Source organism: Calypte anna, chromosome 5, assembly GCF_003957555.1.
Source record: "Calypte anna isolate BGI_N300 chromosome 5, bCalAnn1_v1.p, whole genome shotgun sequence".
Lineage (NCBI taxonomy): Eukaryota > Metazoa > Chordata > Aves > Apodiformes > Trochilidae > Calypte > Calypte anna.
The window spans coordinates 2,082,317-2,150,896 of record NC_044250.1 but is presented as its reverse complement, the minus strand read 5'-3'; the positions used below and the strand labels follow the sequence as shown (position 1 = coordinate 2,150,896).

General features: G+C 40.1%; 1 protein-coding gene and 1 long non-coding RNA gene across 7 annotated transcripts; one reads left to right on the top strand and one right to left on the bottom strand.

Moving 5' to 3' along the window:
* Positions 1–16,109: 16,109 nt before the first annotated feature.
* LOC115598382 lies at positions 16,110–34,368 on the bottom strand. Its single transcript, XR_003987612.1, has 4 exons — positions 34,297–34,368; positions 31,574–31,675; positions 31,223–31,366; positions 16,110–16,288 (listed from the first exon to the last, which is right to left on the bottom strand). It is a non-coding gene; the product is annotated as an uncharacterized LOC115598382 (long non-coding RNA).
* CAPRIN1 (cell cycle associated protein 1) lies at positions 34,135–67,803 on the top strand. 6 transcript variants are annotated; one of them, XM_030451212.1, is made up of 19 exons: positions 34,150–34,303; positions 34,736–34,929; positions 42,326–42,388; positions 43,622–43,708; positions 46,000–46,238; positions 46,327–46,409; positions 47,543–47,680; positions 48,440–48,492; positions 48,579–48,665; positions 53,294–53,449; positions 54,235–54,343; positions 54,799–54,860; positions 56,932–57,042; positions 57,586–57,735; positions 57,940–58,090; positions 59,437–59,631; positions 60,808–60,908; positions 61,475–61,538; positions 61,952–67,803. In XM_030451212.1, exons 2-19 carry the CDS (start codon positions 34,738–34,740, stop codon positions 62,014–62,016), a joined length of 2,106 nt encoding a protein of 701 aa, XP_030307072.1. In that variant the 5' UTR covers positions 34,150–34,303; positions 34,736–34,737; the 3' UTR covers positions 62,017–67,803. The 6 variants fall into 6 exon arrangements, with proteins under 6 accessions (XP_030307075.1, XP_030307074.1, XP_030307072.1 ...); XM_030451215.1 differs by lacking the exon at positions 56,932–57,042 and having other exon boundaries at positions 34,135–34,303; XM_030451214.1 differs by lacking the exon at positions 48,579–48,665 and having other exon boundaries at positions 34,137–34,303.
* Positions 67,804–68,580: the final 777 nt, after the last annotated feature.

Sequence of the window (68,580 nt, the reverse complement as noted above, 5' to 3'; positions counted from 1 at the left end):
TAGCTTAAAAAAATAAAAGTTATACTTAAAGGTGGATCAAACATATGCATAAAGACTTAACCTGCAGGAAACTAGTGGAAGAGCATGTGATACAGAAGCTAAAGGGGACAAATTTTGTGCATTTTATTGTCATCTTTTTTCAGTCAGATCCAGAACAAACGTTCCTAGTATAAGGCAGATCTTTAAGCACAGTATGTGTGATACTGCTGGGATCACCCCATGATCACACCACCTGTCTCCTCATCTAAAACAATTGTAATTAAAACTGCAAGATTATTTCTTGTTTTCTCTTTGACCGATGCAGGTGAGATGACGGGCAAAGTCATGAGCTAAGAAAAGTGAAAAAAAGCAGTCAATTTGCCAGTAATAGCATAATAAATGTGTTGCTCCATTGTGCTTAACAGGACAGGGCTCCAACTTGGTTGCTCAGACCAAGAGTGATCAGAAAATGTGACATAAGTATTAATGTTGTCAGGGTATCTTGAAAAAAACACAAAGCAAAGACACCAGGTAAAACCACCCATCAGGATGGGCTTCAAACTAACCCAAACCCTGCCTTTGCAGGTGCTACTGTGGCAGAAGATGAACAGAAGCTGCCAAGAAGCTGCTGTCCTGGGCTCATGGGTGTAAATCAAACTGCTAGGGAGGGTTTGCCCCAGTGGCATTCTGGAAGTGCCTTTTCTTCATGTTCCTGTGCTGGATTTGCAATGAAAAACCCAGCAAGAAGGTCCTCATAATGCTAATCATGAGCTGGATCTTCTTGCACCTTTGAGGATCATAGAAATAGACTTTTCTGGGACAATTCCATTTTTCTTAATTAGTTTTACCTATAATAAACTCTTGCTCAGGACAGTGAAATATGATACTTCCAGCTGAGAACTCTTGTGTCCCACCAGGACAGATGACCAGTAATCAAGAGCAACTTCTTTTTTTCACCTTCAGCAATTCCCTTAATACCTCTTTGCCTTAATTTTCCCATCTGCAAATGTTTACTTCCCTCAGCAGAACTGGCTGTTGATTTACTTTTGCCTCCTGCTGAATAATGTTCCTAAAGACAAAGCTTTATTCAGCACTAGAATAGTTGGTGCCGACATTTCCTGCACAGGGACAAAAAGACCAGCACTATTTTTAGTGAGGGCTTTTCTTTCCATTGTCCCTTTCTCTCTGAAGCTGTATTTTCCAGCACTTTTTTAGTGCTTTTTTTTTTTTTTTTCTTGTGTTTGCTGATTGAAAATCCCGAGGGATGAGTTTTGGTTTCAATTAACTTTTATTAATAAAGATCATGCTATAGACTAATTCTTGCAGCATGGCTGAGGTCAAATCTGCTGTTATTAACTGTGTTTTGCATTCAGTGCTTGGAATAATGGGCCACAAATAAGTTGGCTTGGACTTTTTTAGGTATTTCTTAGTAAGAACATTTGATGTAAAACTGCATCGTTTTTATGAGTGCTGTCACCTAAAGAAATAGCTCAATGTGCCTGTTTCCAAAAAAAAAAAACATCCTCTCCTGGGCTCACTGAGTATTTTCAGCTTGGTTTTGGAAGCCAGAGGCTCATCATAACCACTCGGTCTCAGGTTGCTCCTACCTTTATTTCTTTAATATATCCTGGCTTTATTCCCCCTAGAGCTTATGGATACTATTGAAGTATTTCAGGTCACCCTCATTTAGGGAAGTCTGTGTTCAGTAAGATTAACTTTGCTGCCCTTAATAGCCAGTAATGCTGGTTGCCTAAAATGCAGTTTATGAAGATTGAAGTCTCTTCATAGAGAGAAGAATTAAATCTCAGCAACGGTGGCCTAGATTTTCTGTTAACGCTTTCTGTGGGATTGAAAAGCCAGGACCATGACTAATGGTGAATGATTAACCTGAAAAGTGGCAAAAAGAAATAAGGATTTCTGTAATTTGGGCTGTGTTCTACCACTGTCCCACCATTTGCTGTAAAAAACCCCACAGCTCAACTGCATTCCTCAGTTTACCTATTTGCAAAATGGAAGAATCCTCCTCCTTCCCATCACACACTGGACTGGAAGCTTTGGCATGCCAGACCTTTGGATGAGACTCTAAAGACATGGAAAGTTAGGGCTGGTTTGGATTTTTTGAGCACAGATTTGACACAGGAGAATAATTTGGATCTCTGTTAAAGAACACAGAATACTTGAGGAGGACTTTAAGCCAGGACATTTGATGATGCCCCTGGAGAATCAAGGCCATATCAATAGTTACCTAGATTGCCACATTGTAATATCAGCAGCATGAAAACTACCACTAATTAAAAGAAAAATAAAACTATTTATTGCCTTTTCAGGGATCTGGAAATGTTTTTTAGCCAGTAATTTCTGTTTTTCTCTGTGCTGTCTCCACAAGCATTGGGTTTGGGTTTGGTTTCTTCTTCATATAGGAGACTCCATATCATTCCCCTAGCTAGCATATTCTTTAACTTTCCTGAAGATTGAAGTGGTGATAGCAAAGACAAGGAGTTTTCCCTTAGTGATGACCACATGCACCAACTTTAATGTACTCTGGAGGGTTTTGGTTAAGTATGATTCAGAGGACACAGACTCCTGACCAAGGCTGTACTTCTCTTTTTGGGGGTTTACCTTTCCTCTGATTTTGGAAGAAAATGAACCAGAACAAGAAAAACCACACTCAGGGTGAGGTTTGCCCTGGGTCTGTGAGGTCTGTGAGATAAAAAGCCTGCTGCATAAAGAAGTCTGAACAGTTCAAAGTTTTGTTTTGCCTTATTTTCTTCAACAAGGAACAAAGATGAAAAAAAAAAAAAAACCCAAAACAACACCCAACCCAACTCTGTGTTTATAGTCAGCAGAAATCTCTGACTGGGGGTGACACCATGGATGATGAAAAGTAAGTTATAGGTAGTCAGATTAAGGGATACTTGACAGTAAAAATGTGAAAGATTCCCCCTCCCCATCTCTCTCTTCTTTTATTGATTTCCTTTGCTCCTATAAAGCCCTTGCTGCCTTGCACACAAGCCAGATCCAATTATCCTGTCATGGTTTTCATAAGGTTACTTCTCTACAGTCAAGTCCTTTCAAGTGATTTCACATTTTCCATGTAAAATACTGGAAATCTCCTCAGTAAAGCTCTGGGGATAGTTTTTCATTTGGTATCCAATATCTCATCCCAACCTGGATGCGTCAGAGAAGACACAAGAAGGAACCTAAATGGGGCTTGAGTCAGACCTGCAAATTCTTCTGGTTTAGAAAATAAGCAGTGGCTGGGAAAGCAATTCCCTCTGGGACGAGTTCAGAGGGAGTCAGAGACCATGCAGAAACTAGTTGAGGCTTCCCTGTTTATATATATATGTATATATACACACATACATGTAGATAGATTTATACTTATTTTGTATATATATATATTTGCACATGCAAGTCTCTGCAGTGTGTATATAATTACACCTCTGTGCATATGTGCATGGATTTGTAAGCACACAGGGATGCATACAGACTTGTAAGTCATGTAGTTTCATATTTTGCTGCTTTCCAAGCTGTTTCCCAAACAAAAGGAGCTTTTCAAGATAACCACTGGCTCTAGCCAACACACTATTTCATGTTATCATCTGAGAGAGCCAGCAGGCAGATGTCGTAACCTTGGCACTAGCTGGTAATGCCCCAGAAAGTCTCTCATCATTCCAGGAATACATCAGTCCTCTTAGTCCCCTGGTAATGTTGTTATTTCTGCTTTTAATTCCTTCTGGGGCTTTAACGTGCAATAAAGCAATCATCTTCCCAAATGAATTTAGCAGGAGGTACATCTAATGAGGAAGTCTGGAGTCACCTCCTTTACATTGACCATCCTGGTGCCACCAAGGAGGCAGAGTGGTCTAATGAGAGGGCAGCAGATAGGAGAGATGAGTTTTGCTTTCCACTCTGTCACTGAGTAGAGAACTGTCTTGGGCAAGACATTGTGTGTTTCACTTTTTCTGTCTTCATCCTCCAGCCTCTGAACTCCAGCCAGGTGAATCACCACATTTTTCTGATATTTCTGGATGTACCATTGACTGGCCATGTGAGAGACCTCCTGCTGTCCTGCCCCAATGCACATTCATAACAACCCCAAAAATGCATGACCTAGGGACTATGCTTCATGTGCAAGTACCAGAGAACCTCAGAAAAAAATTCCCAGAAGAAAAACAAACATCTCAGTTCCCCATTGTTCCACAAACTCAAATCAAAAGTGTAGAGACACGTTCACCTCTTCATTTCACAAGCTGTAGCTCAGCTTCAAATCCCAACACTGACTTTTGCATATTCCTTACAGAAATTCATCTAATGTGCTTCATACTGTGAGTCTGCCCAAGTTTCATCCATAGATTGGCCTGCTGGACCACTCCATGTTCACTCATCCACCCTACTTCACTTGCCCACCTTCAGCAGATTTCCTAACACTCCTCAGGAATTTCCTCACTTGGAATATCTAATGCATCCTTTAAATTGTTTCCTTCTTTTCTATGTAACAAGGTTCTGTTATAGCCAAACGAGCCACCTAATTATTAACCTTGACCTTGGGATTAAAAAAAAAGCTGAGTGCATTTAATAGTAACTCCCGTGAGCTGAGGCAGCTTTATAATTATGTTGCATAATGTAGTCATGAGAAGAGGGTTACCAGGGTGACAATGGTAAACATCAGCCTTAATTCTGTCTGAAAAATAACTGAACTGCTCATCCTTTGTGGCTGGGGGGGAGAGGAGAAAATTGGAAGGGCACATTTCCAGTTACCAGGGATGTTAGTGAACCATGCTGCACTCCACTCTTGGCCAGATTATTTGCTACCTCTACATGCTCTGGCTCTGAATTGTCTGTGTGTCCTCTCTATGCCAGAAAATTCAGGGGAGGCTCAGACTGGATGTTAGGAAAAAGTCCTTTACAGGAATGGTCAGCCATTGGAACAGGCTACCCAGGGAGATGGTGGAGTCACCCTCCCTGGTGTTGGTAAAAAAAACTGTGTGGGTGTAGGGCTTGAGGAGGTTTAGTTGGTTAGTGATATTGGGTTGACAGCTGGACTTGATGATCTTAGAGGTCCTTCCCAAGCTTAACACCTAACCTAGTTTCTTAGCCCCTTTTGGGAACTTTCAACTCTGACTTCTTAAATTCTGACTACTTAAATTCTCATGATGAAGCTGCAGCTTCTCTTCCTGGTCAGCAGGAAAAAGAGGAAAGCCTGACAAAGTTTGGGCATGGTTCTCTGCATTTTCTGCTCCAGCCAGAGGCTCGCTGTAGATATTTTAGGCAGAGAGTTATTTATTTTATTTTATTTCTAGGTATATTTAAGCAGGCATCTGATCCCACGACCATAGGGGCTGAACATTTTTAAATTAAACTCTGGTTTCAATCCCTCATTGAGCCAGTTGCAGAGTTAACTCAGTACAGTAACACATAGGTGCAGCAACTACATGTGTATCATATACGTATCAGTTGGCCTTGACTGACTTGGTCACTCTGAATACTTCCACCAAAGTCTCAAGGTGGAATTATTCAGCATCTCCAGTTACTATGTCAGTGAAAGCAGTTTTAGGAAGTTGCTTTTGTTTTCTAATAGGGTTTTTGCCAACTCTGCTTTATTTTATCTTGGGAGAAGCAGAGGCTGACACAGGAGGTCCTGGTGGATCTAGGTGTCTGGATCTCAACAGTGCAGCTAATAGCATTGGGGTTGCTGGTGGTGATGTGGTACAGAGTGAGAGAACTGGAGGATCAGTGGACAAACCCATGGCAAGTATACACTTTCCAGTGCTTGCAGTTCCTGCATCTCCCTCCTTCCAGGCAATTTGTGAGTTCAAGCCTCATTGCCAGGAGACAGAGACCTCTTTTTGGCAGAGCAGCTGGCCCATCTGCTTCTGATTGCTTCTGGTGCCAGTCAAACAACTTCTTCTCTGCTGTAGCTTTCCACCAGCTCTGGGTAACCTCAGCAGGATCAAGCTGTGCTGGTTGTGAAGCCCAAGCCCTGCTAGGCTCGGCCAGCATCCAGCACTGCAGTGTGGCTGGACTCTCCCTCTCTGTTCCTCAACAGATCTCTCTTGGTGTCGAGCCACACTCGTTGGCACAACCACCCCCTTCAGAGCTGCTTTCTGCTACCCAATTAGAAGGCTGTCAGCAACAAGGCCATCACTCCTCCTGCAGCTTCTGACAAGCCTGGACATGGCTGTGCTGCTGCAGGAGATGAAAGGAGCTTGTCCTTTGTATTACCCAGTGGCTGTGTGCTCGCCAGAAACTAATTCCTCTTCCCAGTGAATGTGGATGTGGAACAACTAATGGGCTCTGGGAGCCTGTCTTCAGTCCTTATTAAAAGCAACACACTCTCTAAAGAATGGAGCTGTCTAATACACATTTCCCCCTGTTTCCCCTTTCCCCGAGCTTCAAGAAAGTTGCAGTTCTGAAAATTGGAGACTTGGGGGGTTGGAGGTTCTTTCTAGTAGTCACAACAGGGCTGAGCATTGGGCATCCCAGATTCTTTGTAATGATTCATTTAGAAGTGACACTGATTGCATTCACTCTCCAACAATTGCTTTCTGGGCTGCACATCCTCTGAAATGGAGGAAGGGATGGGTGTGTCATGCTTTTGCTTCTAGATCAGCAGCTCTGGGCTGGTAGCAACAGAACCTCTGTGTGCTCTGAAGGCTGTGAAATGAGTTGAATGACAACCCTGTACATTAACTTTACCACCGAGCATAAAGATTACTGGGCAGTACAAAAGAAATGTTGCTTTAATCTCCCGTGGCTGTAGGGTGGTGCTAGGATTTGCCAGGCATTGGCAGAAGGAGTGATGGGTTGGGGGGGGGGGCACCAGAACTCAACAGCATCCCGGGGTGCACCTGAGACTGCTCTTGTCCCATTAAATTCCAAATTCTGGCTGCATTCCATGGTAAACCTGACTGATGGAATATGTAGAGCTGAAACCTAACTAAAATACTTGATTACCCTATAAATTCCATCTAACTCCCCAAGAAGAGGAACAAACATACACACACCTCTTAAAGCTTGTAAATTCACTTAGCATCAAATAAAATGTACCTACTTGCACTGGTGGTGTAAATCTGGAGTAATTCCATTGAAGTACAGGAAATGTAAGGTCAGTGGAGCCGACTAGAATTAAACCAGCATCGTCAAGAATCATTTTGGAGCTATAAAGAATGACAGATAAACGTCCTTTGAATTCCTGACCCCACTAGGAAAATGAAATACAAGATGTGGAAACTCTTTGAAACAGACAGAAATGTCTCTGCCTTAGATCTCTCTGCCTTAATCAAAACAAGGCACTGTAATCAGCTCCGATTCTAGGTCTATCTGCAAGGAACAAAGCGAACTTAGAAAATTAAATCATTTAACACATTATTTCCTTCCTCATTTCGGCGCCGATTGAGTTTCTTGCACAATTTCTCCCCCCGTGCCCTGCAGCTGGGCTGTTCTGCACTGTGAGGGCTGTGGGTGCTGTTGCAGGAAGGCACCCAGTGTTCCCATGGACTGGGGGATGGCAGCTTTGGGAGATTTCCTGTTAGACTTCTGGATTTCTTCACTGCCTTCCTGATGTCTTATTCCTTTACTACCTGCTGAGTAGGGACAGACCTAAATGGGGGAATATTTGTCTGCACTGTTAAACCTTACCAGCAAAATACTGGTTTTGTAGCCATAGATTACACCTTAACCATTTTCTGGAGGAGTTTCTTTTAGTCTTACTAAGGGTGAAATTTTGTGTAATTTTGCCAGGGTGCCTTATTCTGTGCAAGGAGCTCTTGCCAACACTGCAATGTTGGCTGGGCTTCATTTCTCCTTCTACCTCTGCTTGAGGCAGCCAAAGTTTGTACTTTAGTCTGTTATGGATAAAATTTATTTTATAGGTTTGGTTTTTTCCTGGTTTTAGACTTATTTAATAGATTTACAGTTTTGTTCTAGGAAGATTTTTATAAATAGAAATTGCTCAGGGAATAAGGATATTTTGGTTATTTTACATAATAGGAAATATAAAAATTACACAGCCAGAGGCCTGGGCAGAGAAAAGATATTTCCAAGGTGGGATAATTCCAGTATTTCAATGATGGTTATGAACAACATTATAGTTTGCAAGATCAGCATAATTTTCTGTATTTTCTCTGCAGTGCCCTGTGGGTGTTGTAGAATTAATGGCCATTTCAGTCATTATTTAGCCATGGAAAAGACATCATTTTAATTTAGAAGGTGGGATTGGCTTTGCTTTCCCTGCAGGTACATTCTGCATTATTGCTTTTGCGTGACTTGTTTGAAGTTTTTATCAGACTTTGTCCACTAATTGATTTTTTTTTTCTTTTTCTTCAACCCTCTGTCTAAAGCTTCTGCGTTTTCCAGAATTCACCGAAACATGAATTTCTGGCCAGACAAAAATCACCCTTGATGGGAAAAGCTGGATGCTTGGCCTCAATATCTTAGAGGTTTTTTCCCAGCCTCAAAGATTCTATGATTCCAGAAGCACCAACTGTAGGTTTTGATCTATTTCTATTTCAAATAGATTTCCTGTTAACTGTGCCCACAGGAAAGAAATGCAAATCTGTTGTGCGCCGGTTTCTTGACTCAAGTTTTTTGCATTCCACAGCTAATAATAAGTGATGATTTTCAATTGACAACTTGCTTCCTCCCTGGTGTCGTTTAGGGAAAGTGTCAAGGAGAAAGCTGTCAGGGAGAGAAATAATAATAATAAATGGCTGCTGGCCTGGCTGGGTTTCCTGCAAAGGCTGCCTGTGCACAGATGGCTTCCTGCGATAGCTCTTCCCGGGCACCGCAGCTTGCTGGGTACGGACTTGAATTTATCAGCAGTGAAGGTTTGATGGCTGTAAAACATCTGCAGGCTGGAGCTTAGGCTGTGGTTGGGTCATGCTGGGCATCTCAGACCAGTATCAGAAAAAGAGATGAAATATTGGCCCCTGAGTTCCTCTGATTTCTGGCAGGACAGAAGTGTTAATGGTTTAGAGCTCATCGTTGCTGTATTGATATAGGATGGATACAGAGCAATAAAGTGAGGTATGGAGTAATCAGGTACTTTTTTCCAGGGGCCACACAAGCAGAAGTGGACTATGAGTGATGCCACTTCATGTGATGTGGTAGCCAGTAGCTTATATTTCTTATTTCCACTATGGTTTCCAGGCAAACCCGTTTAGATGAAGGGAAGTAGGAACTACCCATTACCTGAAGGGAACCTACAGAAAAGATGAAGAGGGGCTTTTCCTAAGTGTCCAGTGACAGGACAAAGGGAAATGGTTTTAAACTGAAGGAGAACAGGTTTAGACTGGATATTAGGAAGAAGTTCTTTAGTATGAGGGTGGTAAGACTCTGAAACAGACTGCTCAGAGAAGTTATGGATGCCCCCTCCCTGGGTGTGTTCAAGGCCAGGTTGGATGAGGCCTTGAGCAAATTTACTGTGTCTTCATACAGTCCTAGCTTCTACTCACAAGCTTAGCAGTAGCTGTTGTTCTCCTGCCTCTTGGGTAAGTAAGAAATTGTCTTCATCCACATACACATTTTACAACTCCAGTCCTACTGTGATACTTCTGCCTCAGCTCAGAGAGAAATCCTGGCTCAGAAAGACTTTTCAAACCATGCTGCTGGTGGTCCCCTGCTTTACAGCTCTGCAGGATTCAATTCTTCTATGTGAAAGCTGATTTCACAGCTTTGGAGTTTAAAATGAGTTCAATTGTGCTCTAGTTACACCTTTGGAAACTCAAATATAGAATTTATCCTGATATTCCTTCTGCAAGTGAGTATGTTTCATTAATGCTAGGACAAGCGTGGTCTTGTGCAATGAAAATGATTGGAAGTTTAAAAATTAGTCTAAGACCATGAAATCAAGTGAAATTTTCATGGGGAAAAAAAGCCTCAGTCCAGCTGGGTACAGCTCCAGCAAGGTACATTTCATTCTTTATGAAAGCCTGATTTCCCTTCCTTCTAAAGCTTTTATTTTGCTTGAGTTTGAATGACTGTGAGATTGATTGACAGACACACAGCCAGGGGATGCTATTAGGGACAAACTCTTTGGAGTTCTTATGGCTAACATGTACCTGAAGCCTATCACTTCTTGCCTGTACCAGCTCACATCTAACCTAACTTACAAAAACTTTGGGGAGCCTGAATTACTGATAGAAATCACTAAGCTTAACAATACTCTCTTTCTCACCCCTTTTCTCTGAAATTAGAGTTTTCTAACAAGCTGCCCATTTTCCTTTAATTACAAAGCAACAACCCTTACCTTCAATATCCACACTGGACTCTTTTATCACCTCGATATTTATTGCCAACTGACCCATGGAACCTCTTCAGCATAAAACCCTCTTCTTTTTTAAATTTTCTTTTTTACCACAATCCATTTCCCCCGTGAGCACGTGTTTCCCTTGCTCCCTGTATCTCATCCCATCCCATTAGCTCTCAGTGCTGAATAGCCTGTTCCAGGACATCAAACTTTAATTTAAACAGAAGATGATCAATAAGCTTAGCAAATTGCCTATGGCAACATCAGCAGTTTGAATCAAAGGGTTTTATAGGTAATTTAAAGGGCATCCTCATTCACCCCCGTGATGTGGTATATACCTATTGCTTGCTTTGCCAATTATAGCTCAGTTGGCTGAACAAGAGGAGTAAGAGCTTTGTCTCCACACATGAGCTGAGAAATGGTACACAGCATCTATTGTGAGAGGGTCTGAAACCACAAAAGGCAGGGCATCTCAGGGGGGATAAAATTTAACTCAAAAGATTTGTTAAAAAAACCCCAAACACAGCTTAGAATCAGTGTCAGGGCTAAAGAAGCAGAAATGTAAAAGGAAAACACTCATGCTCTTCAGTGCAGCCCTGGTACTGTGGCTTGAGGCCACCATATTTTCCTGTCAGGGAGGAGAGACTACATTTTAATCTGTTTCTAGAACCTCACCAGTCTGATGTGCAGACATCCTTGGTAAATCCACAATGTTTATGTCAGAGAGTTTACATAAGAAAAAACTACATCTGACACCACAGGTTTGAAGAGGCTTTGTTTGGACCAAGTTCCATGGCTACTGACCTGGATGATGATCATTTAAAGTTGCAAATGCATTTATTCTGAACTTTCCTTGAGGACACACAGAGCTTGTTTGAATACAGCTGTGAGGAAAATGAACCAGTGAGATGGACTGATGGCTCAATAATGCCAAAGGCTGCCCAAAACATGGCTGATGGCTCTCAGCTTCCCACCATCTTTCACCTTTTTTATCAGGAGCAGATGAACACTAAAGACCTACTGCATTGACTTCACCTACCAGCTATCTCTGTTGGAAGAAGAAACTTTCTACTGCATATGAGAGGTAAAGAAACACCATGAGAATGGGTGTCAGTCTCTGCCAGCCCACAGGAGATGCAAAAACTACTTGAGAAGCTCTTCTGTGGGATTCATCAAACCTTGTGTTAGGGAGAGGTGGGGCAAGTAGCAGCAGCAGCAAACATCTCTGGCCTGTGTTTCAGACTCATTAACACTGTGCCCTGGTTTTTAGGAGGGATATATGGTTAAAGGGGATATATGGTTCTAAAGGCACTTAGCCCCCAGCTGGCTTTAGGTCGGAAATTACACAATGGATGTTGAAATGCTGGCTTGTTGAAAAGTTGTCATTCGAGTAATGGATGCTTTATTTCCTGTTTTTGCTGAAAGCTAAAATGAAACATAATTAGCAAGCGAGAAAGCAACCTTGGCAGTCAAACAAGAAAAAAAAAAAAGCACATTTGGGGCGCCGAAGCCAATTAAAATTGTTTATGTAGCCCATGAACAATATTTTTCTCCAAATCATTATAACTGGGAATTCATCATAGCACAGACAGACTTGCTGCTCCCAGACCTGATCCTGTGCTGCGTGCCATCAGCTCCCAAGGATGAAATGAGGGCATTCTGCAATGTCTAAGACACTCACAGGAATGAAAGAGAGAAGACTTTTGACTGGAAGGGCTCAACTCCCACTTCTTTTGGTTCTGGGTAGATCCTGAACACAGTAAAATTATTTTCTGTGAGGATGGTGAGACATTGGAATAAGTTGCCCAGAGAAACTGCAGCTGCACCATCCCTGGAAGTGTCTCAGGCCAAGCTGGATGGGGCTTGGGGCAACCTGGGCTGGTGGGAGGTGTCCCTGCCCATGGCAGGGGTTTGGCACCAGATGATCTTTACAGTCCTTCCAACCCAAACCATTCTATGGCTCTGGGTTTCCATGATATGAGAACTTCAATTTCCCTTCACAATAGAAACTTATATTAACTTCAGTTTACAAATCTTCTTCTTTTTCAGTCTTACATGGGAGGCAATGAGATCCTCCCCTTTTTACTCTGTAAACTCATGTTTTAAAGAATCTGCATTTTCTCCCTTTTGATACTTGAATCCCTGCTTGATTCTCACATGGATGCCCAGAGAATGAGTTTCTGATGATGTAAAGTCTGGCTTCTTTTCTTGCTGCATGAGGAAACAGTCCTTCAGGGAAAATCAATGGGTGGACAAATATTACTGCTATTTAGGATGATGCTCAGCTGCTCCTCTCATCAGAAATTATTGCGCTTTCCATTTGTCTCTGAATTATCATTTTTATTCCTGGGTTTACAGTAATTTCATGTGAAAGATTTTAATATCTTGTTATGAATGAGCCTCTTTTAATGTTTTGCTTGTTACAGAAGCAAAGTTCAAGCTGACTGTGAAAATTATCACCACCCTTAGTAAAAGTTTTACATGTCCTCACAGAGAGAAAAGTGAGTGGATCAATACAGAGGTGAAGCTTTTCTACCACGTAACCCATCCCCAAGCAATAAACATGAAGTACACACACAAATGCAAAACGAATGCTAACTTTGCCTAGACTTGCCTACAGTTGTATTTTTCTGCAAATGTGTTTTGCTTGCTGCCTATTTCTGTAGTGTTCAGTGTGTGTGTGTTTATGTTATCGAGCTTGTTTTGTTTCGAGACTTTCAGAAAGAAAAATGAATTGGGTGTGACTTACCCTGGGAATGTTCTCAAAACAAAGCCTTGGGTGGGTGTTCAGTCTGTTTTGACTTGCCCTTGGTCTAGAGCAGAAATGGGGTGAGTGGACTCATGGATCATAGCTGCTGGAAGAAGAAATCCTGGGGCTCAGGCTCCAGTTCTCACTGAGCTGAAGTATGAAAAAAGTGCCTTGTTACTCACAGTGCCAGTGAAACCCTGGGAGAAGCTTGTGTAGCAACAGTTCTTTCACTTAAATACAGGTCTCAGGATTTATACAGCACTAGCTGCTCATTTATTAGCATTCATAGATTAGTAATCATAGAATGGTTTGGGTTGGAAGGGACCTTTAAAGGTCATCTAGTCCACCCCCCCTGCAGTGAGCAGGGACAACTTCAACTAGATCATGTTGCTGTTCAACCTGTGCCAGTATTTCACTCCCCTCATCATTAAAAAATATAAATACACAAAGTTGGCTGAAATGTGGAGTAAACCACAGTCTTCCAGATTGGGCTAGGGTGAGGACTGAATGACCAGGCACAGTAAAGTACTTCCATCATGGTGGAATTAACTGTAGAGAACAACAAGCACAAATGGAGCTGTGGGAACACTTTTGCAGATACACCAGTGTGGGACAATGAGAGAGGAACAGGCATTGCTGGCAGTCACAAGGCACCAGGGATACTTGACCAAGTGTGTGATGAGTTGGGACAATCACCAAGAGGCCTTCAGAAAATGAGGAGCTTAACATCCTCATTAGAACTCTCCTCTGATTCATATGGCTCTGAAGATCTCTGTTTCTGGGTGTGGGTTTCAGCTCAGCCCATGCTGAACTCCTTTTCCCACCTCTGTCAGCAAAACTGGGACCAATCAACTCTTCTGGAATAACCAGACCTGAAGTGCTGGCTGACAGAGGCAGTGACATGGCCTACACTTAACCTGATTTGGATGTGAATCTACTTACCAAAGAAGTCTCCTTGGCATGTTCCTCTGCTTCTCTTACTTTTCTCTGAAACAAGTTCCTTGGTCCTGGAAATAATGCCTTTAATTTGTTGCTGCTCTGCATAGGGGAAAAAAAAGCAACACAAAGTATTAATACTTCTGTTAGCCACAGTCTTTCATATCTAGAAGGTTTTATCCAGAAATTAAGCAGAGTGGTGAATACAAAATCATAATAAAACATGATGTTCATTTTTCTTACCTGATTGAACAAGATTTTTTTCTATAAAACATATTTGGCCCGAGTGGGTCTAGCAGTTTTCTTTGATAAATACATTTCACTAAAATTCCCTATGAGGGGGCAGTGAAAGGAGCAGTCTGGTAAGACCATGATAGCCTACAAACCACTTTGAATGAAACAATTGAGTGTCTAAAAGCTAACGATTTGGTCAAATCATTGCTATTGTGAGGTTGTGGGTTTCATATTACTGTCATTGTGGCAATAATAGACTGAGAAATTCAGATAGTTTATCAGCATCCATTAAGGAATGGAAGGAAATTAGGACAAAAGCCTGTTGTTTATTCAAGGTTGTGTTTTATTTATCCTCTGGCTTTTAAAAGCCTCTTGTTTTATGTGCCTTCTGGGCACACAGGCTTCAATTTAAAAACATCACCACTAAAACAAACAACCAAACTGACAAAAGTCATCTCAGGGAGAGCAACTGAGATGTAAAAGCAACTCAGTACTTGCGATATCCCTTGAAGTAAAAGCCTTCAGCTGAGGTTTGAAGGACGATGACCCTTAGGTCAGACCATACGGAGAAATTGTGACTCCCTGGCAAAGAGGATGTTCTTCCTTTGCCTCTTCAGACTTTGTATCTGTGAGGTTTTAGCTTCTGAAAGGGAAGTGAAGAGGTTGTGTGGGGGATGGAGGGCTGGGGGGATGTAATCACATCCCTTTGCATACCATCAACATGTTGGTATGGGGCTTAATTATGCCATGAGCTGTTCCACGTATAATAGGTGGAAAAAAACAGACAGGAAAAGTAGAGATAGAAGGGTAAATATTTTTATTTCTGTGGACAGATGATAAGCATAAAACGTTGTGAGTTTTCTCCCTGGTGCTATCTGATTTTCCAGCCTCTTCTCTGACAGCTCAAGGCTCACATATTTTCCTTGTTGTTACCCATAGTTAAACTCACTGAACAGCAAAATACTGGAACAGTGCAAAATGGTCCACAACTTGGACAGTGTTAAGAGGCCATAAGGTCAACTAGTTTTATCAGAGAACCAACTTCCCACCCAACTCTGCTCCTATGCTGTACTCACATGCTTTGTGGCATACCTATCTCTTATAAAAATCTTCCAATGGACAGATCTCTGAAAGGGATTAAAGTATAGGAGCTGTCAGCCAAGGAGCTTCATCACCTTGCTACACAAAGGCAGTTCTTCCCTTGGATAAATGTTGCCTGATGAGGATGGTTTTCCCAGTGGAAACTGATGAAGCATTCAGGGAAAGGATGGTACCAGCTTAGAAAATAAGGCAGAAGATTCTTTGGGTGGAAGAACCTCTATCCAAACCTCTGTGCTACTGCACACACTGAGGGGGGTTTTTCTGTTCTGTTGAGGAAACACAGCAATGTTTGGAGAAGCCAAGCAGGGAGGCAAAGAGGAACCAGGGCTCTTTTAGAATACCTTGGCTGCAAACAAAAGTCCTGAAACATTTTTTTCTGCACTCTATCCCATCCGCATGGAGAGAGCAGCAGCCAATTGCATTATAGCTCTGCTGATTACTTATGATTCCCTTCCTGTGAGGACAGGCCCTGATGTGTTGTTTTTTGATAACACTGGCTCCTTTGGAGCAATAATGCTGGTACAGTTTCCTGCCTAATCGGAGAGCAATTACTGTACCTCAAAAGGGAAAACATTTAGAAGAACCCAGTTTTAGCACAGAAGTGATAACAGGAACATTTTCTTGTGAAGCCATGGTTAGAATTGAGCTCATTCAAGCATCTCCCATGACAAAATGTGACAAAAATCAAAGAGACAGGAGAGACTGAGGGTTGTTCTTATCTACCATGTTCTGGTAGGATCAGGATCCTTGCTGGTTGTGTTATTTGGGAGCTGGGATTTTGTTGGTGCCCCTCATTTGGAAGAAAACATGAAATCTTTTTCCTCCAGGTCCTTAATCTGAATTTGCTCCACTTCAGGAGTGAACAACATTTGCAATTCCTGATTTTCCATCTCTGTTGACTAAGATAGTGGCCTTGGTCAGCCTTTCACTGGTTGCAGGTGACCACATCCAAAAAACAAAGACTTGAGTGCTTTGCAGAGGTGCCATTGCCTTGGCTTAGATGGTAAACCCACTGTCATGTTCAAATGGATTTACTAAACCTGTATGGAGAAAAAAATCAAAGGTGAAAAGTTATTCTAGCAGAATGGTGTATCCAAGGCCAGTATTAGCTGGTATTTTTGGAGATGAACTGGCAAAGAAAATATCTGGGAAGAGGAAAAATAGTCTCTGCTTGGACTTCTGGCACAGTTCTGATGATTCAGTGCTTTCTGTAGGACTCTAAGGCTTTCCACCTAAGCCTGAGGCATGTGCTTTTGACCTCCTCACTGGAGAACTCTCTGGCTACAAAGGGTGTGTGTCTGTGGTGAGAGAAGCACTATCTTACTGAAGTTGAGCAGGGAAAGGAAATGACTCAATCATCAAAAGGCCCTTCTTCCTCAGGGAACTGTCCTTAATCAGTATTATCCCGTTACAATAATACTATTTCAGAAGGACTGTGAACCAGAGCACGGCGTAGCCATGTAAACTGCTTCCTGTATTTGCCAAACAAAACAGCATTCAGCAATTAATAGAATTTAGCTATTAGTGCTGCTATGATAAAACAACAAACAGGGCTGCTCATCATGCAACCCATCTTGGTGTAATCCTTCTTCCAGGAAGAGTAATTTCTTTTGGATTTATGTTACCTGCTGCTCCAGGAAAGAATAAACAAGATCACTTGCATTTTGCTTGGCTTTAAGTGTCATAGCTCTGAAAATTGTCCTCATTACCCTTGCAAGAGCTATTGCAAAGCTTCCTCCTGGGATCCCCTGATTAGTCATTGCTTTAGTATTAAGCTGGGACACTTTGTGTTGCTTGCCAGGGATCCTGTACAATCTCTACCTTTTGGTGCTTGATAATAGGCAGCTCCCAAAGTTGGCAGTGGAAGCTACAGAATAAAGCAGTAGGTCCTTCAGAGCTTGGGGACCAGGAGTATTACAGAGATTCAGCTCATCATAATTAACTCTGATTAGACACAGCCACAGATGGGCAGCATCTCAGCAACAAATGGTCCATTTGTTCTTCTTTGATTTGATAGAAGCTCATAACATGACAGGAACATTCCACTCTCCCCTCCCTGCTGACCTTTCATCAGTCATCGCCACGGCTGAGCTCACAGGGACTGCAGGTTGACTTTCCTATGAGTCTGACAGTAAAATCCCACCTGGGATGAAACAGAAATTCCTGGTTCTGCAATCAAGACTCTTGCTGCTGCTGTATTTGGAATTGTCTTAACATCTGAGGCCCAGTGTAGAAACTGAGACTCTGTGCTTGCAGCATGGCTTAAGCATCCCATCAGCAGACAGGCTCCGAGCTGGCAAGCTTTGGTATCAGCACCAGAAAGGATGCAGCAGGTGAATGAAGCAAACAAGGCTGAGTAAGTGCTAGATAAAAATACTGGATAGTTAGATCAGGGTAGCAAGCATATGAAACATGTACTGGACAAAAAGCACTCTTGCAGAAGTTAATTTTGATGTGGAAGTTTTTAAATAATGCAAAGGAATCTTAAATGACAAGACAAACCTGCCTAGTGGCACTTGAAAGTTTTTATTCTTTGAAGATGAAAAAAATAAATAAAATCATTCAGGATGCCCAGTTACCCAGGATGATTTCAGCAATGTGAGGTTTACTCCTGAGAATAAATTAGCTGATAACCAAACAGACTTAGCATGGGCATTTCAATACACTTTGTAAACATTTGCTTTGAAGCCTTTCCATGGAGGCTGCAGAGGCGTGCAGAACACTGAGTCAGGACAGAGCTTGGGCTGGGGGGTTCAGAACCAAACCACAAAGTCAACCTTTGGGTTTGGGTTTGGCTCTGGGGTTTGGGGCTTTTTTACCAGTGTAGGAATTAGATGATGCAAATGCACAAGAATTACAATAGAAGAGAGGAAGAGAACTCATCTTTTTGCTTTTCTTGGAAGTACAGACTACAAACTTTAGGTTCTGCCTCAGCCAGTTTCTGATTACTGGCTCAATAGGAATGATAAAAATGCAGAATCAGTACAGTGGATCTTCTCATTGCAAGAGGTGAAACTAATAGCTTAAATTTATGGCTGATGTAACTTCAGTGAAGTCAGCAGATTTACACTACAGAGTCTAACCATATGTTTGGGCCATTTTATACATGATAAAGCTGAATGATGTTGATGATACTGTGACAGCTGTGCTGTCTTGTTTCAGCTCCAAAATGCCTCCAAACTTTCCAGTGTAAATAATCAAGAGGGGAGAAATAACAGTGAAGTTGCATATTTGATGCTCAAGGCTGTATGCTGGATTTGCAAGAAGAGCTTCAAAGAATTTGTCAAATAAAACCTAACTTCCCTTTAAGTACTCTGTATCCAAGTAAGATGTGAGCTGAACAAAACCAAAATGTCTGAATTCAAACTGTAAAGTTCAAAAAGAGATAATGATGGTACCAATGTAACCCATGTGAGCCATGGCTAACAACAAGTGACAAAAAAAAAATCATTATCTTAATACACTGACTGCCAGCAAGGGTAGAGAGCTCCTGCTTATCTTCTGAGCTTTACCTGAACTTCTGGACATAACTTGACAACAGTAGAGGGTAAAATTCCTCTCTGCATTGGAGGAGGTCTTATCTTTACAGTGCTTGGGGGAAAAAAATGGATTTGGGAGGGGCATTTGGGACAGAAGGGTTCTTTCCACTGGCTTTGGATTAGAAAATAAATTGATGGGGTGAGGAAGGATTGTCTTTGGAAGACTCAGGAGATGTTAATTCAGTTCTTGGCTGTGCCAGAGGTTCCCAGGGTGATCTTGGGAAGACTGCCTTGCCTGCCTGTGGAAATTTTCCATTTGCATCATCAAATGATACTGCATTCCTTTGCTTGTCCTTGGAAATTGTTTGTGTAGGATCCATCTCACACTTGTGTTTGTACAGCATCTATCAAACTGGGATCCCAGCTGAGGTAAAATTACAAAAAAGGACATCAAAGTATGGAGTAAGTGATTTGGTGAGAAGAATGTTAATTATGAAGTAATTCTTAAATGTGTAGTTCAACAAGCAAAATGTTACAACATTTTGTACTGCAGTAATACTCTTAATTTTAAATCCTTGAGTTAGATTGGTCTCGCTTCCTGCGCTGAAGCTAAAAAGCAAAAAGACATATTGACAAGAAAATATCTTGAATTAATTCTTTCTTGACAAAAAGTTGGCATGCTTGGATAAAAGACACAAGTCCAGGTGGATAACTACTGCACCTAACATGATACCAAGCCACTCTTTCTTGGGGGTAAAATGATGTTTGGCAAGATAACAGCAGAGTAAAAAGTTAACATTTTTCTAGCTTTAATGGCAAAGAATACAAAGGGTCAGGTCCACCATGCCTTTGTTAAACCAAGTCCATAGGGACACACCCAGATCAATCAAAACAGCAAGAAAACACAGTTAGCAGCCAGTTATAAGAGATTCTTGACAGGTTCCCCAATATTAATTTAAAAATGTATTTTCTTCAATGCTAGATTTGTCCCTGGCTATTAAACATCTGCTTAGATGTAGAAATACTTGAAAGATTACTTGGTGATAAAACTCAGAATAAAATAAAAGGTTTTCTAGAGCAGACTGATAGGTCCAGTAAAATGGATCCCCTTCTGATTGTCAACAGAGACAGCAGGAGAGACACTCAGATGAAATTTGTCTATGCTCAAGTTACTCAGACACTGTTAATTTAGCAAGTTCCCTTTGAGACAGCAACAGTAAAACAGTTGCTGGCATGAAACGTTTGCAGATGAAAGCCTAGTCCTCCAAAAATTCTCATATCATGCAAATATTCTGGCAGAACTCAACAGGGATGCATAAAACCTTTTGGTTAATAATGTGCCTACGTGGTTCCAAGTCAGTAGCATCCACAGTATTGATACCAATAAGCAGAACATGACTTTTCTCTCACCAAAACTACTATTGCAAAGAACTACCAGGGAGGAACATCTAAGAAAGGAAAACTACATTATAACTGAAATAAAATCACCTACTCAGTGGAAGTGCAGTGCCAACTACATGGAGTGAGAAATATTCAGAAAGAAGGGTTACAGACCTGTGACTCACGCTGGCAGTAGAAGAAAAAATGCTATGGGAAGAGAAGGGACTTTTGGTGATGTTCTGGATTAGCAAAAAGGGACTAAGAGCTGTGTCACTGGGAATATGGGATGCCTGCCTGCCTAATGGGCACCCAGAGCTGCTCCCCTTGAAGACTGTGGGTACCTGTTGGGGTGAGCTCCCAGAAAATGTTTGCTTGCTGTTCCCACCAGATCCTAGCTGTGGGAAGGTGAGAAGCAACCAGCTCTAAGTGTGGTATTCCCTTGAAGTCCTTCCTTAGAAGGTAAAAGCTTTTGAAGAGGGATGGTGGGAGGATTAAAAGATATTTCTGGCACATCCCTGACTGATGAAGGGAACTGCTAGAAGGCAACCTGGTCTTCCTGAAAATGTAGCAACAGCAATCACTAGAAATATGCAAATACTGCTGGCCCAAACCTTCCATCCCCACCTGAGGATGTCCTTTCCCAAAATTCTGTGAGCTCAGGGCTGCAAGTCTAAGCTTCCAAAACATGCAGCAAAATCCCTGAGTGGACACCCTACGAGCTGCTGAAGAGCAGCTGAAGGAGCTGATAAAAGTTACTTAACAACAGAGCTGGAAACAAAAGGTAGAAACCCAGCTCAGGCAGATGTTGCTGAGCACTTTCTCTGCAGCACCATGATAATGAGGAGACAGCTATCCCTCCTCCCATATGTCCTGGCATCTCAAAAAGAGTGAGCAGAGAAGGAGGAAAGGGAAAGGCTGTGTGGTCAGCGGGTGGGGTGAGACCACCACCTCTCACCCATCCTTATCACCCTCCCCAGAGACACAAACACTCCTTTCACAAGGGTGTGTAAAATAGTCTTCAAAGCGATAGCAACGGAACCAACTGAGAAATGGCCTGTAAAAAGAATTAAAAACAAAAAGTTGTGTTGTTTTTTTTTCCTGCTCTCTTTTTTTCTCTAAACACATCCTGAAAGCACAAGCAGCAGCCCGTGGCCCTGCATAGCAAAACATCCACGTTAAGCAGATCACCTCTGAGGGTCCCTTTCTCTTCTTTTTGGGAAGGGACACCTCCATACACCCTTCTGTCAAATTTCTCAGTATGTGTCACATGTATTTCACACTGACAGGAAAAAAGGGAAGTGTACCAAATGTATAGAGTTCTGAGAAACCCAAATACTTGTTCTGCAAGTTGCTGGCCATCTTCCCCTCTGTTGCAGTGGGAGCTGCAGGGGCTCAGCAGCCTCACTGCAGGCAGATACAGATATAAAAAATTAGGGGTTCACAGGAGGGAAGGGGTTCTTGAAGCTCTGAAAGTGAAAATCCTATGGCCAGTGGAAGAGAGGGAGAAAGAAGAGGAAAATAAGAATGAAAAGAAGTGAAGGGAGGTTGTAGAAGAGAAAAAAAAAATGTTAAGGAATGAGATGTTATACATGTTTAAGGTCAAAAATGTAGCTGGAAGACAATGAAAACAAACCACGTGGTTTACTGTCAGAGAAGTAATTGAGTGCATCTGTTCTTACAATCAGCCATGTTTATAGAGTAATACACAGGAGGACTTTAAAACTCCAGTCATAAATATAGTGCTATTTTTTTCATAATAGAGACATGAATAATAATGCACAGAAGCAAATTCAAAGTCACAGTCCAATGAAAGCTTATTGTTACTACAGAGCAAAATTCTGATGAAAGTAGTAGTCAAAAGATCAAAGCTGTTTTTAGAGGGAGTAGTAAGAGGAAAACAGTGTGGCTTCAGATCAGGATGAAGTTGCATTAATCAGATATGCAGATTTTCACAGTTGATGGGGAAAAAAAAAGGAAGAATGGGGTTTGAAAGTGCTTGTTCTTCTCCTTGGTGTTATGAAGGCATTTGATTTGAAGGAGCCATTACAGAACATAGTAAGAATGATACAGCATTCAGATCAGCACATTGGGAGAATAAATACTGGGAACTCCTGCAGTGCTACAAGAATTGGCAGAAAATTAAGCAAGTGGTTTGAACAAAGTATGTTATGAAACAAAGGGCTATGGATGCACCAGTGCTTTCATCTTGTACTTGAAATGGACATTAGGATGGCAAATAAGTTAAAGCATGTGACAATGGAAAATCGAAATGACATTGCATAATTGTCAGATAAATGAGGTAAACCTGATTCTCTTTGCTAATTAACAAAATTGCTGCAGTCATCTTGGGTTTTAAGATCTATTGATATGAGAAAGTGTTCCTCTCTTGGACGGAACAGGCATTTTTAATAAATACCTAGGGACTGAATTGGCACTAAGAAAAAGGAGGAAAAAGTAAAAAGATGTGCTTAGCCAAAAGCTGAAAACATGAAAACACATATGAAAGAAGAATGACACAGAAATTAGGAACAGACAAGGATGTCAAATCAACGTTTGGGGCTGGCTATCTGGAAAAATGACCCTATAAGGAGGGACATTGGAGTAGGGACCTGGGTGACAGAATACCAAAGACATTCATGTATGCTCATGCCTAAGGGCTAAACTGATCCCCAGCCCCATGGCCAGACCTTTCTGATGGGAATGGCACTGAGATGGATTTGACAAAGGCAAAAGCTCAAGCCAAGGGTGTTACACAACTCCTGAGTCTGCAAAAATAATGAGCCAGGAAAGAAGACATATTAAAGTCTCTGCCTTGGCCAAATTCCAACTCAATTAATTACAATCTGCCTTTTAAAATTCCCCCTGAAGTTTCATCTAGATAATATATTCTTCATGCATGTCCTGTGAGGCTGAGAAGTGTCACAGCCCACTGCTGAGCCACTGTTTGCAGCCTGCACGATTTCTGCCTGCCATGCTTTGGTTAGGTCAAGTTTTTGAAGGCCTTGGGACCCTTGGAAATGAGAAGTGCTTGGTAGAAAGAAAGCGATGAAACCATAGAAAAACAGCGACAGTCACTTTGCTGTAAATCTTCCTGATGTGCAGTTTTTCGGTAAATGTGCTCAGAAAGCCTCACTTCTGCTTTCTAGTGGTGGTAGGTGAGAAATGCAGCAGGAAAAAAAAGTGACCTACTCAAAAGAAAATCAGCTTTGGATCCCTGAGCATTATTAAAAATCCTGAAGATCAGACTCAACCAAAAATCATGCTGTTTTTCCTTATGAATGTTGCATTTACCTCTCACCCTGATTTTTAATTAATGATACAAAGTCTGATTCCTCTCTTGTAGTATGAACCCAACCCTACATAGAAAGCAAAGGATACTAAAATCTCCAATATAATTTTCATTACAACAGGTCCTGCTGCATCCAATTCTGCTAATACTGAAAAAAACTCTGCCACTATCTGGACAGAAAAAGAAACCCTTCCTTTTCTGCCAGAAGACCTTGTAAGAAGCTGGTTTTCAAACTAGCAGAAGCAGCAACAAATAGGAAATGCAGATCCCCACAGAATTTTTCTTGACATAAGAATTTGTTGCTCCTTTTGCTTTCCAACCAAGCTCAGTATCTGTAACTAACACTGCTGCTCTAGAAATCTGAAAATTAGGCTAATGATATATTAGCCTCAAAACTGATGAGTGCAAATGTAAAGACTTGATGTAAGCTTAACTTAATGAGCAGTTCCCAAATGTATACATTTCTGCACACTTGAAATAACTAATTAACCCAATAGTAACCTCCTCCCCTCTCTCCTCTCATAGCTTTCCTCTTTTCCACAAGGAGAATGCTTGTTCCAGAACTGGTTTCTGCCACAGCACCATTTGTTCCATTTTTTGTAAGGCAATGCTCTCACTTCTGTCCTGACTTGGAAACTCTCCTGCAATGCTTACATGACCAGTTCAGATTATTTGTCACTGTTTAGGATTAATATTGGCATGGGACACCAAATGCTGACAGATTTGGTTTTGGTGTTCCCACAAAGTTGGTGATCTGAGTGGGCAGTGAGGACAGGAAAAATCTGCAAATTGATGTTTGGGGTGAGGAAGGTGAGGGGAAGAAGGGTAATTTTCTATCAGAGGGCATGAACTACCTTGAGACCATTCAGTGAATTCCTGTAGGGAGGCACAGATCCCTACTTAATGTGCAAGTAGGGGGGCAGAGTTCTTTACTGCCTTTGCTAACGAGACATTTTTGGCTTTTTAAATAAAACTGGCTTTGGAAACTGAACTTTAAAGAGGAAGGACAATGTGCACCCTGCAGCAGTTCTGTCACTGAAGGGCTTCATTGTCTTTTTTTTAATCTCTATGGAGGTCTCAGTAGTAATCTCAAGCCAGTTCCAGCCAAAACTCTAATACACTGACAAATTTTACAAACTCTGAAAGTTTTAAAACTTTCAGTACTTCATTAAAAAATGCCATTGACTACTCATTCTCAGAAAATGGACTCCATATATTTCCTCAAGAAAAATAAAACAAAAAAAAAATTACACCTTTCAGGACAAACACTTTCAAGATTCTTTTTTCCTAGCAAACATCTCTGATGTGCCCTTTGCCACTAGGGATACAGATGGCACTTGCTGAGGATAATGGTGACAGAACATTAAGAAGTTGAGGATTGTCTCTATTATTTCATCAGACTCTTCTTCACTCGCATGTGTAGGCCAGGAGTATTCAGAACTGGACTCCTCTCCAAGATGTCTCCCCATTCCTCCTTCACACCACAGTCATTACCCCATGAATCTGAGAGTTTTGGAGTTCGAGGAACGAATTAAAAATGGATTTTTCAAGTGGCTCTTGAACGCTCTCTAGTGGTTAAAATAGTAAATACTTTTAATGTCATACACACCCTTTTCAACCCATCTTTAATAAATCACAGTGACTCAGGTATCTCCCAGTTAAAAAAAATTTAGAATGATGGTTATTATAATAATTGTCATAATCATTATAATATTTTCTTAAAATGTATTATTGGGCACCAGAGAAGTGTTTTTCACTATGCAAACTACAAAGAGTGAACCTAATAATATCCTTCCTGTTTATCAAGTCTCATTTCTCTTTGTCTTTGGCCAACTAACAATTTTCATCCTAGACTCAGTTTGCAAAGGTCAGCAGTCACTGAAAATTCATGTTATCCCTAAACATGAATCAATTCCTCTTGCATGTTTTCACCACATATTTCAGGATTCCTTACTTTCTAGAGTAGCCATTTGAGCTCCTCACAGAAGCCTTGAATGTATGTCACAAAAAATGTTAAGTCTTCATTTCACAGCAGCAAGCAAAGGTGAGGAATAACTAGATGACCCAGTTATGGAAATCTGGCAACTCCAAGACCAAAGGACAGATTAAAGTAAAGAACATGCCTCAGACAGTAATGACAAAATGCCTGAGCTGTTTTTTGAATAATTAATAGATCACAAGCTTGTGTCCAAGGGAATATTTGCATGAAACATTATTTACATATTTCTTCAAATGTTAATTGCAACCTGTCTTACAAAAACAAACACACTGGCTCACAGACACACTATTTGAATGTGTTAATTTTTTTGGTCTACCCCCTGTTTATTTAGAGACTGTGTTTGTTTGTCTGCCCTTCTTGTCACAGTTACTACCATCATCATCATCATTATCATCATTTTAAACATCAGACTGCTTTTCAATTAGTCTGAAGCAACTTGGAAAGGTGCTCCAGTAACAACTCTACACAAGGATTTAAGGTCATACAAGGTGCTTTGTAAGTACTGCATCCCAAGACTTACTTCAGAACATTTGGCAGATTCAGATTTTGATGCAGAATTCCTTCATCACAAGCAATGCTACACATCTCTTACAGAATAAGCCATCACCAGCCAAATAAAGGAACTTTTGCAGGCTCTTGAACCCAACTAATTCCTGCCACAACACCAAGCACTCCTGGGATTGCTCTGAATTACATCAGCCTTTGCTGACTTCCTGGTAGCAATCTGTATTTCCAAAATAACTGGAATTCAGTGCTTCTCTTTCTCTAACCTCATCTTCCACTTCCAGCTTCCTCCAGATTGCTACTGGACCAGGGCTTTCTCCCTCTCCAGCACCTGTCCTACCTACTGCTGCCAACCACAGGTCTTAGTTCTTGCCTTCAGCTCTCCAAGTCCAACAAAACCTCCTGACCCCAAATGGAGTTTGTTACAGACACTGATGCACAACAAAACTTGAGGGCAGGCCTGTGAGGAGCTGTTGTAAGCCTGCTTCCAGCCTGCATGTTTGCAAGGGAAACTTTTTGTTAACCAGCAAATTGCACTCCCTGATAATTTTTCATGACATTTCCCAGCCGTCACCTTGATGACAATTTCTTGGTTATTAAGTAATTAAAACATGATGTAATTAATTTTACTTTCTAATTAGATAATTGTTCTGTCATTGCAATTCTCAGTGTAACATGTCATTATTGCAGTATGTTAGTTACTAATGTCAGTGAATCAAATATATATTTTTAAAACCTGAAATCGTGTGTTGGTCCTCAGATGAACTGGGTGTGCTTGTTCCTCCTCAGAGAAAGCTGTTCCCAAATTTCTTAGTTCCTCAGCTGCAGTAGGCTGTTATCCTGTTTGTTTATGTCTCAGAGAGCTTCCTGGTTAACAGCTCCATTGCTCTTCAAAGACATTTATAACCCAGTCTTTGCTGGGGTACTGGGGAAAAGAATTGCCCACTGGACTTAAAGAGTTTGGACTTGATGAGTCCTTGAATTTTATTTTATGTCTGCAAAAGATAACGTGGCAAAAGCAACTGGCTATGGTCATGCCAAGGCTACCAGGGACTGCTCCACAAAGGAGAGCCTGGAGCAAAGCACAAGGACAGCACAGGGGCAGTGACCCCACTGAGCAATCCCAAGGCACTCAGGTTCATGGTCACTTCCACTGAGAGGCCACCAGACAAGGTGAGGGAGAAGTGAGGGTTTGGTTGTAATCAGCAGGTGAGAGGGATGATCAGGTGTCTTCTACAACATAGCTGAGGCTTGGGGGCTTGCAAAAAAGCCTACTGAAACACAGGCAAAAATTAGGAAGAAATCAGAATATATGCAGATCTCTTTCCCTGTTTTTACAGGACTTTTCTAGCTTGAGGCTTTTTTGAGCAGAAGCAATTGCAATATTTCAGTGGAAGCATTTTCCAGCTTCCCTGGGCTGTATGTGGCACATGGCTGCCTTCAAGAGTTTTGAATAGTCAGGAAGAAAAGGGGCTGCTGTGCCAGTGGGACCTCCTAAAGACAAGTGTGCCTTTGAGAGGCAGATGTGACACCAGTGTATTTGGAAATACTTTTTTAATGCAACCATTATTTTTTTTCCAGAGAGACCTTTGGTATAAGGTCTGTGATCAAAACAGCTGACCATCAAATACTGACTGTAGTGTGAGAATTATTGACCCATTCTTGCTCACCTCTGGACTGCAGATATTTTATATCTACAGGGTGAAATACTTCCTGCATTCTTTTCATGCAAGGGAAGACACAATTCTGTCCACTGTGAGGAAATGTCCTATATATTGTTACTTTATCTCCAAAACAGACAGATAGGTTGACACTACAGGAGTAGATACACAGACAGGAAGAGAGAAAAGTCTTTAAATATGGTTAATATATTGTGAACCTCAAAATCTAGCAAGCTTGCAGGAGAACTGCAGTTCCTCAGTATCTTTAAAGACAGGACATTTGTGCTTACTGATTAAATGAAAAGAATCATAAAACACTGTGAATTTTTCAACTTTGTGGTTACATTAATAGAATTCAGATTGTTCAGAGGAACTGTAATGTACAACTTCCATCTGTCCTTTGTTAAGTGTAGAGGTTTCAAACACTGTTGTTTACAGCAGCATCCAGCTCTTTTAGTCATGCTTACTAAGCACATTTTTATTTAAAAAAAAAAAAAAAAAAATCTTGTATAAGACATTTGAAGTGTTTCCTTTTCCTTTCTGACCATGCTGTACTGGAGAACAGATATTAGGTTATGAAGTGTAAATGCTCTGATAAAGCCTGAGATAAACAAGTACAGAAAAGCCAGACTGCAAAGAAATATCTTCTAATCTCAGTGTACAGGGATTTACACCTCAGACTATTTTCTGCTTTCACCATGTGAGAAATTTTGCTGTTTAAAAGCTCATAATATGAGTTTTTTCAGCTGGGAAACAAAATTAGAGCAACAAGTTGATCTAGCCACATGCAAACTGAGCTGTACACTAGGCCTTTCTAAATTAAGTTAGAGATGCTCCACCTTTATTCACCAAACATCCAAAGTGATTGTGAAACACTGGAGATGAGAAGGAAAACACAAATTTCTCAAAACCAAACTGTGTAAAGCTACTTAATTTCCTTCCATGAAGAATATAACACAGATAGATTAGAAGGAGATGACATATTCTGACTTGAGTAAGTGTGATACAGAAAAGTGCCTGATAGATGTAAAGAAAACCCAAAAATGGAATAGAAAATGGCTGTTTAGGAAAATGTTTTGGTTGGAGCTGCAGAATTTTGTCATAGCACTACCCAAGATTTTCCTGAACAATAAGGAAATAATACAAAACTACCTGATATAATTTACAAATGCAGAAAGAGGACAGAAAAAATAAATTAGAGGGGGGAGAGGAGTTGATTAGTCTGGATTGCATGGTAAACTGGGCCCATTCAAATTAGTTAATTCAGGCAAGTATAAAGCCCTAAGAGGTTCTGAGCTGCTTTTCAGTGTTGAGACTTCTTTGGTATGTATGACCAAGCTACTCCCTTCCTATGTCAGGACTTTGTACATTAACATGAATGCTTGATCTACTTTGCATATAGTTTATGTAGCAAAATAGTGTCCCAGCCTGGTTATTTATTGCTGTAAGCTGGAAACTTTTGTAAACAATTGCTTCATTCAACATCATGACATCAGTAGACATGTGACATCAGTAGAAACAAACACATTTTAAAATGATTTCCCATCAATAGCTATGTAGAGAAATCTATCATTTAGGGGAATTTAATCAATTTTTGCTGGACTGGATTGGAATTATGCTACTTTTAACTAAACATGCCATTAGACACCATTTAATCTCCTTTGAGCCCAAATAATCTTTTGAATTCCTTATTGATCTTGCTGCTAGCATTTCAGTGTTCAACATTTGTGATAAAAACCTTGTAATTTAATTTTCTTCAGACAAAAGCATATGCTGAGCTTTCAATCCTTATTCAAAGAGAGGTTTATTTTGTCTGGGTCTAATTTTATTATGAAAATTAACCAGCCTGTGGGTTTAGATAGAATGGGAATTTCTCTCCAAGTAAATTCCTTTGGGAAAAGGAAACCTACAGAAAAACAAAGCAATAACTTTCTAAAACTGTCTGATAAGCAGAAGAAAACACAGCTTTTGAAATCTGCACAGTGGCCTCTGTTAAGACAGTTAAACTGAGTGAAGGTTCAGATTTTCCCAGGCTCCTGCTCCCAGAGACGACTCCTCTGGGTTCCTTCTCCTGCAGATAAAGAGTTCTGTTCTCCATAGTGAGTCTACAACTCAAAGGCAAATAAAGATATTGTTGACTCCTGTTAATTACTCTAGTTTGAATTTGCTATTTATTAAGTTAAAGTATTTTGGTTTGGTTCTTTTTCTAACCATAATCCTTGCCTAGTTAACCTGGGAACTGCAAATAGAGGTTACTACTTCATACTGCCTGTACAGCACCAGAGGAAAAGCATCTGTTCTTCAAGTCAAGCTGTGGTTCCCCTTACTCCTTTTGTTCCTGTCCTGTTTTCAGTGGCATTTGAAGTTTGTAACATTCACTGAGATCAGCCAGGGAACTGATTGATGAATAGATTTGTGATAATGTGCAAGATGGGAAAGCTGCCAAGATGAAGGGGTGGTTGCTGTTTTGGAGAAGTGGGTAACAGGAAAATGGAAGGACTCAGGGCTCTGGTGCCAGGTTTGGGTAGACAGGAGACTGTCTCCATTTGGCTGCTTTGATTGCCTCAGAGGAATGGTCAGAACAAGGCAGAGCTGCGGAGACACAGCTTGCTCTTGGAGCAACATGAGACCTCACTCTTGTTTGTAGCTCGTGGGATACTGAGGAGAAGTAATCATGTTTTTCTTTAGATTTCTTGTTTAATTGGGGAAAGAACAACGGAGAAGGGGTCTGGTAGTACTTACTTACCTGTAGGATTTTCCCCAGAGGGAGCAGCAAGGCTTGTGTTGGACAAAAGCCCCATAGCAAGTGGGCAAAAGAAATAAATCTGAAATAGGAAGGGCTGAGAAGGTGTGTTGGGGTAACAGAAATGATTCAAAGGAGGATCAGAAAAACGCTGCCTGAGACATTACTTCAGTGGGGAACCTCTATGTCCTGACAGAATACTTATACAACTGTTGAGCCCTGATTACACCATTAAGCTTTAAACTTGCTTCCCCTCTGTCTTCTTTTTCACTGTGTGTTTTAAGTACACACATCTGGACTGGTTTTGCTTTTCTGAGGGCTGGGAACTGAGATGCAAACAGAAAAGCTGTATTCAGACTTTCCAATTACACATGATGTAAAATAACGATGAATGAAACCCCAGAGTGACCTCCAGTTTGAGAGATGCTTCCTGAGAAAATGAAGATTAAATCTAAGTGCCTCCTAAATCTGGATCCCCAAACTGCCCTCAGGGAGAGGCCTCCCTCATCCTGAGTAATTTTATGTTCTACAGGTTCAAATTTGTGGAAGTGGTACACAATCTCCTGCTGAGACTTTCTCTCTGCTCTCACCCTTCTCTAGTGACAGAACAATTGTTACCCCAAAATCAGCAACTCCAGAGGTGACCTTCATTTGCACAGCTCACAAACATGAGATAGAGAGCCAGCTCCCTACAAATAAAAAGATTTGATCTGCACCATCATTATGCAGAAGTGTGATTTCCACCAGACAGATAACATCAAAGAAGTCAAGAGGTAAGGAGACCTGAATCCAGATTTACAGGGAGGTCACACCACACGTAAAGAAGTGGCCACTTATCTCTAGGAAATGCAAAGGTTGAGCCTCACAGGCTAATTACAAGTTGGTTGTGCTAGAATTTACCAGGATACAGCTTACTCACATATCAGTAGTTCAACACTTCCTTAAAGTAATAGGGTCAGGCCTCAACTCTTCTTTGGTGGTGGGGAGTTCATTTGTAGAGTTTTCTCTGCCAGGCACTGATGCTCCGTGTTGGTGGCACAGAAGTGCAACAAAATGGTGGTCACTGTTTTTTGAGGAATGGTGTAAAAGGGGTAATGAATACATGACAGCATGACCTGCCTAAAATTATAAGCACGTTAAGTATTAAAAGATAAGAGTTGAGACTGACTATGCAGTGCAGTTTGTTTGTTTGCAAGTTATTTTCAAATTAATTTTACAAGTAGGGAAGTTTTATTTCTAAATTTGATGGAGAGTAGGGGACCACGAGTACCTCAGCTGTGCCCAGGCTGCTCCAAGAGTCTGCTGAAGGGTCTGGGATCTGGAGTGGAGCCAATGCAGAGCAACTTCAGTGTAGTTCTGACACTGAGTTATGCTGGAATACAACAGTGACAAATGGTTTTGGTACAAAGTCACTGTCATAGAGTAAGAACTTTTAAAAATTATTTTATTAAGGCTTATCTCATGCTAATTTAACAAGTCTCTCTTTCAAAAGTAAAAGATGAGTCCTCCTTTTGCAGTCCCTGTGTAAGATAAATACTTAAAGCTTTGCTTGTGGTTACTTATGTTACTTATCCCTGTAAACTTAGCAGCAGCCTCAGTTCCATCCTTGGCTAACCAAACAGGCATCCAGTGTAATTATAAAGAGCTTTGAGGCAGTAATTGTCATGTAATTATTGCTCATGCAATCTCACATAATAACTGCTCTCAGGAACAGTATTTTTCACTTTTTTTCTTAAATATACCATGAACATTTGCTATTTTGTTATGCTTTCCCATGACAATTCAGTATCTCATGTTGGTGGATAAGATCAAGGATTTATTCTGGTCCAACATATATTCCTAATTTATTATCACCAATCCTCCCACCAGCTCTGATCTTTCTTTTATTGCAGATTTTTTTTAGCACTTCAATAAGTTTTGAGTACAAACTGCATCAGGATCTTAGGGCTTAGCTGAATAAAACCTTGCCTGAGCTTTTGAGCTTACACAGAACTGTAACAGCAACATAACAAAGAGGAGGAATTAAGAGGAATGGATGAAACACTTTCCTATAATATTAAAACATCGTATTTTGTGGTTAAAAAGCATCAATGTGCTTCACATGTTCACAAAGACATTGATTTCACTTGGGGAAAAAATTATTTTAATCCTCACGTGAGGGGCTTAGAGAAAAAATGCATAAAAATTAAGCATTGTAAATATAATGGCATTAACAAAACCTTCTTGGTGAACAGGGAAAAGAAACGGACTTGTAGCACTTGAAGACATTTCTTTTATACTTTATTTAACTGAAATAATTGGGTTGGGTGGTTTATTACTTGTCACATAACCTGTTATGCAAAGAGGTGATTTGGAAAGCAAATAATCTAATATAAAATGCCAGTGCATCAAGGTGCTAGAGAAAAATATGCAGGCACAGGCAAAAAGTAGAAGCAAATGGAATATTTAGAGATGGAATAAAGAAAAAACAATTTGACCATTTAAAATTAACTACTGGAGCATGAGGGTAAGGAAAGCAACTTCTTGCTGGATTATCAGCTTGAATTAACTCCTGGGAAGCAGGAATCAGGGTGGAAACAAGGACAAGGGCAATTGCATACATGGATTTGGTCAGGAAGGGTTATGAGCTCTCTCTCTTTTGATGGTAGAGAACCATTTGGTTGGCCCAATTTAAGTAACAGCACTTGTGCCAAGGTAATCATGTGGATCCATGATTAAACAGATAAAAGATAAACTCACCCTTTAAAATAAGGTACAAAAATAATCTTCAACTGGTATTACAACCAAAAATTTTACCTCAAATGAGCAGTTACTAGGAACTACATTTTTCAGGGCCTTAAATTCTAGAGATCTTCCACTCTTATTCCAGAAAGACAAGAGAATAAAACCTAAAACCATTCCAATGTTATTAGCTCCCCTGCCCGCTAAGGAAGTGGCATTTCATTTTCAAGCTGTACCTCTCTAAGCTGGCAGAATATTCATTCCAAAATCTTCTCTGCTTCAGAGATGACCTGATGTTATTTCAGGGCAATGCCTTTTAACTAAATCTGAAGTAATTACTCGTTCTCAGCATGAAAGCAAAGGTTCAGAAGGTGCTCAAAGGCGCAGCTGTCACAGAAACGTATAAAACTAAAAGCAAGTATTTTATATGGATTCAGGGGTTGTCTTTGGAGACAAAGCAACCTGTGACACAAATTCCATTAGGAAAGGCAGACGAGGCAACCATGACTGAAATGCGGTTAATAAGGGCCCATCACACCTGTGGCACGCCACCTCTCCGGAACCCTCCCACAGTTTTAGGTACATGCCTTAAAGGCATTCAGCGGCAGAAAACATGTTTTGGAGTCATACTTATGGCAGCAATGGCCTCGCTCCCGGGAAGGCGAGAGCGCTGGGACGAGCTCGCCTCCGGGGTGACCCTCCCGCCACCTCAGACCCATCGCCTCAGTGAGGCGGGCCCCGGCAGCGCCTCGCTCCCCAAGAGCCGAGCCCAGCCCAGCCCCGTCGGTTGTTTCACCATGCAGTGCCACAAGAGAGCACCGGGAAACACAGACCCCGACATCCCAGCGCGTTTAGGAGCTGTGGGACCAGACCGAACCGAACCCCTGCCCGCCACCGCCGGCGGGCGTGATCCTGAGGCGAGCTGCCCCGCCCCGCTATTGTGTCTGGCGCCGAGGCGCCCGCCGCGCCTGAAGGACCCTCCGGCACACAGCGCCGCTGTCGGGAAGCGCCTCCTCCGCCTGGGCAAAGCAGGCGGGCTCAGGCGTTCTCGAGAGGCAGACGCAAGAGGTGAAGACCCCGCGCCGCGCGCTCCCGTGGCCGCCTCGCCTTACGCGCTGGCGTGCGCGCCCCCGCTCTCTCCCCCAGTAGCGCGGTGCGGAGGTAGCAGGAGCAGCGCGGGCGGCGGGGCCGGAGTCGGCTGAGGCGGCCATTCCACGAGCGAGAGCGCAGCGCACCGAGTTCTTCCCCCCCTCCCTCCCCCGGGCCACTCACGCAGAGGGTGAGGAGGGTGACGAGGCCCCTCCGGACACCGGCGGGGTGGGGGCGGTGGTGATGGAAGGGGTCGAGCTTAGGGGGTGTGGGTGTGGGGGGGGATTGACCGTTGGCGCGGCGTGAGGCTGCCCCGGTCACATGACCGCCCCCCGCGCGCGCCCGTCCGCCCGAGTCCCGTACGCGAGTGGGTGAGGGAGCGCGCCTGGCCGCACCTGCCGGAGCGCGCACACAGACACGCACACGCAGACACGCACACACACAGACACGCACACGCCCGCGCCCCTGGGCGTGGGGAAACGGCCGTGTGTGCGCGCGCGCGCCCGCCCTCCCTCTCTCTTTTCCCTCCCCTCCCCTCCCTCTCGCGTGTCCCCTCCGGCGGTCCGTTCCCGTTCCCCAGTAACGCGCCCTCGCTCTTCTCCTCTCTCTTCACCCACAACAGAGATGCCCTCGGCTACCAACAGCACTATGGCGAGCAGCAGCAGCGGAAAAGCGGGCCCGGGCAGTGAAGCTGCTCCAGCAGCGGCGGCCGCACCGCAGGCAACGGGCGGCAGCATCACCTCGGTGCAAACCGAGGCCATGAAGCAGATCCTGGGAGTCATCGACAAAAAGCTGCGCAACCTGGAGAAGAAAAAGGTGCTCTCCTGCCTCCCCCACCCTGCTCTCCTCCTCCACCGCCGCCACGGCCTGACCGCTCCCTCCCCAACCCTGAAGGGTGGGCCTGGGGCCCCTCTGGAGCCCACCCTGCACCCCGGGAGGGCCCCGTTTTCCGGCCAGCCTCGCTCCCGGTGTCGGGCCGTCTCAAAGGGACGTTGAACAGTCCCGTCTTATTCTCTTTCCTCCTTGTGCTGGTGAGACCATGGTCGCTCCCCTCCCCTATGCCCTTCTGCTCACTGGGCAAGGGAGCCTGCGGCCTGTGCGGGTTGTTCCCGGCGTCGCCCCCAGGGGCCGCCCGCTGGAAGGTTCCAGAAGGGCGAGCGCCTTTTTCCCGGCCTTTCCCCTTCCCCTTTCGGGGGTCCTCCGGTCCCTTCTGTCCGTCGTCCTCTCCCGTGGCCCCAGGAGCCCGCCGGCCGCACTGCCCCCCCCCCCCCTTCTTCTCCTCCCGTGCGGCGGCGGCGGAGGGCAGAGGCCGGAGGGGTCGTGTCTGCCGCCTTCCTCCATCCCCCCGGGCTGCAGCCCCCTCCTCGCTCCCGGCGAGACCCCCTCGGCGGCGCGGTTCCCTTCCCCCTCCCTTCCGCCTTTTGTTTCCCTCGGCGGGGCCTTTTCCAGCGCCGGTTCTCGACTCGCCGCAGGGAACACCTCCCGATTTTCGTGCTCCCCACCCTCTATCCCGTTCTCCGGAGCGCTTCTCCTTTCCCACCCCGGAGGGAAGAGCTGAGGGGAGAGCTTGCGGCGCTCCGGATCCCCTCCGAGCCGTGCACATGGAAGCGGGAGCTAACATGGCGGCGGCGGAGGCAGCCTCAGCCTCTCCGGCGGAACTGCATTGTGCGAGCAGCCGGCACAAAGCCGGGGGCCACCGGCCACCCCACCCAAACATATTTGATCTCTCATTTTTCCTTTTTTTTTTTGGTTTTTTTTTCCCCCTTTTCATCGCCTTAAGCTCACCCCTTTGCGAGTCTTAGGTCAGCTGGAAGCGGCCTTCATGGAGTTATTTTTAGAAACGGCAGCTACTAAATCCGTGGTCCTTGGGCTGTTCAGGTTGTGACAGGGAAAAAAAAAAAAAGATGTCGTGGTTATTTACAGTTTATGTGGCACCCATTCAGTGCTCGGGGTTGCTAGATTAAATAAGCCTCAGAGGGTTATCCAGCTACAGAGCATGAGGTGTCCATCAGAAAAATACTAATGTATGCATTGCTTAAAGACTTGCTTTAAAGCACTATGTTACTAAGCTAAAATAAGAGAGGATGAAAAAATAATGTTATGTCCATGTCAAAGCCCTTAATCTGGTTTTGCTCTTAAAAGCAAAAAGGCACAATAACTCTTTTTTACCAGCACTTTAGATCATATTAGTCTGGATATAGTATCCCCTACTTCTAGAAGGTGGAAATCTTAGCAGTAAATTAAGTCTGTATAGATGAATTGCAGATGAAGCAAGCTGTGTTTTTCCTTTAAATACATGTAAAGTGTGGTTTCCCATTTAAAAACAGGTGCTGGATTTTCCTAGTTTTTAAAATGAAATGACAAAATGCACTCAGCCAGAACCCTTGAGATAAGTTTTAGAAACAGAGGATCTTTTCTTGGTCCATGTCTGAATACTGTCATGTGTAGATAGAGCAAGGTGTCTGTTTTAAAATTTCACTAATAAATATGAACATTCCCCACTCAAGAATACTGGTCTTCAGCTCCTCAAAGAAAGCAAATCTTTCTGTGTCTGTAGTTGTTTCAGGAAAATAAAACTATTTGAAATTATAGTTGTATCAAACATACACAAAAATATTTTTATGTGATGTTCAAACTGTACGTTTAAGATGTTCATCCAGCAGGTGAACATTCTCATCTCTTCTGTGTGCTCAGGTAATAAAGAGGAGAAGCACACATTGGGGTGGAGGTCAGCTTTCCTTGTTAGTGCTTTTATTTATCTTTTAAAATAAATAAATCTAATTTATACTTGGCTTAGCCATTCTTTTCCTTTTGAATGGGCTTTTTGGTCAATTTTCATAATATCTCAAGTTAGAAAGATGTGTGGGAGGCTATTGTTCTGTCAGAATAAAAAGAAAATCAGTGATGCTGGTGTCATGAAGGCCCTGAATACAGGAAATGAAGTACCTTTTTTCTGGAAATGGCTTCTGTTGAAGGATCTTCCATTAAAGCATCTCTCTTTGGGGTGCTCAGTGCTAGGCAGTGTGGCCTTTAAAAGAAAAAAGACAAAGGGCAGGTCTTTAAAAATGATGGCTAGGGCTTGAAAAAGGAGAGCTGTGTGTACTCTCACTGATGAATTAAGGTTCAGAGATAAATAAATCTTAAGTTTTGAAATTTACTGAAGTGGGACTCTTGTGAATTACTGTAAAAGTGATGAGCTAAGTTGTTCTTGATGTACTAAAGCAGAATTGCCAATCTGTGGTCTTGAGCCTTTCCCTTGGTGAGGGAATCAACAGTTCTTTACTTAATCAATACTCCCTAATAGAACACAGCATGTCCTGAAAACAAAGCTTATTTCACACAAGGGCATCAGTATTCCTATCACTCGATGAGTTTACTAAAAGGGCAAAAATGCAATAATTTTTCTTTTTCTGAATCTTCTAATGAGAATATATTTTTACTTTTTTTAACCATACAGTTGAAACCAGATCCTACACAGAGAGGGATGGGTGAAAAATCCTGTAAATCTCAATGAAAAGTTCTGCGTAGTTGAACATTTAGTCCATTCTTTATCAGCAGTTGATAATGAAGAGCAGTAGAGGTGATTTTGAGAGCTTAGTATTTGAGAATAAATACAAAAATCTTGACTTAGACATTGTGGTTTTGTAGAATGAAAAATAATGGCTCTGTGAAGAGGTGCCATCTTATGTGCAGCTTTTAGGTGAAGAAAGGTCACTCTTTATGAAGGAAATGGAAAATTTGAAGTAAATTATTTAGTGTCATGTTTCCCTTTAAACTCTGAGGATGAAATGATGTGACCAGCAAAATAAGATGCAGAATTTTTATAACTTAATTCTGTATTATCTTGAATGCTTCCGTGTAAAGTAGAAATACAAGATCAGTGGTGCTTTCATTTTCATTTCCTGAAAGTGACCTGATTACCTGAAAGAATGAGTATTCCTTGTGTAATAAGACCAAGATAAACTCAATTGCTCTTTATAAGTGTATGTGAAAACATGGCCTGAGAATGTCTGTTTTCCCTTCATTTCTGTCTGGATGATAGGAATGCTATCCTGTTTTCTTCCACTCTTCTAGATGGCTACATATTTGTGTATGCATGGGAGGTGGTAACTGAAGAAATATTACCTCTGTAAGACCTTCAGACACACAATTTGAGTATATGTTGGCAATCTTAATTTAAGTTTCATGAAGATTTTTGTTACACATTTGAAGTTGGAATCCTATTGGTTTTCTAAGTTCTTTAAGAGAAAATACTCCATAAGACCTGCATTTGCTTCTTCTGCTGCTTGTTTTTTAGAGGGAAGAACCTTTCCAAATTAAGCCAATTAAATGTAGATCAAACGCGTGTGATACAATGACAAATGAAAAAAGAATTATTTTTGCTTTCAATTTGTGTAATATGAGTTATGTAGCTTTTAAAAGCAAATTTTCTGTTAGAGGGACAACAACTCTCATTTGCTAATGCATGGTTTAAGGTATGGGCAGGTGATCACAAAGATGATTCTTGGGCAGCTGTAATTATACAGTAAGCATTTAGCTTAAAATTGCTTTATGTGACTTGATCTTGGTGTGTGCAATTTAAAGGATACATTGTAGTTGTAGCTGGTAATTTAAAATGCAGCTGCTTCATCAGCCTATGAATTTCTGACTGGGTTGAAAAAAGAATACTGGAAAAATCTCTCTGTTACTACTACACTGGAAAAGTATATGGATGTTTCCAGTTAATCTGACTTGGCTCAATAAAATGTTGAATTTCCTGCAGGAAACAGTTACAAACCTATAGTAAAATGTGGGATCAGTTCTCAATTCTCTTAGGTGCATCTGTGAAATTATTTGGTGTTTGGTACCTGTGGTTTTCAGCTTGCTCTGTTTTGTTTTTTAATTTACATAGCACAGGGATTATTTCTCATGGCAAGTCCTGTTAACTGGATAAATGATGACACAAGCTGTGAAACATCTTTCTACTTACTGCAGTTTTTCAGGTGGTGGTTTGATGTTTTGTTGGTGCTGTTCTTTCAGCTGAAGATGCACAGAATGTGTTGGGAGAAGCAGGTTTATGTTTTAGACCTCACTTGCTCTTCTAAGGGTACCTCACTTAGAACATAAAGGATGTGTAGGACAAAATCTGGGCCTCTTGCAGAGTAGTCAACCTGTCTGTAGATTCATAGTGTTTCTATAGGACATCCTGTGTGGCAACTTGGACCAAAAACTTAGCAGTTTCACTCAGCTGTGCCTAAGGTCATTAAAGAAGCAGTTTTTTTTTTCTCTCTAGTCAACTCATCAGACTTCAGAAGGTTTACATTTTGAAGATAGAACATACTCATCATTTCTGCATTTCTATGGGAAAGAGCTGGTCCTGCTCTCCTTGCTGTTCTTGTATCAGTGTCACTCTGTATCTTTGGTTGGATCAGACTCCTGACCCAGCTGTCAGTCTGGCCCTGTGGTTGTCCTTGGCATGTAGGAAGGGTCAGGAACATGCTGTGAACTGGAGAACACCCTTTTTTTTTTATGAGCTGATGACAAGAATGCAGTCTTGTTGGTATGTCTTTCTTAACCACTTAAAAACTAATACAGTGTGGAGGTGTTTTTTCCCAGACTGTCAGCTTAGCAGACTTACTGGGGAAGGCACAAGAATATTTAGAACTGCTATTTCCAAAATAAATTCACTTTAAACAGAAGACCTGTGTTTTCTGTTCTTGTTGCAGACACTGCAGTAGGTTGCTAAGCAGGAGTTGTACTGCAGTTACTTTACAGCACTAATGCTGCTTTTGGATTGCAGTTAGTTGACAGTACAGATTAAAAAGCTTTCTTTTATTTTGCTTCCTTAATAGTTTTTGTAATGCAGCATTTGTATTATACAGTGTCTTTGGGATGACAAAAAATGCTTACTTGATACTTGAAATCTTTGTGATAACATGTAACTAAATGTACATTTGCTTGTCCTCTGCATTGCAGCTGAAAGGGCTTGCTTTCTTTTGCTTTTACCTTTCTGATAAAAATGTTTCTAAGGAAGAAAAAGTGGAGAAGTAACTCTACAACAGTTAAAATAGATATTATCCTGTGTTTTAGTTGATAAATTACTGAATAAAAGTGAGCAAAGCATTTACATTACATCTAAGAATATTTGAACATCTAAGAAAAACAGCATTTGATATGTAACATGTTTAATTGTGCTGAAGTAAGGCTGCATGGAAAAAGTGCAGAGAAACAATTGCAGTTATTTCAGGTAAAAATATGGGTTATTTGAGTGTTCTGTGGCATAACTTTGCAATACAGGTTTTCTTCAACAAAGCAGATATAGGTAGTGTTCTGGAATATTATGTTCTATCCAGTTTGTTTCACTGTTGTTATTTTTTTATGGGTTTGTGTTGGAAACAGTTACTAATTGTGGAGGTTTTTTCATGAACTTTTTAGGTTCTGTTTAAACTGGCTTGTATTAGCAGCCTATTTTCTGTGCAGTGTGACCAAGGGAATTCTAATTGCAGCATGGGAGTGAGTGGCTTGAGTAAGCAAGAACTTCCTAAAATTGTTCTGCAAAGTCAGTTTGTTGTGGGATTTAAGCTCCCCTTAAGCAGTGGAGTCATTGTGATTTTCAGCCTTTGAGCTCTTCACCCTTGTTTGACTTCACAGCTCAGCTATAACCTCTCAGATAGTGAAAACTATTTCTGTGATTGTCCAACCATGTCATCATCTGTTCTAAAATTAGTATGCATAAGAGTAAAATGACCTTGTTTCCTGTTGTGGTAGATTTCCAATATGCCAAGTGTTCTTCAGGGTTGTCTTTAAATTTTTTTTTAAATGTATTGCCAAATGGAGCTGCTGCATATCCCAAGAATTGGTATGCTAGTGGCTGTCCACAGAATCAAAGTCCCAGTAACACATTTTTGGAGCTCAGGAAGTTCTTACCTTGAGTTTGCCCAGGAAGTTACTGGTTCTGATGTTCTGATAGGTGAAGAGTTAAATCTAAAGTGTAGGATTTCCAGAGAAATAAACAGTCAGAGCTGGATGACATCAAAAGGACCAAGACTCATGAAGCTGGTTATCAGTTTCAGTAAGTGATGCTGAGCATCAAATACTTTGGAAGAAAAGTTTTCTCCTTAAACTGCTTCACAGCCTTTGATCTTGCAAAAAGTCTTGAGTTTGAGCATAGAGGTTGAATTAGCTAGAAAAATAATAGTAAAATGTTTCAGCTGAAATGTCCTAAAACAAAAATAATGAGAAAACCAATGACCACCACTACCAGCAAAAAGACTGTCACTCTGTGGCAAGTATAAATTCTGAAACAATGTTTGCATTGAGGTTTTAATTATTGCACATTCAAAATGAAGTTTGTTTGCTTTCCTTTTCATGCTGTTATGCTAGATTGGGAAGATAAGGATTGCTCTAAATGGCCTTCTTTTAATAAGGCCAAGGAAAATGCCATACAGAGTGAAAACGTGTAGGACAGAGTGGTGAAAACTTGAAGCTTACTATTAAGATTGGTATTGTTACAGACTGTACTTGAATTCTGTGAGCCTTCCTTAACCTGTAGGTTGTCACCTCCAGCATCCATGAGATTTACCTGCTTTTGGCTAGTGGTTGTGTCATACATGGTTTAACCAGATTAGAGAACTGGTCCTGGTAGAAATTAACTTTAATGATTCCTTTTTCACTTTCTCCCCATGAAAAAGATTTTGAATATTTTAGAGCTATTAATATGAAATGTGTTGGTGGGCATTCTTGCACAAAGGATTAGAAACTGTTTTAAATTCTTGCAAGCTATCTTAACTGGTGCAAGAACAAAGGATGAGTTTAGAATCCTATTAGTATTGTCAGTGGGTTTTTTGCAGTCAGGTTTCTGGTGTTGTAGTGATACAGCTCAGGTAATAAGCTCAGATTGAGAACTGAGTTCAGCTCTGTTAGAACTGAAGGAAATGTGCACTGAATGTATTCTCCCTATTAGGAGGAATGTGTGTTTCCTCAGAAATTAAGACTAGTCAGGAAGATGTATTGTGGTAGCTAAATAGCATTATATTGGTCTTTGAGAAGTATTTAACACATAAGACAAGTTTTCTTCAGTACTGTTTCTACATAACAGTTGCATTCTTGTGCAATGTGTTCCATTCTATGTTTACTGTAATTTTACAATATGTATGTTTGTTTGTTAGCACAAGTAGAAAAAAGCAGTAACCTGATGTTGGCTCCTTGTAATAGCATTTTTCTTTCTTTTCAGAGCAAACTTGATGATTACCAGGAACGAATGAACAAGGGAGAACGTCTGAATCAAGATCAACTGGTAAAAAGAAAAGAAATACTAATCAGATCTCTGCTAAATTGTTTAGTGATCTTGGTGGGAAGGGAAAGGATGAATTTCACTTTCCCCTTGCTAAAACTAGGTCATTTCTGAGCTCTGACTTGGCCTCTTTTTTATTGCCTAGAACATCTCAATTTTTCTGCTGAACTGAAACTGAAAGAACAGGTAGAGGAACATAATGCTTTATGCTTGTTGAGGTTAGGTTGTAAATAAGCTGTGGGGAAAACTGGCATATGTTACAACCTGGGCCTGTTGAAAGGGCTAAATAATACCTTTTTAGGTTGTTTGGACATCATCCTTTTCTTTTCAGAAAAAGTGCCCATTTTCAACTTCAGGAACCTGGTCTGCTTGGTGGTAGCTTGTAAATATTGTGCAGTCTAGTTGAAAAGTGAGCTTGGACCAAATTCTGAAGGGCCCTGAGAATAAGCTGCATCCATTTGTATGTCACAGCAGCAGATACGGGTCTCTAGATAAGCTGGGCTTACTGGAGGTGTGCTGCTTCCCTCCTTGGTGTGGCAGGTTCTTTAAGTAGGTTATTGTAGAGCTTGACTCAACAGCAGTGCTCCAATTGCATTAAGTGTAAAGCAAATATCAAATTAGATTCAGTTGTATGTTGCAGACATACATATTGATACTTATGAGAATGCTCAGTAACCAACATTTTGTTGATTATATTTAGCATAAAAAGAGGGAAGGAAAAAAATGTACCCTGAAACTATTGCAGCTGTTCACAATTAAAAGAATGAGCTGTTTCCCCATGGTCCATGTGATCTTTTCATATGTCTAGGCTTTGCTTTGCTGCTTCTCTGCCAACTGAAGACTGAAATACCACTGATCAGTGTATTTTTATTTTTTAATGGCTTATTGTGACAGCGAGCCGTGAGAAGTTTTTTGTTGATGAGCAGGGAACATACTGCCATTTCATATTGCAGAGGGAGGCTCATTAATTTAGTTGTATGAAGACCACAGTCTGACTGCCACACACCGTAGAAGGTGCAATCTTTTTTTGGTTGGAGAAATGCTGAAAGTATTTATTGTAGTCACCTGTGTCTTTTGCTGCTATAAATAAGATACGAATGATGAATTTTGTCAGTCACCTCATGTGTCTGTGTAATGCTCATACAAGAACTCAAAATAGGAGTTTTCTTTTGCTGGAAGTATGTATTTTGTTCTGTTTGTGATGGGATTTTTCTGTTTTGTGTTTATTTTTTTAAGGATGCAGTGTCAAAATATCAGGAAGTGACAAATAATCTGGAATTTGCTAAAGAACTGCAGAGGAGTTTTATGGCTCTGAGCCAAGATGTAAGTAAAGAGCAAGTGGTGCAACGTGGGCTGTGAGCTGCAATACTGAACACTTAGGCTTTAAACTCTCACACTAGATGCAGTAGTTACCTCTGTTTACAGAGACAAATGATTTCTGGTGTGTTTGGCTGTTTTCTTTTACTCTGTGTACTAGTTTGTGTCGGGTTTTCCAAAGCCTACTCATAAAAGATTTTTCTCCAGGGCTACATAAATGTATGGGAACAAAAATAGTGTAATTTTCCAACAAGATTTAACTGTGGAAAACGTTGTCAGTGCAAAGCCCTGTCATGCAACAGCACAGACAGCCACTTGCTGCCACTGGTAAACTTCTCTTAAACCAGAGATTACTTCTCTCTTTGGCAAGTGGCTGAGGGTTTTCATGTCTTCATATTTCCATAGGATATCAAGTCCCAGGAACCAGAAGCATTGCAGTTTCTTTTTCATTATTTTCCTTGTCTTGTTATTGTGAGCTCAGTATCAACCTGCAGTATGAGATGAAATTGATAGTGTTTTCATAAAGTGTAGGTAATACACTAGTAAAACAGGTAATCTTTGAGGGTAATGTTTTTATCAAGGATGTAGAATAATAATGTAATCGCTAAGTTCTAATTCTGAAAATTCTGTTAGACAGTTTCAGCTGTATGAACAGCTTTGCTTTATTTCTTGTGCCAAGAGCTGTGAACAAAAAGATGCACTTCAGACTTGCACAGTGTTGTTGGAAGGAGGAATTTTGAGGCAAGCTGAGAGCATGACCCATTCTACAGTTCTGGCTGATTCTAAATGCAGTAATGCAGATAGAGTTAATGAGTTACAGAAAGTGCAGCAACATTGATGGAATTCATTGTGTAGTTGATATTAGTGCAGCAGACTGGTCTAACAAGTGTATTTAGTTTGTGAACAGACTGTGATAATATGAAGGGCATCAGCAGCCTCACATTATGAGCTGCTTTCTACATCTGGTGTGGTTGTAAATTTATAGGCCCAGCTCTGTGTATGTTTATGGGATGTTAGTAATTAAGAACTTCTGACAAGTTTGTCCTGAAATATTTCCCAGGTCAGCTGACAGCTAAAAGAAGAGAGTGAATCCAGGAGTGCTAAAGTGATGCTTTGCTTTGAAACTTGGTTGCAGTTTTTGCTGGTGGGAATTGGTTTGATTTTGAGATAAATCTTTGTTCAGTTTTGAAAAAGGGAATTTTCAAAGGGAGGAAGTTACTGTCAAGATTTGCATTCTTTTGCAACAGAAGTTTAAAGCTTTTGTATAACTGCAGAGCAAGCAAGCTGGATTTTGGATGCTAGTGTTGGATTAAGACTGGAAGAAACATCCTGTAGGGTCAGACTAATGATGCATTTAGCCCACTATTAGGGCAGCAGTTGCAGAAGTGCTATGTGGAGTACAAAGCTGGTGATTATCTGTCATCCATTCCCTTATGTCATCTGTGATCATCAAACAATGTTGGGGAGTAGGTGCATTCTTGTTCCCTTCAGTGTCTGGACCTTATGTCCAAGAACTTGTTAAAATCCTTTCTGAACTTGCTGATAACTGTCTTATCTCCCCAAGCCTGCATGGCCAGACATTCCATGGGTTCCCTCTCATGGTGTGTGAGAAACAAGAGTACTTTTGTTTATCTATTTTAAGCTGATCTCCAAGTAGTTTCAATATCCCCCTCCTACTTTCAGGGGATATAGTGAATAACTGCTCTGTTCATGTTATCTGCTTGCCTTTGTGGCCTTTATAAAAATGTGGATCACTATTACTCCTCCAAACTGAAGAACCCAAGACTTAATATCTGCTTATAAGGCAACTACTCTGTTAGTAGAGTTGCCTTTCTCTGTGCCTTGTCTGATTGCTGTGAATCCCCTTGAAGTTGTGGAAGCTTTAAATTGTTTTTCCAAAAGGTACTTAATTTTGTACATTTTTGTCACTTTTGTCTAGATGAAAATCACTTTGTATTTACAGAATAATTCGTACAGGAATTGGGTAATAGCAAGCTGGGCTTACTCTAGTTGATACATTTGTACCTGAAGTTTACACATAACTGCAGTTGCTTAGCTGCTTGTAAATCGTGAAGAGGTGCAGGCTTCAAGTAAGAGTATGGTCAAGATTCAATATGACCCAAAGTCTGTGGCATTGATTTTAAAGTTTTAATTTGCAAGGTTTTGGCTGGCTTAAAATATATTACTCAAATTTCACAAGTTACTCTGCTTTGATTTCACATCGATAAGTGGCAGTTCTAGGCCAAGATCCATCACAGAATCTAAGTTTAAGCCATTGAAAATTTCATTTTAAACAGATCCAGAAAACAATAAAAAAGACAGCTCGCAGGGAGCAACTGATGCGAGAAGAAGCTGAGCAGAAGCGTTTAAAAACTGTGCTAGAACTACAGTTTATTTTGGACAAGTTGGGTGATGATGAAGTGCGCAGTGACTTGAAACAGGGGTCAAATGGAGTGCCAGTACTGACAGAGGAAGAACTGACAATGCTGGATGAGTTTTACAAGCTAGTTTACCCTGAACGAGACATGAATGTGAGGTAGGTTGACAGTACAGTCCTTTATCGTTGACAGTCAGTGGTATTTTAAACACTTGGTAAGAAATTAACTCTTATTTATTTTTTTAAGGTTGAATGAGCAGTATGAGCAAGCATCTGTTCACCTGTGGGACTTACTGGAAGGGAAAGAAAAACAAGTTTGTGGAACAACCTGTAAGTTATAGTGTCTGTATAGTCTCTATTAAGAGAGAGCCCTGAATTAGTGCTTAAATTAAAATACAGTGACTGATACAAGAGGACTTGAGTGGGTAATTACCTTGGCTCCTTTTTTCAGACCTTAGCTGAACTCTCACAGAATAACTTCGTGAAGTGTGAACTTACTGTGTGGTGTATTTTTATTTTTTTAAACTGATGATGCAGAGTTACCCTGTGTTTAAGATAGTCCATTCCTGCTGTTTCAGCAGTACTTGCTGCTGGTGGTGCTTAGTAGCAGTTCTTTGTTTTCTGGAAATGTGTGTGTGACCAAGGAACTTTGTCAATAATAAGACCCAATATATAAACTGGCATGGCCTTGTTTAGTGTGAGGTGTTCTGCTCCCCCTTGTCTCCTGCAAAAAAAAATCAGGTATTGTCCTGGTTTGATTGATGAATCTCTTGCCAGACATGCATTGTGAAGCTTCCATTTTGAGTCTGTTTTAGTTTTTGTTGGCCTGGACAGCCAGAAATGCTCCCTTGCCAGTGTGGTTGGTTTGTTTTGGGTGAAGACACCACAGGACTCAGCTTAGGCACTAAATGCAGGCTTGTGCTTGTTTCACTCACAAAGGGTGTTCTGAGCAGTTTTCCCTCAGGGGAATGAACCTTTATGAAGGTGGTAGCTGTGGGCACAGTACTGATGGTTGTTTTGTAAGAAGTTGACTCAGAGTAAGGTTTTTTAATTAGGAAATTATAAATAAAAGTAAGTTACAGTGGAGAATTCAGTGAGTTCCTGAAATGTTCCAAACAGAAAACTAAGCAACCAAAGATTCTGGATATGGCATGAATAAAAGTAAGGTAATTAATGAACTTTACCTCACTGTAAAGTGTTTCAGAAATCTTCTTAAGAGTATTATATACCTGTAAGATTCTCTGTGCCTGTCAGAATGTTCTGAATACAAGTTGATGGTTAATTGATCTATTTAATACGACCTACTAAGACAAATAACTCTGTAACAGTGGTGTACTTGAACTAGCTTGGGGCAGCAACATCTACCCAGCAAAAGGATAACAAAATTTCTGTGGGATCTTGGGGAAGGAAGTAAAAGATGATCAGGATTGTTACTGTTAATCTTTAACTTCCATTGCTTCTAGATAAAGCACTAAAGGAGATTGTTGAACGTATTCTTCAAACAAGTTACTTTGATAGCACCCATAACCACCAGAATGGATTATGTGAGGAAGAGGAGGCAGCACCTGCACCTGCAGTAGAGGACACTGTAGCAGAAGCTGGTAAGAATATAGAGATCCCTTGTGACCGGCATCTTTCTGTTGTACTGCCTTGTCTGCTTGGATTAATCAGAATGATTACACTGACATAATTTCTTTCCTTTTTTGCTTTCCAGTAGAACTTATGATTTATAAAAAAAATAAATTCTGGTTATTAAAGTAAAAAGTTTTGGTTGTCTGAGCCTTTATCTCAGTGGTTTCACCAGTTTAATGATTTGTTAGAAGGGAAAGTTTTTTAAGCAATGAGTAACATTTACGTATTTTAGAAACTCAAGAACATGGTAACAAATCTGGAGACTCATGACTTTTTTCTTTTTGAATATGTTGTGGAGAAAATTGAAAATTTGAAGTATTATTATTTATTTGATTGCTTTTTTATTTTAATTCAGAACTCTGAGAATCTTTACTATTGTTTAATGTTCTGATGGTTTTGTTGGTAGTATTGAGGCTCTAATTTCAAATCTATACAAAATCTCATCCCCTTGAAGATGTGTGACAAGACTACTCCTTCCTTAATGTATAGCAGGCTTCTATAATACTATTTGTTATGTCACTTAGGAGTAAATGTGTCACCATTCTAATTGTAGCTGTAGTTCCTGTGTACTAATTGTCCACAGTCACAGTAGGTTTTGATAAATGACTACAGAAATGCATCAAACTTCCTCAAGATTTGGGGAGATTTTTTTTCAGTTAACCTTACATCTTCTAAGTCTGTAACATGGGGTTCTTTTTCTTCACATAAATGGTGTATTCTTTTTGCAGAACCTGATCCAGCAGAAGAATTTACTGAACCAACTGAAGTTGAATCAACTGAGGTATTATTCACTGGAAAGATTGTCATTTTGTGTAGCTTTAATGCCACTTACTTTTACTTTCATACCCTTTCTTATTTTTATTTTAGTATGTAAACAGACAATTCATGGCAGAGACTCAGTTCAGCAGTAGTGAGAAGGAACAGGTAGATGAGTGGACAGTTGAAACGGTTGAGGTAAGATCTTGTGTACTGCAGGTAAAATTGCAATCCCTGTTTCTGCTGACTCCCAATTCATGATAGGTTTTAGTATTGCATCCCTTCTCCCCCAGTATATATAAAAATACATATATTTAAGTAGGCTTGGACTTGCTACTCATTTTGCAATTACATATTTAGTCCAGGAGTATGTGGAAAAAAAAACCCAACCTGAGCAGTCTGGCTAAGTTTGCAGAGAACTTGCTTTTGTTCTGTAGTGGCTTTCTTGGGAAATGGGCACTTAAAAGTCTTAGGCTTAAAAAGAATTAGAAGATTTTTTGAAGACTTTTTAAAGAGAACTTTGCAGATATTGAACTGAAACTACACAGCTGCTGAAAGGATGGCTTAGTTTTGTGTTCCGTGGAAAAGGAGTTGAATAGTATTATCTTTTATTTCTACTCCAAATGGCATATACACATAATTTTGAGTTGTATTTATCTTTGCTTTCAAGAACTATAGTTCCCAGTGTTTAACTTGTCACTAGTTTGCCATTGAGTGGGTGTTCTCTTGTGATGTTTGTGGTACATTGCTAATGGGATCCATTCTTGTCCATTTTGTTGTACTAGAATTTGTATTCTTCATGTACTGGAAAGGACAAGTCACATGGAATCATTCAGGTGTTTGGTATGCTGGAAACTGTATTGTAGCTTGTTAGAAAATGCTGTGAGAAGCAGCTTTCAATTGCTGGAGATACAATTTATGTTCCACTTTAGCCTTCTGTATCAGCTAATTACAGATGGTCAGTTTCTGGAATCTTACATGGTATTGTCAGGCTCTTTAAAATATAGGAGTGAAGTAAGAGTTAATTCTTCAAGTGGTGAAAAAGAAGCCATTTTGATGCAGTTCTTTTACCTGCCTAATTTTCCATTCAGTCTGGCTGAGCTTTGTTATCTTGGAATGTTAAAGAGCACTAAGAGATTTATTAATACTTAGGTTGGGTGTGAGGCTTCTGTAACTAACTGAACAACTTTATCATGTATATGAATGGTAGTAACTTGTCATAGTATTCCAATCACTTACTTAAAAAACCTTAAAATATCACTGTTACTGATAAACCCTTAAAAAGCAGACATTAATGTCATGCTTGATTGAGGCATTCTTAAAATGGAGCTTGCCTAATCTTGAATTAAACTCAAATTACATCCATATTTTTACCAAGTATCCAGAGTAGTTTAGAGGTTCAGTTCTCTGTAGTTTTAATGTTACTTGAATGTTTTAATGAAGACATCAGCATTTAGGAAATGTCCTTATGATGAAGGCTGTTGTGCTTCCCTCTGCTTTTAAACTCTTAAGGCTGTGTATTGCACAGTTGAAAACTCAAGTTCTTCCTCATGGGAATAATAGTAATATGGAGTAACTGTACCAGTGTGGTAACAGCATTCAGATTGTAGTTTTGTATCAGACTGATTCCAGAAACCCCTAATTTTCCACATCTTTGCTAGTCAGCTAAATCTGGCTTCTGTCAGCTTTGCTTTTGTAGAACACTGCAAAGAATAAATCTGTGCTTCAGTTCTCCTTTCTGTCCTGGTTATTCCAAGAGGACTGTGTACAAATGAGCAATTTAGAAAACTTTCAGGTTGAAGACTGTTTCTTCACAAGAACTTCATTTTCTCACAATTAACAGAAAAAGAGGCAGTTGAGAAAAGCTGTCTTTGAAATTGCTCTTGGTGTTCTTGCTGGCACCAAAATGCTGTTTCCCTTGGGAATGCAGCTGAGTTGTCCTTAGGGAAGATGATGATACATGTTGTATGTATGTAGTTTTTGTGCTCTTCAGCTCAAGGAAATTGTGGCAGTATTGTAGTAAGAACTGTGAATGTGAGCTGTTAACTTCAGAAATTGATAGTGTTCTGAAAGACAGCATTTGCACACAAGATTCCCATTGCTCTTTATGAAGAGGAAGGCTATCATAAAGTCATCTCTTTTCAGTAAACCTCAATAGATGTGATAGATTCAAGATTTCTGTGCTATTTTATGTCTGGAGTTTGAGAAGTGACAGTGTCTCAGTCACATTTCTCTGTGTTCCATAAGTTTTAGATCAGAATTGTGAATTCTCAAAGTGTATTTGCATATAGATTGTATGATGATTTAATTTTGGTGAAGATGTCCTTTATTGGTAACACTGGGGGTTTTGTTTGTGGGGTTTGTTTTTGCTGAGGGTGTTTTGAGCTTGATGTTGTTATTGGAGTTGTTGTGTTTATGTGGTTTTAACCATTTGCTTTATAATAAGTACCTGAATCTGCTTGTATGCAGAGTTCTCTGTATCTTAGGCTATGGAACTTTGGTTGGATGCAGGTGTATTTTTTGTAGAACTGGAAACTGCTGTGACTGCAAGACTACAAGTTCATTCTTGTTGGTTTCTGATTTCACTCAAATTCTGTTTTTACCTCTCCTCCTTTTGTACCTTGTCATTCTTCTCTGATTGAGAAGGTGAAGGGGCAGAGTGTCAGGAGGCAGGGTCTCAGAAGGTGGGCATGCAGTTTGATGAGTCAAATACTGCTCTGCAGAGAGGTTCAGCTCTCCTAAAATAAAAGTTTTACCTTGCTGCTGTGCCCCCAAGATGGATAGAGATGTCTGATTGGGTAATAAGCTGCTTTTTGAGTAGTGCTCCTTTTATTTGAGTAGTCTCTGTACCTTTTTCATGCAGCAGACTGTTAGAAAGCTTTTAACTTCAGAACTGCAGCCTGTCCACTGGCAGCTTAACATGCAGAACTTACTTTCTTTAATAGGTTCATCCTGCTATGTTTATAATAGATCACAATACCTGATGGTGATAATAAGACTGAAGGAATAGGCCATAAACAGATTCTTTTGGCATTAAAAAACAGGTTTGAAAAAGGCAATGTAAAACATCAAGCACCATCTGAAGTTAGTGCCAAACTACTCATAGAAATGGAAACTGTTTAAACGTTTGTCCATCAACTTGCTTTTTCTTGAAGGTACCAAATTGTTATCAATGACAGATTTCATAAGTTTAGTGAAAGTACTGAAGTACCTTAAAAGCATCTTTTGTAATAACTGTATAGCTGTTGGTTTTACCTCTGAAGTTTCACCTAGACATCCAGTTTTCTTTTTTTTCTCTACTTTCATTCTAAAACTTTGTGATGTGCCAGGAGTGTGTGTTGTGCTCTAAATAACATTTAAGGTTTTTGTTGTTTGGTCACAGGGCTTAATTCTTAACTTGGAAGCAGTCCATAATTTGGAGTTTGAGGACTGTTTAATACATCAGAGCAGCTGTGGTTGTTTTCCAGTGTGGACAGCCCTAGGGTATAATCCATGGGAATTGTAAATTCCTTCTCTTTGGATGGCTAGTAGGGGGTATTTGCATCTGAAGGGAACCTCAAAGAAGAGTGTAGGCTGTGGTTGGTTTTAATTTTTGTTTACAGATTCCTATTTCATTTTGTGTTTAATTTTCTATTACAGATGTCTGGGGATTTGGCCAAGGAAAGTGTCATTTTTGTTTGTGAGACAGTTGCAGAATGTCACATACAAACAGTTGTGATTCTGAGCAAGGAATAGAAATACTGGAACATGCTGTAGGTTTCTTTGAGAAGTTTTTAAATTAATTTCAGGCCTTGAGGGTGGATAGAGGGACTTCACCTTTATAGCTCAGACTTGTGACTATAGAAGGAATCTAAAATAAAGCTGTTTTTTACTTGTCCTGACTCTTGTCCAAAAATCTGTTGGCTGCCATTCTAACAAGAAGAATTTCACATAAATATTTTGAACTTTCAGGTATGTGTGTACTAGTTTATATCTTGTGCAACTGTTAAGTTTAAGGCTTACCTGTTTATCTGGAATATTATTGATAATTAACAGCTTGTGGGAATAGAGAAGCAGTAGACAAGTTATTTACAACTATTTTAAAGGACAGTTGTTGACATGAATGCAACTTGAAAGTGGCACTTCTGTGTTATGGGAGTTGCCTAAGACTGCTCAGCTGTGGGAAAGTGCTATTTTGTGCTGCTCAGCTGGATTTTTCAAGCTGTTCTGTGATGGATTTGTTTAGATGTTCATGTTTAGCTCTCCTGGTTGCTGTCTTTGAGGTGGTATTTGAAGGCATGTTGCTGTTGTGTCTTTATGTGCACCATATTGGAATATTTCTAGTGAATCTGAGCTTTCTTTACCACTCGGAGTTGTTTTCCTGCTTCTGGTGTCCTCCCATGGTGCTGTCTTGTTGTCTTATCCTATCTAGCTAGGGTAACACTTGAAAATTTGTATTTTGAAATTCAGAATTAAGAAAATTCTGACTCTACTCAGTACTAAGAAGGCATAAGGAAAGAATTGTTCTCCATATGTGCATATTTCTGAAACCTCCTCTTCCCTGACTTTCTTTAAATTCCAGATGTTGATAAATTGCTGTCTCAAATCCTGCTCTAAAAAAATACCTGTAAATATTGAACAAGTTTTTTGGTAATGCTGTTCTTAGTAGGGATTAGAGTAGATGGAAAGCAACTAGAGCACACTCTACCATCATGAAGTGCTTTCCTGAGTAGCTTGCCACCAGTATTGTCTAGGCAGTATTTTTGGGGCAATAGTCATAATTTTCAGGAACTACAGAGTCACTTACCTTAAGCTGAAATTTCAGTCTGTTGTTTGTTTCTTCTTAGGTTGTAAATTCACTGCAGCAACAGACACAAGCTACATCCCCTCCAGTTCCTGAACCTCACACACTCACTACTGTGGCTCAAGCAGATCCTCTTGTTAGAAGACAGCGAGTACAGGACCTCATGGCACAGATGCAGGGCCCCTATAACTTCATGCAGGTATGCTCAACCCTGAAGCTGGAACTGAAGAAACAAAACAGCACTTTTTGGCTGTTACTTGTTATTTAAAGAGTCTGCTGCATTTTATATGAAAACTACAAAGCCTGCAAGCCTGTATTGCTAAGTACAATTAGAATGTTACTTACCTTTTTGGTCCTTCTTTATACTAAATCTCCAAAGAAGGCATCACTGGGTGCTGTTATGTATGCTGCTTAAATGAGACCAGCTGAAAATATCCCTTCTGTAAGGCAGTTTTGAATTTTTTTCTTATGAAAAACCTCTGCTACACATGAGGAGAATACTTTTTGGGTTGCTTCTTGAAGGCTGGCATTTAGCATCTAAAATCAGAGCAACCAGAAATGGAGATAATGGAATAAATCAGAAAAAGCCTCTCCTCCTCCACAAAGAATCAACAGACACCTTGGTAACAAATGAGGCAGTCACTGCTTGTGCTCCTTTTTTTTTCCCTACAAAGTGCTAATTTAGGATAAAGAATAAAGATGAGTTGACTGCCTGTTCTGTCTATCTTAAGTCTCCCTGTAGTTACTTTATGTCATGTAAGCTCTTAATTTATGTACGTGGTCTGAATTTTTATTGCAATAAATGCATTTTGGAAGTTTTAGTATCCTAATGATTTAAAATGTATGATATAAGCAGCAGTTGTGGACTAAGCTTCCTTTTTGTGCCTAGTTGCTTCTGTACTTCTGTACAGTTGCTTCTGTATTTTAAAATACAGTAAATTAGATTTGCTTTTAATATTAATTTTAATTTTTTTATTTCCCCAGGACTCTATGCTGGAATTTGAGAACCAAACACTTGATCCTGCCATTGTATCTGCACAGCCCATGAATCCAGCACAGAATTTGGACATGCCACAAATGGTTTGCCCTCCAGGTTTGTAATGGTAAATCCTAAACATAAATACTGGGGAAGCCTGCAAGCCATCTGATGAGAAATGCTTCAGTTACTGCTGCATAGTAAAAGGATCACTACATCACTATAAAGAGTGTGTTTTTCTCAGAAGGGTGATTATACTTTTGAGGAGGAGCTTGATATTTGTAGACTTGAGATTCTCACTTGCCTTCCTAGGTATTGCCCGGAAGTGTGGAGTGTTTTAAACTTTTTTTAAATGGCCCAATTGCAGTTTTTCTGAGTCTTTTGCAAATTGCTGGCTTATTTTGGACAACTAGGAAAACTGTACTTAGCTTGGCAATGGTAGTTGGTATTTTCAGTAGAGCTTTGCCATGCTAAAGGCTTAATAATCTTTTCAGTGGTGAGGTCTCAACTGAATTAGATAAGATGCTTCTCTAAAAGGTTTGATTGTACTAAGTGATATTCTTTTCCTTCAGTTCATGCTGAGTCAAGACTTGCCCAGCCAAATCAAGTTCCTGTGCAACCAGAAGCTACACAGGTAAAACATTTAGTAAACTGCATATTGGATTTTAAATTGATTTTACTCTTGATTAATGTTGTAGTAAGATTTTATTCCTAACTATATGAGAAACTTCAAGGTGAAGTTCTGTTTTTGGGGAAGAGGTTATCTCTCTTACCTCTTCAGCACTGTCAGTTACAGGCATTGCTATCTGCAGGTTTTATGCTATGCAGGCAATGCATATTTTCTGTAATGGAGCCTTATAAGGCATTGCCTTTTTTGGAAAGCTCTCAGGTTCATGGTTGAATTATGGGTTTACTGAGGAAGTTGCATTTAGGAGCAGAGGTATCTTAAGCCAAAGGACACAAGCACAGAAGCAGTTGCAGTTTGCACTGCTCATTTTAATGGTTCCAGTGTGGCCTTCTCAGCCATTACCAGTTCTTTCAGTCTGTGGAGCTCACACCAGTCTTCCAAGTTAGTTTGGTGGATGTGGCTTTCAATTCAGAAATGGATTTCTGTGTGCCTGTATTTTAGGTTGCCATCACTTAAAATCTATATCACATGTAACAGAGATGTAGTTTAATTTTTTCATGAGAGAGGGGAAGGACTTAAGTTTGGAATGGCTCTCTGTGTAGTCCTTTTCTATGCAGTTTAACTTGAGATTTCTCTGTGCATTCTGTTCAAGATGAACTGGTAATTTGACATGTCAGTCTTTGCCAGGCAGTGTTTTCTTTAATGTTAAATTGTGTGTAGTAAAATTTTTGATTTAGAGAAAAGCAAGTTGTGCTTCATGTACTTAATTGTGACAGAAATGCCAAAACCAAAATTACTTGGTTAAAGGGCAGCCTGTATCTTTTCAAGTGGGTGTCAGACCATAAATAGGTTTGGTGGATTTCTATAGTTTCTGGTGGTGTTTTTGACTTGTTCTGTTAAGGATTAGTTCCAATTGTTTGCTTGGATTGTATTTTAATACTGGAATTGTAGAGCAGCCAGAATTAGTTGGAGTGCTGTTTTCAGTTGAGCTTTCCAGAAATGCAGTGTGTAAATGATACCTTCACCTTTTCATTAAGGTCTGTGAGTTTCTTAGGGAGATGTCTGGTCATCAAAATGTTGTGATTTTATGTTAAGCATCTGTAACATCTCTGACTCTGGTCTCAAGTAACGAATCCAATCCCTGTAGGTATTTAAAAACTGAAAGGAAAATATGGGTAGAGTGTGTTTCTTGGAGTAATGATAGTATAAATTGCTTGCATTATCTTGTCCAGATTACATCTATAATTTTAAGTCACTCATTTGTATAGAAACAAAATGTGTTTTTTCTTGTTTCCTCTGTATGTACTTGCTGGAGTGTTAGTAGTGTCAGCAGTTGTGTTTTGTAGGTAAATGTTTTAATGTTTTTTGGCAAAGAGTTCTCTCAGAACTAGGTTTTATTTCACTGTTAAATTCTGTCTGTGACTTAATCCAGATTTTTTCTCTTTCTTTCCTTACCTCAACCAATGCTGCCAGTCATTCCCTTGGGGGCTTTGCAAGGAGTAGCTGAACTTGCCTCTTTCCTTTTGAATGTTCAGCAAGGCACCCATCAGTCATTGCCAGTTGTCTCTTAAAAGGCCTCAGAGTCTTAAATACAAAGTCCTCTGCTTAGCTGACAGTGTTGGGATTCTGTGTAGAGGAACAGAGGCTGTAGAATGAGCAAATTCAGTCAACTGTGTACTAGGAGTTCCCTATTTTTGTATGAGCTTGGAGTTCTCTCATGTAAATTTGTGTGTATTTTTCTGTTTCTGTCTTCCCTCCACATTGTTGTCATGGTAGTTGGGATTGCATCAGGAGATGAGGAAAAGGATGTTCCTTGGTAAAAGCAAATACATATCCAGCTGATTCAGAAATATCCATGGAAGAAAATCCAGCATAGAGAGGATGAGGTGTCTTTTAAAGCACGTATCAGGATGAGGCTCATTTGGTTTAAAAGTAGTTAATTTGTAATGGTAGTAAAGATCTGCTGGAATACAAATTTTACTGGAGTTTACCAATCACTCCAGAGTTCTCTGACTTTTTATAAAACTGTGTGTGAGCATCAGCTGACTTTTGGGGGCTTTGGGGTTTATTTTGTCAGGTTCCTTTGGTTTCTTCTACAAGTGAGGGATATACAGCCTCCCAACCCATGTATCAGCCTACTCACACAACAGAGCAACGGCCACAGAAAGAATCAATTGACCAGATTCAGGCAAGTCAGATTTCCAAGGGTGGGAAGGACTCTGCTTGCAGGTGTGATCCAATGCTAGTCTGTGTTTCTTCGTAAGTGAAGTTTTGTAGTTTTTAGTTACCTTTTGGTAAGGTTGCTTCAGTTCTGTTTAACTTGAAGATTCTGAGCCTGGTTGTGACCAGTAAGTCCTTCATTGTCAGACTTTTGGTTTACCAGGTTGTTTAGTTAGAAGTAACATGGCCAGCATCAGTGTTGTTGGAGATGTGATTTGTTTTTTCACATTGGTTAGAAGTTAGTCCAGAAACATTTTCATTTCCCCCTGTAGTTTTTTTCTAGTTGTGTTTCAAACTAATGAGAGAAGACTGGTACATTTTTCCTCTCCTATTGTGCTATCATGAATGAGGCTGTTCAGCTGCAGTAGAAAATACTCTTTTGTTGAGGTGAATCTGAGGCTTTGTCACTTCTCTTTTTTTTTTTTTTTTTTTTTCAAATGAAGTTTTCAAATTAATTTTTTAAAAATTATTATTCAAAAACTGCTAAAATAGTATTTGTTTTAATCACTAGGCTTCGATGTCACTGAATGCAGACCAGACCCCATCATCATCATCACTTCCCACTGCATCCCAGCCACAAGTTTTCCAGGCTGGATCAAGCAAACCTTTGCATAGCAGCGGAATCAACGTTAATGCAGCTCCATTCCAATCCATGCAAACAGTAAGTAGTAAATGAATATTTAATCCCTTCAATTTGGTAGTTGTTCCTTTGGTTGTTACACAAACACTGGAATCAGTCATCTAATTACATAAAACAGTCTTTGGTTATTCACATTTCTTAGACCTGCATACTTCTTAACATCATGCAATGAGGAATTGTAAAAAAAATGAATTGGACCAGAGAGCTATTTTTCTAACATTGTAGGTATTCAACATGAATGCACCTGTTCCTCCTGTTAATGAGCCAGAAACCCTTAAGCAGCAAAATCAGTACCAGGCCAGTTACAACCAGAGTTTCTCCAGTCAGCCTCACCAAGTAGAACAATCAGATCTTCAGCAAGAACAACTCCAGACAGGTAAACTCATTTTAGCAAAACCTGAAATGACAGTAGCTTCAGTAGAGCAGATAATCAGGCTGTGAAGTCCTAGATGATGTATCAAAACATGTCACACAGTCTCAAATGTTCCTAGTCTTGCAAAGATTACCTCTGGTTTTGGTTTGGTTTTGTTCTGGTTTTTCTTGTTCTGTCTTGGTTTGAGTATCCAATGGGTGAAATTCAGTGTATGTATTTCCAGAATATTTATATATGTTTATATATGTTTATAGAATTCTGCCATTTGATTCAGTTTTATATGGGTTTAAAAACATGAACAGGAGAAAGGATTATTCTAAAGAAAAAAGTATAGCTGAATATTTGCTCGGATTATCTTGAGGTTGGAAAATTTGCAGATGCAGAGAGAGATTTTGAGTGAAGGACACAGGACAGAGGTGACAAGGGTGAAGTGCTAACAACTGCTGGAGGTGGAATAAGGAAAAAGAGCTGGATCTTTCTTCTCTATAACTGATTATGATTTTGAGATTTGTTTTCCTTGCAAACTGGGATACTGTGATGGGTTGATGAGAAGAAGGAGAACCAGATTATCATGGGTTTATGTTTTTTGAGCCATATACAGCACAAGGCAGAAAGACACCATGGAATGCTGGTGCTGAAAGTGGGCCACGTAGTACAGAGTTCTTAAGTTACTGTAACAGTGAGTGGAACTGTCAGTGCATGGAAATTGTGGCCTTGGAACAAAACCTGCACACATTAAACTCTGCTAAGGATGACCACTGCATGCATTCCACAAGAATTAATGGGAAGCTCTGGAGTAGGGAGTTCCATGGCTGAGGGTAGAAGACAGAAAATTGTGGTGCCTTTTGGGTGATTTCCTGTGTACAAGGAGGATTTTCCCTCTAGAAATTTTCTTGGACATCTTGCTTCAGCATCAGGCTAAATTTTACAGCTGTTTTGCTCATGTACAGAATTTAATTTTTTTTATTACACTTACTGAGCCAATAGACCTCAGATTACTTTTGTGATCCAGTTCATTCCCAACAATCCATCTAAGTGAGGATGTTGTGGCATACCTCACTTGAAAGTAACCTTTCTTGGAAGATGCAGATAGCCTCAAGCTGTCCATCCTGCTCTTGCCTTTCAATTAACATGTCCTGCATAAAGAATCCCCCAGCCTGTGCAGTCAGGATGGCAGCTCTGTTAAAATGTTCCCATCACTCTCAACTTGACACAGCTACACCTGACTGCATTTAGTTTGTGATGTGTTCAGTCAAAGGTTTGAATTTTGAGTTGAAAGTGAGTCTACGTGGGAACATAAATAGACAGAATTTAATACTTTGGGGTTTTTCTCTCCACTTCCACAACAGTGGTTGGTACTTACCATGGTTCCCCGGACCAGAGTCACCAAGTGGCAGGTAACCACCAGCAGCCTCCCCAGCAGAACACTGGATTCCCACGGAACAGTCAGCCTTACTATAACAGCCGAGGAGTGTCCCGTGGGGGATCTCGTGGGGCTCGTGGCTTAATGAACGGTTACAGGGGACCAGCAAATGGATTCAGAGGTAAACACCTCCATTCAGCTCGTTCATTTGACTCCTCTTTCTTTCCAGAAGCACCATGTCAAGTGCTAAACTGACCTACTTTTGGGTTTATACTGTAGGAAGGATCTTTGTACAGATACTTAAACGTGTATTTAAAATTTCATTTGCTTTACCTTAACTTCAGCAGCTTTATTTTAAATGTTTGGTTAGGTGAAAGCTTGTTACTGGGATGTAAATAAGCTTGTTACTGTGCTGAAGGTTTAGTGTTTGATTAAGCATCCACTTGTAATCAAACACAGAAATATCCAACAATTTCACAACTGTAAAGTGAAGAATTTATATTCCAATTGATATTTCAAAATAGTTTTTTATTTCCAGTTATGGTAGAAGCAATATATTTAAGTGTTCTGTTTCCTCATGTTGAGAATAGGCTGGGTAATGCAGAAATACAAGAACCAAAGTTCAGAAGTCATTACTCTGGGGCGATTAATTGGAACAGAGGAATGAATCTGTGTATCTGGATAAATCAAAGCTTCGTTAATTCCTGGAGATGATGTGGCTGTCAGTGTTAGCAAGATGGGAGAGAGATGGTTTCCTTGTCATGTTCTGGTATTAGACCAGTGGGTACAAGGCTCTTGCCATGTTCTTTTCCCAATATGGTTGGAGAGCAGAGGAGAAACCTGTGTAACAAAAATGCAGGTGATTGTAGTAGGGAATGCAGTGATCACCCACTACTTGTCTGCTTAAAATTGACCTGGTTTACAAGTGCTGGACCCATGGGACTGGGCCAGTCCTTGGACATGGTGCCCAGCATTGAGGAGTCTTGGCTTAGGAGCAGCTTCTTGCTTGAATTGGTTGTTACAGCCTTGTGGGTCACAGCTGTTACATTAAGCTCCTAGGATTATGTCTGGCTCTGGATTGAATGTTGCACAAATCAAAATGCAGGTTATTGGAGAAAGGCATTGAATTGCTATCACCTCCCAGTTGTTACTAGATCTTCATACTTGTTTCTTGTTGTAATATTAGCACTGATATTGCAGTTCCTTGACTTGCAGGTAGAGAGTACCTATTAGGGGGGAGTTTTCCTCCAGTTTAGCTAAGATGCTGTAACTGTATGTTGTTTTTTTTTTTTTAATATGGAAACATAATGTAACAGGCTGTCATTTCCACCTGAAAGACTTGTACTCTGTTCCTTAGGAGGATATGATGGCTACCGTCCTTCCTTTTCCAACACTCCAAACAGTGGTTACACACAGCCCCAGTTTAATGCTCCTCGGGATTACTCAAACTACCAGCGGGTAAGATACTGCTGTGTTCTGACAGTCCAGAACCAGAAGGAAAAAAGCCCCTCTCAACAAAGCACTCAGATCTATTAGTGAAAATTTTTCCAAGGACTTCTTTTAATCTTGAAGGCAAAGGTTTCAGGTACTAAACAGGTATTTTAAGTAACTGGTTGTAATTGGGAAACGTGTGCTGTTTGGCTGATTGATCTCTGCAGAAATTAGCAAGGTTGAGTGAATTGTAAAGAACTCTTTCAGGAAAAAACCCAACTTAAATCCATTAAAACTAATTTTCATTACTAATATAATTTGCATTTCTTACATTGAACAACATACCCTGTAATTGGAGAGAGAATTTGTCATTGTATGTTTCAATATTCCTGCTAGGTACTCGTAGCTGTAAGAATTTATTTTCCTGAGATAAATTTAAACTAATAATATGCTGTATGTTGCAGTCACGGGTATTTTGTCATTGCATATTGTTTTAAAAGCTCTTTATTTTATTAACAATTAATAGCCTCCTGAAAAATAACAAAATTTCCAGGTTTTTTTAACAAGTTTTGGTTTTCATTCCTTTGCTTCAGGATGGATACCAACAGAATTTCAAGCGTGGCTCTGGACAAAGTGGACCTCGGGGAGCTCCTAGAGGTAATTGCTGATTAGTGAATAATTGATTTGGGCTGAATCCAAGTTTTCAATCTGACTTCTGAAGTTTGGGATTTAAAGAGCGACCTCACTCCTTATTCAGGTCACAAAAAAAGCTTATTTGTCTCTGACCCTCAGAGCTGACCCTGCTTTTGAACAGAGGTTGGACTTGGAGGACCTCTTGAGGTCCCTGCTGACTTGAATAACACTGTGATCCTTTGAATTTGTGGTGGAAGTTTAGTTGGTTGTTGTGAAGAATTCTGTCAAGTTGTGATTTGAAGGAGCTTTTAGAGCCATAGATTAGTCTAGATAGATACACACTTCAGTCTTACCTGGTTTAGACCAGAGCATGTAGGAATGTTTAAAAATAACCTGATTTTATGCATAATTCAAGTGCCTTTTTGTATGTTTTTTAGGTCGTGGAGGGCCCCCAAGACCAAACAGAGGGATGCCTCAAATGAATGCTCAGCAAGTGAATTAAATAAATTCACAGGATTATGTTAAACGCCAAAAACACACTGGCCAGTGTACTATACATGTTACCAGAAGAGTTATTATCTATTTGTTCTCCCTTGCAGGAAGTTTGTTGTAAAGGGACTATTTTCATTACCCATAATGACAGGACTACAGTTGCCAGCTTTATATTACCTGGATATGGAAAAGAACGAAACAACGTTTACTCTGCATGTTCTGTCCTAAGCATCATCTTGAGCCTTGCACATGAGATTCAGATTCCTCACCCTTGCTAAGAGTAAAGCAACAAAGGCAATTTTCAGGGTGATCCAATCTCCACTGAAGTGGCAGGAAAAAGCAAAGACTCACTTCTGACATTTAAAAGCAATGTAACAAAATTGGATAAAACCTGCAAATACGTAAAGATTTACTGTGGTGGCAGTTGGCAAAACTTAAAAAGTTTCCATGAAAGGATGGGAAAAGTGAAGTGTGGCTTGGTAGAGCAACTGCATTTCAACTTTTTCCTGTTAAATTGAAGCACTGAACAGTTAAAGATGCATAGTAATGCATATTTCCCTAAATAACAAATAGGCTTTTAGCCAGTTTTTGACAAAAGAAGCAGCACCCTTAGCTACAGCACTCATCACCAGGGCCCTGTTTACTGTGGCTAAGGATTTAAGATTGCTTGCATAACTGCTAGTGTAATGATGTAATTTTAAAAAAAAAAAAAAAAAAGAAAAAAAGAAAAGAAAAAAAAAAAGGAAAAAATAAAAAAAAAGCTTTGATTTGGCACATCAAAATTTTGCAACATATGTGAGATATAACCTGGATGGCCACTGTATATTTGATGTGAAGTATTTAGATATCTCTTTGAAACACTTTAAAGTTTCTTTGATAGCAATGACTTTTGTAAGGATTGGTATTCTCTATCATTCCTTATGACTTGGACATTGTCTGTCACTAATACTTGACCTTGCTGTATTATCACCTAAATAACTGATGCCGGTACTGATGGAAATCTCTAATGGATAATCATAACACTTTTGGTCACATGTCTTTTTGTCTTTCCTGCAGCCTTGAAGGTTTTAAGAAATCTCAAATGCCCGCTGCTGCTGCCCTTTTAATTGCTATCTTTTGAAAAGCACCAATATGTGTTTGAATTGATTTCCCCTTTTAAGGGAAATGACAGCCAGCAGTTACAGTTCTAATGGTATAAGCAAGACAAATAAAACATGTTTATAAAAATGGTATCCTGGAACACTGGTTTTCAACGACTGAAACAAGTTTAAATGTAGTGGGGTGAATTTCAGAAGGTTGGTTGGTTGGGGTTTTTTTGTCCCCTGATTCTTTTTTTTTTCCCTGAATAGATGTAAACCCTCTTCCTGTTTTTCTTATTTTATTCTAATAGCTGTGACTTCTGGGCAACTTTTCTCTTATGGACTTTTCTTTTCATCAAGGCAGCAATGTATAAACATAATACCATAAGACTAGGAGCTGGAAAATACCAAGTCTTATTCAAGCTTTACTGCATACTTGTGGTGTATAATCTTTGGAAAATCACTTGTGCCTACCTTTTGTGCACATGCACTCTCTCTGCAGTGGGGAGAATATTTGGATAGCTGCCTCCATAGAGGTGTTGGGAGTTCTGTTGCATTCTATAGCACGTGCAAGAAGAAAAGTGCTATATATATGTTAAGTATTGGTCATCTAATAATGTCTACCTGTGGGAAAGTGAAATTTAAGGAACAGTTGTTGAACTGTTCTGTACAAAACTGAAGGTTGTTTTCACTGAGAGGATCATTTCTACTTTGTATCACAACTGAACTTTCAGAACTTTGTTGGATTTTTTGTCTTTGTTGTGAAATAGTCTGAAACTCCATGCAGATAGGTGGGAATACCACTTTTCCATGTTCTGTGTGAAGAGCACAAATGAAAAAGGTTTTTACTGAGAGAAGTGTTAAGCTTATGAAGGCAATATTACATACCAGACATCTTCAAGTGATGCTGATGGCTAGAAGCAGAAGTTTCAGTCAAGGTCTAGAAACATTCCATACCAGTAGAACGACATAAAGTGCAGTCTGGTGAGAAGTTGCTGTTCTGTGTCTTTTTTTTAAGAAGCTCTTACTGAGATAATAGTCCCAGCTGTTTTTTAACTGGAAAAAACAAAAAGACAAACATTTTAATGCTCAACTGATGTAGGAAAACAGTGAACTCTTTTATTTTGGTGTTTTGCATCAGCTTACTTTATAAATGGCTGGTTAGAAGACAAGCTATTCAGCAATTTCCATTGCACACCAATTGCTTCTTAAATAGCTAATTGTAGTTTGGCAGTAAACTTGCAGCATACTGAATTAAAGACCACTGAATGGATTAGAACATTCCACTTAGGGTTTTGGGGTTATTTTGGGGGTTTCTTTGGTTTGATTTTTGTTTTGTTTTAATTTATTAATAAACCATTGGGTAGCTGAGAGGCTAAATGAAATTGAAATATGATTTTGTCAGCCTTTTCATGTGTGAAAATGGTCTTTAGAGTAGCTGCTCTACTGTACACTTACTGAGGGATGTGTGTTATAACTGTCAGATACTTAGGTGTGTTTCATCTGGGAATTTGCACTGACTCCTCTAATCTCAATACATACATCTAATAAACAGTATACTTGAAGAACTGCCTTGAGTCCCACTATGGCACTTAGAGCCACTGACTGTTCTTTCTGGCCTGTTCAGGGGATCTTACAAGCATTTTCACTCCATAATTTAGCTCTAGATCTGAGTAATGTCCAGATCACAAGCATTCTCTTTGAAAAAGCTCACCTTTTGAGCAAAGACAGTTGTAAGAAGTGATGATTTTGAGGCCAAATGGCTGCTGGGCTGGTTCTGTTGCAGAGCCCTTCAGAGCTGCTTTTATTCTAGTTAAGTGCTGCTTTAGGACTCAGTGCATGGGAAGTGAGAGTGAGCATAGTGAAAGTGCTACTTCTGAGCCTGTGTGTAGACACATCAGTTGCACCCTACAATGGTTTTTCTTGATTTTTTTATGAATTAGTCATTTTGGGAGCATAGCAGGTGACTTAGGGCAGCCTAAGATACAGATTGTTGTTTTGGCAGGGGCTTTTATCACCTAATGTTATTAGGTTGTGATAATAAACGGTGTGTGGGAACAAGCTTCTAGCTTCAGCATCTGACCTTCTCTTGGCTGTAATGCAGGGTTCTTGAGTAATGTATAAATCACTTGAGTTTCCAGATGTTTCCAACTAATTTTGGCTGTGTCTGGGAAACTTAGACCCTTCCTAGACATGCTGCAACCTAAATATTTTAACTCAGAAATCGTGAGCCAGTGTGTCATCCCCAAGGTCAGTTGTCCCACCTTTTACCTCTTTGTTCTCCCTGTTTGTAGGTTGTGTTTTTAAAGAACATTTCACCAAGACAACTTTCAGGTTTTGCTGTGGAGGTAGTTCCAGACTTCACCAATGCCTGTTTGCTTTCCAAGATATTTTCTTTTGTTTGTAGCAATCAGTGAAGCATAATAACATCATCCAGAACAGTTGGAAGAGTAACTTTGACCTGTCAGTTGCCAGTTTATGTGTTCTGATGGGACTTTATAACTGTTAAAGAATTGGAAAATGTGTCTTCTCAGAATGTCCTGCTGGCCTTTTTTGTTAGGCAGATTCTTGGACTGGGTTACAGGTTACCTTCATATGCATCTTTGGGAGTTTGGGTTGAGTTTCCTTCTTTCCCCCCAAATGGCATTTGAGTAACTACTTTGGAGACAGAAAAGTTACTGAAAAGGCTTTCCTCTAGACAAGTATTGAAAATACTAGAAATTTTATTGAAAAAGTGGTTAAACTATGTATGATTAAAAGGAAATAAGTGTAAACCTTTGTGGTCCAGCAGAATAAGATCCAAAACCAACTGGTCAGAAAAAGCTTGGTTTTCTGTTTTTTTTTTTTTTTTTTTTTTAAGTTCTGGCATTGCCTAAGCAGTGTAGTTGACTTTTCTTACCTCTCCTTCACAAGAACCATTCATTACAAGTATCACAGCTCAGAGGACAAAACTGTGCTGCATTCTTCCATTTTCTTCCATCCCAAGTCTCCTGTGGATAGAAAGGGACATGAGAACATTGCTCATTAACCAGCCCCATTAATGAGGCTGCCAGTCACAACGTGAAATCAAAAGATCATCCCTCTTGCTCATGTGAAACTGGTCTTGATTGAAAACACAGATTTATAGCTGGAGTTGAGGTTAGCAGCTATGAAGTAGACTGTATTTTAGTCTTTCATGTCTCCCCTTCTTGCACTGTTTCCTCTGCATTGAGTCTGGCAGGGACTGGAAGGGTTTTTAATTGCTTGAGCTGGCACCATCAAAAAGTTCCACAGATAGAGTGGGTTCTTCACCACTGATTGACCAAAGCATCAGTGCCTCATCTGAAGAGCAAGCAGGGAAATGATCCTGAACAGTAACGTTCCTATTGAACGTGGAAAGTTAACTTCCTTATTTGAGAGTGGGATAAATATGGTCATAATTACTGTCTGGAACTTTACTGGAAACTCAAACATGGCAAAATTTTGTAGCTTCCTGTTTCTCTAAATGACAAAATTATTACTTCTTTGTTCACAACATCAGCATCTGTGTGTTTTGATTGTTCTTGTGTCAATCTTGGCTGTGTTGCAGTCAGTGGTGTAACTCAACAGAACTTTACCATGATCTTTCAGAAAACCTTATAACCCTTATTTAATATCAGATGAAAAAATTCTATTGTGTTTCTGTTAGTCCAGTTTGGTTTTCCAGAGGGAAGAGGTGGGGAAGGTCCTTCAGACTTCCAGTGTTGCAGATACTGCTCACTTTTACCTTCAAATGTTTTTCATCCTGCTGTGTTTTCCAAGAGGAAAGGTTCCATGAGTTTAAGAACCCCTGTAGCTACCTGCCTGGGATCTGATGTTGCATTCAAATCATCTAACATTAAAAGAAGAGCTCGATGCTGTAGTGAAGAAACTTTGTGTCTCTTCTTCCACATGAAAGGCAGCCCCTGACCATTGCACACTTAAAAAGCAGCATCTTGGATTTCTGCCTCTATTCCTACAAGGTTTCAGAAACTAAATGTTACTGAACTTTTGGTGTGGTGTGTGATTCTCTGATGAGAAACTTAATATTCTAAATGATTTATCTAAGGGATGAGGTGCTATTCTATTAACTTTTTTTTTTCTTTTTTTTTTTTTTTTTCCTGTGGCTGTGTAGCCTTAATGGAGGGAAGGGAATTGTTTTCCAAAATGCAAATCCTAAAGCAACTTGCAGTGCTTCAGAGAACTGTGTTAGGAAAACTTTGGCCTAACTTGACATTTTGTTCTGAATTAAATTGATGTGTGTTCACCCTTGCTGCAGTTAACCCATTAGCTGTAAAACTAGGTTCTGTTCCCCACACACTTTAATGTTCATAAAATAATATGATGGGTGTAACTAGCTCAATTCCAGCTATGATGGCCAGTTTCTCCTTTCTATAATAATGTGCTCAAATATTGGATCAAGAGTACACCTGAAATCTTGGTATTAAGGTAAATTTTAGTAATTATCCATTAGACTTTTATTAAATGAAAATGTATTTCTTTTTCTTGAAGCTATTGAATTTTAGAATAAATTTTAGTAATGTGTCTACCATATAAAATAAGTCTTCAGAATTACCTTTTAGTTAATTGTCAGGTTTAAAATTTCTGATGGCCTTAAACATACCTGTATATATGTCTTTGCAGTTCTTTAACTCAACATTTAAAACAAATTGGTCCATGGCTTATGTAAACACTTGAAAAATAAATCTATTTAAATGGTTTATGTCCTTCCCTTTTAAGCAAATCTTTTAACTATACCTTAAAGAATTGTCTTGCTACACTTCTGTTGCATTGGTGGTTTTGTCTCAGTAACTGGGTTTTCTTGGGTTCACCTCCTCAAAAAACACTGTTTTACAGCCTTTATGATATTAATAGTTTTTTTCATATTTTACTATATTTTAAAACCTAAGTATACTATCCCAAAATACATCCCGTGGTATTAAGCACATTTTTTTCCATGATGTTACCTGGTTTTAGACTTCATTGTTCAAATGTCTTAAATTCAGAACTTTTTTTTTTTTTTTTTCCAGTATGAAAAGTTAAGAATAAATATATCTATGCAAATAGCTTGGCTCAACTTTGGTATTGAAAGGTTCTTGTTACAAATTGTAGGTTACTAGAAGTAGTTTTTCTATCAGTTAGAGAATTAATTGAGTGCTTCTGAAAACTCATTGGAATTTAAAGCAAGCCAGATTGATGAATTGTTTTCCTGTTGTAGCTCTGGAGTTGTGCAACTTGGGATTTTGTATAGAAGCCTTTTAAAAAGCTGTGGTTTTATTAAAGAGTGGAGCTCAAATGTTACAAGCTACCTAGTTTTATTGGGAATTTTCCTGGTCTGTCTTGAGATTTCATAATTTAGTATCTGATGATAACATGTCCTAAAGATGTTATTTTTCTGCATATGTGCTCTTTCATGTTTCTATGGGAATATTGTTTCCAAATCCCCATTTTTTCCTCCTAAAAAGACACCTGGGGCCACAGTGTCTCACTAATGCAGA

Coding starts and splice junctions, on each gene's coding strand:
- CAPRIN1 (XM_030451212.1), top strand. CDS start 34,738: ATGCCCTCGGCTACCAACAGCACTATGGCGAGCAGCAGCAGCGGAAAA. Junction 53,450..54,234: donor GCCCCTATAACTTCATGCAG/GTATGCTCAACC, acceptor TTATTTCCCCAG/GACTCTATGCTGGAATTTGA. Junction 58,091..59,436: donor GCAAGAACAACTCCAGACAG/GTAAACTCATTT, acceptor CTTCCACAACAG/TGGTTGGTACTTACCATGGT.